At 42.6% G+C, this 63,467-nt stretch overlaps 1 protein-coding gene across 1 annotated transcript; it reads right to left on the bottom strand.

The window, feature by feature from the left end:
- Positions 1-6,619: 6,619 nt before the first annotated feature.
- Positions 6,620-57,514, bottom strand: WASF3 (WAS protein family, member 3). The gene is made up of 8 exons (XM_006894121.1): positions 57,382-57,514; positions 30,114-30,248; positions 27,647-27,800; positions 24,215-24,332; positions 16,028-16,203; positions 10,020-10,286; positions 8,253-8,596; positions 6,620-6,777 (listed from the first exon to the last, which is right to left on the bottom strand). Exons 1-8 carry the CDS (start codon positions 57,512-57,514, stop codon positions 6,620-6,622), a joined length of 1,485 nt encoding a protein of 494 aa, XP_006894183.1.
- Positions 57,515-63,467: the final 5,953 nt, after the last annotated feature.

Genomic DNA, 63,467 nt, shown 5'->3' with positions numbered 1-63,467 from the left:
GGTCCTTGGAGAGGGACATCATGCTTGGGAAGGTGGAGGGACAGTGCAGGAGGGGAAGACCCTCTATGAGATGGATTGATTCGGTGACTGGGGGAATCGGCATGGGTGTGTCAGAGGCGGTGCGGTTGGCGCAGGATAGAGCAGGGTTTAGGGCTGTTGTGCATAGGGTCGCAAACGACTCGAGGACACATAACAACAACAACAACAACAGCCACAGCTGGATGGTTTCTCACAGGCTCCTGCATTGGTTCCTGACGCTCACACCGCAGCCCGGGGTGGCAGGTCCACTTGGGCTGGAACAAATCCCTGGGAAGAAGGGACCCTGAGGCTATGAGATGGCTCTCTGCCCTTTGGTGAGGGGACAGAGTGGGACATCCAGCAGCCAGGGACATTGTCGGGAAGGGGACCAGTAGTGATGTGGTGTGCCACCGAAAAACGGGACAGAAGGGGCATGCGGCTGCTAGAGCTAACATCATAGGTGAGTGTCCGCAGGGGCTGGGCTGATGACAGAGGGCGCTCTCGCTCTGGTGCAGGAGACCAGGCAAGACCCTTAGCTGTTGGCCAAAGCATGGGTGCACATGGTGTTGGACTAAAAATTCTCACTGGCTTGGAGTCTGCCCTGACTCACCACTAGCCCTCATTCATAAACAGAAGTGACTGTCTGTCTTTCACCCAGGGAACTAGCTGCTGGTGGATTCAAACCACTGCAGATACTCAGCCTTTGGGTTAACAGGACAACTTGCTGAGGACCAGGCCACCAGAGCCCCTTAGTGTGAAAATCAAATATAAGTCCAGATCATCAAACAGTAAAAATAACTCAAAGGAGCTAGAAGCAGATACCCTAACGTAATTATCGGAATCTCAAAGTCTTGATCTCAAAAGTGTAGATGGTACATTTCAAGCCCCTGTTACACTCATTTTTTAAATGTGAATGCTAAACTGCATTTGCCTTCTTATGTGGCTTTGGGAGCTATGTGGTCTCAAACTGCTTGATGCCTTTTCAGATTGATTTTAGGCCAGGACATCTGCAGAACCAACTAGAATACTAAATATATTTAAAATGTCTCTTCAGAGTAAGGACCACTGGCCTGTTTCAAAGTTATCCTCAAATGGCATATAGTACTTTTTCTTTGTAGTAAATTATCTATCAATTTACTTTAATCATGTTAAGTTAACGGCACTAAAAACCACGTGTACTGCATGTTGCTATGTGCCTCCAAGTCGGAACTGACTCATAGCTGACCCACCAGGGGGTTTTCAGGGGTAGCAACTTGCACAGGAGCAGTGTGCCCATCCATCTCCCACAGAGCAGCTAGCAAATTTGGACTGCATACCTTTGGGATTGCAGTGCAGCTGCTTATCACTAGGCCCTAAGAGCTCCCTGTACTACACAGGAGTCGTAAAGCTCTAAGGGAATCTCATCATCTCATACCACCTTTAAGCTGAACCTCCAGTGAGTTTTCAGAGGCTGTAAATCACATGGGAGGAGATGGCCTTTCTCCCCTGTAGCCGGTGGTGGATTTGAACCACCAAAGATGCACCACCTTTGGGTGAGCAGTGTCACTCTCTTACAGAGGCCACTGGACCTGTCTATAAAGGAATTGGTGATGGTGGTGGTGTGTGCCGACTAGTTGGAACCAATTCATACAACAAATTCATGTCAATAAAATTGATACTTCAGATGAACGGGACACAATTCTTAGATTATCCCTTGTCATAAAATGGGGGGGGGGAGGGGATATTTACACGGGTTTAGAGCATTCTGGTGATATAGTCTACAGGGTGTTAAATCACTACTACAAAGGCGGGCCTCTGGCAGTTCAAACCCTCCAGTGACTATTTGGGAGAGAGAAGGGCCATCTGCTCCCATGCAATTACAGCCTTAGACCAATGGAGGGTCAGCTATGAGTTGGTTCCGACTGGACAGAAATAGGTTTGAGTTTCCGAGTTTAAACAGGTTTAGTCATATATTTTTACTAACCCAACAACTAAAACTATTACTCAAAATATTCTTAAAAAGGGAACCAGAACATGTTTTAGCAAAATTACAGACTGGCATCCAAATTAAAGGACACTGCCCATGAGTACCCACCACTGTGGACATGGTCCATCTTTTCTCCAAAGAGCTGCTTGTAGATTCAAACTGTTGACCTTCTGGCCAAAAGGCTAATACGTTATGCACTTTAAAAAATCATCTAATGGTTTCCAGCTACTACGAATGCCTGCTCTGAACAGGACAGTACTGAGCAAAGTGGGAAATAAATGTGGAATAAAACTTAAAATTACAATAATGCCTTTCTGGTCTGATAGCGTGGAGGAATCCCTGACACTCTGGGCCTTTACCACCCTATGAGGCTGGTTGGACCTGGGTACCTGAAAAGATGGGGTGATAGTAGGCATAGATCAATGGTGGTTAATTTTATAAGACACAATGTATGGGAATGACTGTATGAAACACATTGTGAATAAAGGAAAGTGTGAAACACAATGTATATGAATGAAACAGTGTATATGAATTTTGTATGCAATTTAAAATTAAAAAAAATTAAAGTTTTCATTGGAAAATTCTATCAAATATTTAAAGAATAACTGATACCTTAAAACTCTTTTTAATTTTAAATGGATTGAAGGTACTAATATTTTTACTATATGTGACATCATTTTCTACAAAAAAAGTATTTCATGTATTCTTCAACAGTGAAAATGAGTCAGTAAATCTAGTTGTTTCAACTAAGATGACAATTCTGTTGACTTTGTACTATGAAAAATTTACTTTTGTCAGTTTTGTTTTAAACCACTCATACTTCAATTTTTATATCTGATCCATAATAAATGCTAAATTATAAATAAAAAACCCCCCTCTTTTTAAAAATAACGGAACTCATGTCACTCTCTTAGCCACGGTTCAAAGATGTGACAAGAATGATTGAAAAAATAAAAACTAACATGTCATGAGCACACTTGAAAAATTCTTACAAATACACAAAATCACATGGAGCAACAACATATAAAAATAATAATGCTTCATGTTTATGTGAGGCTTGAAGTAAAAAAAAAAGAAAGAAAATCAATGAATGTGATTCACCCCACCAATTGGCAGCATCGTGATAAATGATGAAGAGATTGAGATTGTTAACAACTTTCGTTTGCTTGGCTCCATAATCAACACTCTTGGTACCAGCAGCCAGGAAATCAAATGATGTATTGCACTGGGAAAGTCTGCTGTCAGAGACCTCTCCATAGTATTGAAGAGCAATGATGCCAGTCTAGAAGCTAATGTGCACCGGATCCAGGCCATAGTCTTCACAATTACTTGCTATGTGTCAGAAAGCTGGAGAATGACTAGGGATGATAAAAAGAGAATTGATGTCGTTGAGATGTGGTTCTGGAGAAGAGTACTGAATGGACTGCTAAGAGACCAAACAGGTTTGTCCTGGAGAGGGTGAAACCAGACTGCTCCTTGGAGGCAAGAATTCTGAGGCTTCGTCTGACATACTTTGGTCATGCTGCAAGGAAGGACCAGTCCCTGGAGGGGTACATCACACTTGGAAGGATAGAGGGACAGCACAGGAGAGGAAGACCCTTGATGAGATAGATTAACTCAGTGACTGGGGTAGTGGGGGTAGGTGTGTCAGACAATAAGGTTGGCACAGGATAGAGAAGGTTTCAGGGCTTTTTACATAGGGTCACTATGAGTCGCAATGATGGCACAGTACTCCTTAAAAAAAACCAAGTCCAACACATAGAAACTTTTAGGGTTGAAAGTGGAATTTTATTTAGATGTTACTTGTACATAATCTATAGTAAGATATACAAACAGATAAAAATTGTTTTAACAGGAGCTGAGTTTGAGTTGTTAATACCACTTTAAGTTCCATTTACAACAGCAATGGTAATACTGCAAGATAACAGAGAACTCTGATTGAGAAAACAACATGGATTTGCTACTCCGGCTGATACAGTCCCACTAGTCTCCAGTGGGTTAAAGTCTATCTTGGTATCTCAGTTGCATATTACTACAAAACTTCCACAAACTAGCCACCTGGTGCTCATAAAAGAGCTGATGTTCTATAATGAGGGGGAAAAATCTGATACTCTATACAATGTTACAGAAATTTTAAAAAAATGTTAATTTTCTAGCACTCTTACTAAAGGAAAAAAAATTAAGTATTCCAAGTCTTAGGGGTTCGGGGAAAAACAATGCAAAATCATTTGCCTTACACAGCCACGCCACATCTGCATACCAAGTGCACAGTATGGAATTCCCTTTGCCTAGATGAAGTTTCAAAAATGGCTCACAAGAGATATTAAATATGTTGCTGTTGTGTGCTGCCAATCAATTCCAACTTGGAGCAACACTGCAGACCAGAGAAGACCTGACCACAGAGGGCTTCCAAAACCGTAACCTTCAAGGGGAGTAAGCGTCACGTCTTTCTCCCATGGAGCCACCAGTGAGTCTGAACTGCCACCCTAAGCACTGTAAGCACTGTGCCAAAAGGGCTCCTCACTACTGAAACGGGGTCAATTAAACTGGGGACAACTTAAAACAACCTGGCTATTCTTAATTGTATTTTTTTTTTAAAAATAGCAAAATTTCTAGATACACGATATATCTTTTTTTAATGTTTTCTCCATGCAAATACTTCCTAAAAATGAAAGCAAAAAGAGAAAAGACAAAATCTGCATTTTTAAGGTTTACAGGAATAGCCAGGATTTAGAAAAGATCTGTGTTTCAATATTAGAAGAAATCTAATTTACTGAAAATAAACAAATAAAAACCTCCAAAAATCACTTCTACCAGATTTCATCCTTCCTCCATTATTTTAAAGGAAGTGTACTCTCAAAAACCCTAGGATGCTAAAAATGCTCACTCAGATCAACAGGTCTGAGGAAAACTTTGCAATTCGGTCCCAAAGTCTGTGAGGCTGAACCCCACGGCCAGGCTCAATGAAATGAATGCCTAGTAGCCTAGCAAGAGTCCCCTCAAGACATGTGGATGATGACCAGGTGGCCAGGCAACTGTGAATAAACGTAAATCCTGTTTACATCCCTGCCATCAACTCAAAGAACCCATTTCTAATGGAAGATTCTCTGCTCTGTGTATTAAGTGACAGTCACTAATGGTTGTGACCTGTGTGATAAGCCATTAGGGAGCCATGACTTCCTGACCTCAGTGTGTGTGTGAAGTCATACCTATGATCAGAGCCTGGGGCATTTATTAATTCTAAACAAGCAATTATCTTTTATCCAGAAGTACAAAATAGACGCTCTCATTCTTGGGTTTCCCGAGGGTTTGTCTTAGGAAAATAAGCCCCACCGGTCTCTAGCGTGACCACATTGGGGGTGGCGAGGAAGGGACAAGGTGGTGGGGAGTGGCATTGCTACAGCTAAGGGTCTAAGGTGAAGCTGTGAGGTACTCTGGGAGAGTTAATGTGCCCGAGATGACATGTGAAAATAGAACCATGTGCTTCTAGGACAGAGCAAAAGCCCTAAGCATGTGCCTCACCCCAGATTGGGGTTAGTGAGTTGCCTACCCTAACCCTGTCACTAGATGCCCGTAGTCGATTCCAACTCCCAGCGACCCCGTGTGACAGAGCAGAACTGCCCCACAGGGCTTCCCAGACGGTCATCTTTCAGGGAGCGGGTCGCCAGGTCTTTCCCCAGTGGAGCAGCTGGCTGGCTTTGCAAATCACCCAGATGGGAGGAGCCATCTGAAATATACTCTGCAGAAGTGCACACGGACTCCCTGCACCGCTTCCAGAAAACCAATGCAGCAAGTCTGTGTGACCCAGGGTGCCATTCTAGTGCTAATGGTGGTCACCACTTGGGGAACCACCCCTAAAGCTCAGAAGGAAAAGGACCCTGCACTTGTCTGTCCTATCTCCTGAGCTGCAAAGGCGCCTGCAATATTGATCCCCTGTGTTCACTTCAGGGACTCAAGGGTGAAGGAGCGAGCATGACTCTGGCTGCCTGGGCCCCTTCTGATTTCACTAAAGCGTGCACAGGAAGAGAAAGCAGCTGCGGACCATCCATGCTCACTCAGCCACTACCGAGTCGGAAAGCAAAATTACTCCATTCTCCTCGCTCGCTAGCACTTTCATTCTAGAACCAACTTTGTTTGAAACATATCAGAAAAAACAAAACACACACCATAAAGAAAGCAAAATGCTATCACGTACTGATCGGAAGACATCACTGACTCATGGGAGTGAATCTTGGAAAGACCTATAGACTGGGCAGCTGCATGAACACAGAGCAAGCCTGCGGGACTGAAGGCCCATGGAGAAAGGGCCCAGACCGCATGAAACACTGTCATGGCCAAGAAGAAAGCACAACGCCATGCCCCTGACGACACGGGGACCACAGCCAGCATCCCGGGTGCAGCACGATTTGCTAAGTCAGTGGCACTTAAGTATTGCACAGTAAATACTGAAAGAAACCCAGAATTTTTGGAGGTGCAGAAGCAACATCACATTATTAATACAAAAAGTTGCTAAGCTACGGGATTATAATACCACTATTTGAGTGCTGGGACCAGGCAACATTAACAATGCACCAACAGCACTGGGTCTGCAGAGGGCAGCCGGGCGCTCAGCTGGTGGCTGCTCTGGACGCGGCCTCAATCAGACCAGTCATTGTCGTCGAACTCCGAGTCGTCATCCGAGTCGCTGTACTCCACAGCAATGCGCCTGGACAGGATGGTGGCCACGTCGTCCCCCACGGGCTCCCGCTTCGCCTCCTGCTCTCGCTGTTCCTGCACCTTTTTCAGCTGGATTCCTAAAGACACGAGATGCAGCTGAGAGCCAGTCCCGCAAGCCCACCCGAGTCAGCAAGGCTATCTCTCTTTTTTCCCTAGTATTGAAGTTGAGGATGGGAATTTTTAGAAACTCAAGGTAAGCGGAAGCTGGAAAGAAATTAGAAATTTCATGAAGAAAATAATACATGAACTCAAAGTCTTTCTTTTGAAAACAAAAGTATTCAAGTGACCAAGTAGATAACCAAGTATTTGGTAACAAAATACTGACAAGTTCCCTGTAAGGTTGGTGCACAGAAACGTCATGTAGGAAAGCCCCGGAGCTGTGGTTGGAGCACAGTAACCGCAGCATGGGGCGCTCTGGAGGCACAGTGCGCAGGGAACTAATCCTGAGGTCACACCTCTAGCTGTTCAATCCACCACTGGCTCCTCAGGAGAAAGATGGGCAATCTCTACCCATGTGATTTACCACCTCTGAAAACTTCACACACAGTCAGCTCTGAGGTGATTCAGCACAATGGCAATGAATAGGTTTTAAGCGCCACACTGGCCATTCAAATTTAAAATTCTAAATGGAAACCCATTGCCACTGAGTTGATCCCAACTCACAGAGACAGTAGGGTGAGGAACAGATGCTCCACGGAGTTCCCAAGGCTATGAACGCTAACAGGAGCAGACTGCTAGATATGTCTCCCAGGAGCAGACGGGGCTTGAAGCATCAATCTTACGGTTGGTGGCTGAGCTTACTTAACCACTACGGCACCAGCAAACCTACTGCTATTGGGACAATTCCAATTCATGGCGGCTCTTCAGGACAGAGGGGTGGCAAGGCTGTGAATCTTTAAGGGACAAAGTCTCATCTTTATCCAGAGGAGGGTCTGGTGGGTTTAGACTACGGCCCTTCTGTGGGCAGCCCAGACCTTCCACATGGGACTGCACAGACACAGGATGTGTCTTTTCTAAGAGGACATTCCACTGGACAGTGGCACATGCTCTTCAATGACTGGACCCCAGACACTGTCCAATGGAACGTCCTGTGACAAACATATGGTACCTGAATTTCATCTGTCCACAAGGATCTGCTGCTAAACATCCAGAAACTACTGATACGAGCTCTGTAAGCAAACCAATACAAAATAAAAAATAAAAAAAATTAAGTAACTACTGGTTTAGCATGATCGAAAGCAGAAAGGTCCAAAACGATGAAGGGTGCACAGAAAACAGCCACTATGGCCTTCCCACGACTTGCACAAAACGGATAATGTGTGTATTATTTGCGCTAAAATGTGGTTGTTGATCACTTCTGCGATCCAGTTTCTAGACCTGTGAAGTTTTCTGAACTCCCAATTCTTTTACTATATGCAACGTATACTGACAAGAAAGAAACAGAGCATTGTGCTTCCCCTGTTCTAAAAGACCACCTTCATAGGGCAGTCCTGGAGACCTGGTCTGTCCACATCCCTGGACTTAAGACAGCGCAGGGGGCCAGGGCACTTACCCATTCGAATAGCAGCCAGGAGATCGCTCCGCGCGTCGCTGATGGGGGGCTGCGAGGGGTCTTGCCGCTTGGCCTCGGCCACTGGGGCGGCGTGCATGGGGGAGGAAGAGAGCGAGGAGCCGGCTCCTGGGGGCCCGGGCGGGGGTGGTGGGGGCCCCGGTGGGGGTGGGGCAGTGACGACGAGCCCACCAGGCGGTGGGTGTGGTGGGGCCATGGGAAAGGCCTGCGTGGGCACCTGCAGAGGGCTAACGAAGGCAGTCTGTGCAGATGGGATCATGGGGGGTGGGGGCGGCGGTGGGGGTCCCGATGGGTTGTAATACTCAATGATCTGTGTTGGCAGCATCCTAATAAGACAGAAAGACAGACAAACTCTGAGTATCATCAAAAAACGACGGGAGGGGCACATCTTCGGAGGTTCTGACATGCCTAATGGGAATCCCAAACACACTGCCCTCCCATTTGTTCTGACTCGTGTTCCCTCTGGGAGGAGGCTGCCCATCCTTCTCCCACTGAGTGGATTTGACCTGCCAACCTTCTAGTCAGCACTACATCACAGAGTTCCTTTCTACAGAGAAGAGTGCTTCTCGGTTTTATGTCAGCAAGGGTCTCCCAAGGCACCTGGCGTGGACCCAGGAACCCAGAACCTCAGGACAGTCACTCACTGGTGCTGACATGTGCCCCACCCCAAAGTGGCTCTACGTGGAGGACATGATACAAGTAAATATTCCAATGTGCTTGGGCACTGAAGGGCCCTCTACTAAGAGCAGGGTGAGCCTGGACTCAGAGCTAAAGGTAGCCTGTCAGACTAAGGACGCAGGCTCAAAATTGATAAATCAGCACTTGAAAGTGAGGGGCTCCATCAGGTGTCTGGATACTGCCTGTGTGACCTTGTGAAACAATGACAGCTAGGACCCCAAAGGTCAAGGAATGCTGTTAAAATCGAGGACAAAAAGTGATGGACAGGGTGTCCAGTTCTAGTCTTCTCACGAGTGGTAAAAAGTCTCCGTAGGGGCCCAGGGCTTGTGAGAAACTTGAAGGCTTGGGACAGCTCACAAGGTAGGCACTTCCTCCTTATTGATGCCTCAACGATGCACTAAATATGTGCAAATAACTATAGAAATAGAATGTGTAAAAAGGAATACAGAGTGCTTCAGTGGCACAGCTGTTAGTGAGCTGTGTTGCTTACCCAAAGGCAGCATCAACTCCAGTGGTTCAAATCTATTAGCTGCTCTTTGGGAGGAAGATGGGCAGCCCTTCTCAATTGCTATTTACAGCCTCAGAAACCCAATGGAGTGTCGCTATGAGTTAGAATCCACTCAAAGGCATGGGTTTGAATTAGAAAAAAGAGTATAGCTGCAAACCTGAGTGTTATCTTTAAAAAGAGAGGCGGCAGAAGTGTGCAGCATCTACTTGGCTCAGCGTGGACTTTGTTATAAATACTTGTATCTCTAGCTGCGAATTCTAGGCTGCATTCTGACTTCCAAAGCGTCAAATGATTGTGAACATTCTCACACACACCCCCCTCTTTAGGGGGAAAACACAACAACTGCCTCCAGTACACTGATGTGGCCCACAGTGCTTCTAATAGCTAACTTGTGGGATGTGGCTTGCCAGGCCTTTCTTTAAAGATGCGTTTGGGTGGCCTTGAACCTCCAACCTTTCAGCTAGCGGCTGAGCTGCAGAACCATTTGGAGTATGTGGGAACTCAAAGCCACACCAAAGCCACACACAGTGGGTGCAGTTGGGGTTCCCATTGCATGGACTCACCCATAGTCCGCAGGGGCCCCGGGGATCGAGGCCTGAGAGCCATCTGCAGCCTGTGGGGGTGGCGGTGGGGGTGGCTGCTGCGGTCTATTGAGGGTCATGTGCCTGGCTGAGCCGGAGGGAGGTCTGAACTCATGCTCAGTTGCCTGACCGCCTGCTCCATGAGGTGGCCCATCGCCGGCCACATAAGAGGGTGTCCCAGGCTGCGGGTGCAGCGAGTGGTTTGGGGTGGCCGGGTACGAGTAATCCGTGACATCCGAGGCATGGGACCTAAAACAAAAGCAAAATGACAGAGAGGGAGAAACACAAAGCAAGCTTAAAATAAAACAAATCCAACGCCCCTAGTACTGTACATTCATTTGAGTATCAAAGGCACAGAACACATATTTATATCACTGTATTATCAACTACGTAAAGCCCCATGAGAGCCCCAGAGCAATGCGGTCATTCTGAATTTAGCATCAGCCCAGTGTTACATGGATTCGGATTCAGAGCTTTAGAATGAAGAAGTCAGGCTGGCAAGGGAGTGCACGGGGCACTGCTTGCACCACATTCCCACAGACGTTCTCTCCATGATCCCAAATAATAAGGCAAATTCTGATTAATTTAAACACAGAAGCCGCGACAGAGAGACCTGAGACTTCAGCAGTGAGGAAACTGACAGAAATGGCACATGAGTGAGGTAAGTGTTAACAGTGGGGATAGAAAAGGAAACCAGGAATGCAACACAGCAAGGTGCACGCTTCTCAACAGGAGGAAGGCATTAACCTAGAGAGAGAGAAGCCCCGGGCAGTTGGAGGCGAAGTTCTTCCCGCTTTCCTTGTACACTCGGCTGGGTACTGGAATCTGGAAGGAGTGAAGACTGTGCATTAGCTAAGCGCGTTATTCAAGGTTCTGGAGCCCAGGTGCAGGGGAGACCCCTGAGGCATTAGTAACATCACAGCAAGCAGTGGGCCTGGTGCCAGGTTACAGGGCACAGGTGTGAGGAAAGGGGACCCATGTCCTCTTGTGATGACTGAAGCAGGAGCACAGCCTGAGATCGGGGGTTCCCCAGGAAGCGAAAGGACAAACCCTCTGGCCAGTCTATCCTCTCCGGCTGCTGGCTCTAGCGTCCGGGCGTCGCTCATGAATTCAATGCCCATCTTCCTCCTCTCCCACTCTTCCCTTCTTGTCCTCACTTTTCTCACATGGATCTGCTGGCTCCTGTTGGGATTCAGCTTGTGCTTCTCTCTCTGGTGGAAACAGGCAGAAACACGCTGGGGAACCGAGAAGGCATGGGCTGGATTTCTGGGGATGAAACTCGGGCACCAGGAGGCTTCGTCACCAGAAGAGCCTGCATTACTATTTCCTTCCCTAATTCCCTAAGTATCAGCACTAGACAATGAGTGCATGTGATCACAGCTTTCAAGCTACATACTATTAGCAAAAGAGTTACAAATCGTTTTCATCTGGAAAGAACTTCACCTTCACTGAGGGGTGGTTGTTGGGTGCTATGGGGCTGTCTGATTTGCAGTGACCACAAGTGGCAGAGCAGAACTCCCCCAGGGTCTCCCTGGCTGTGACTTTTATAGGAGCAGACCGCCCAGTCTTTCCCCCACATAGCTGCTGCTGGGTTCAAAGTGCTACATCCTGGTCACAGCCAACTGCTTAGCTGTTGGACCACCAGGGCTCGTGTGCTTGCAGTTAAGGCACGTGAAAAAATTGTCAATACTCAAAACCTGATGCCACTGTGTGTCACTAGTCTCTTCAGTGTACCATGCTCAGTGGCTTGTGACTGCGATGCTGGAAGCTGTGCCACCAGTAATTCACACGCCAGCAGAGTCACTCCCGGACTGTGACAGAACAGGAAGCAGGACTGGCCATCTCTGCTGCAATCCCTGGCTAGTGGACATGGTGTGACAGCAGTGCCCACTGGCTTAGACAGGCCCAGAAGAACACCCCCTCGGACTGGCATCAGAGCAGAGCCAAGACTGTGAGGGTGGTGCCGGGGCAGGCAAGCTCCGTGGTCTGCTGAACACAGGGGTCACTACCCGCGGGAGCTGAGCTGACAGCACTTAGCCTCACCTCACGACTGACCACCTACACAACTTTTTAGTTTCCTGTTTACAGAGCAAAATATGGGAAGTCTCCGATGAAATGAGAAGCTGGAAATTATAAACAGCATGGCTCAATAGAGAATGTCACCCCTACAAAACGACTTAGTGATACAGGGCAAAGGAACAAAGGAAAAGGGAATAATTATATGGAAAAGAAACATGAAAAAAGGAATGAGCTTTTTTAAAAAAGAAAAATTAGTAAAAGCAGTAAAACAGTGTAGTTTCTAGAGGTAGAATTGTCACAAGGGGTGGCTCTCAAAGGACAAGGGTGCAGGGTTGTGAGAGATAGAGGCCAGCCAAGGAGTGGACGACTATGAAGGGAATGAGGGCAGGGGCAGGCAGAGGCAGGAAGTGCCACAGAGGAGCAGCAATCAGCATGGAGTTACTCAGCATGGAGGTCAGTGGGTGGGTCCCGAAGGAGTACGCTACAATCACCCTGTGCTGGACAAGAGATTGGTGTGGGTGGGATGAGACTGGAAGGAGCAGTGGAAAGCTGCGCGTGAACCAGAGAATCAAATAAATTCTGGAAGCAGCAAATAAACCCTGGGGGAGTCAAATAAATCCCAGGTGCAGGGAGTTCTGGGTAGAAAGGCAGCGCGAGCTGAGAGCAGCACCATGTGGCTTGGATGAAGGTAAGTAGATCTACAAAGACAGGTCATACCTGATTGACAGTGCAAGAATCTCGGGCTTTTTCTTCTGCACATTAATGGGCAGCCACTGCCCCTTGCTTACTATATTTTGAAAAACATTTTATTGTGTTTAAGGTTTATATTTACAAAGCAAATTGGGTTTGGAAGTTTTGAAGTAAAAAAATCCATATATATTTAGTTTTGAGATATTACAATCTTCGCTTAACAGCACTCCCTGTTTCCCAATATTGTGTGTGAGAGAGTATATGTGAGTGAAAGAGAGAGTGAGAGAGAGGGAGAGAATGAGTGAAAGAGTGTGAAAACAGGGTGTCTGTGTGTGTGTGTGTGGGGGGGGGGGGAGCGCCGGGACGAGCATGGCCTCAATTCTCATTTTAAATTCACCACCCGTTCCTGACAAGAGAGCAGAACGTTAGGGTTAATTTACATGGATGGTGGTAAAACAGAAGCAAAGCTATAAAACTGGGCATTTCAATTTCCCTAAGAGTTACCTTTAAGTATATGGAGATGAGAGGAGGCAACCATTCAAAACTGTATTTCTGAGTGATACTTCAGATGTGAGATACAAGAAACAAAGTCACAAGATAGAACAAAGTGTGATTCTGATTTCATAAAAAAACAAAACATACACATCTATGTACAAAGAAGGCTCAAAAAATTTACTTTAACTTCAAAAGCTGGAACCTGTATAAGGTAAGCCTGTCAGAAAAAGAATTCTAGTATTTTCCACTAAAGGGAGCAATAGAGACTTGGTTAATTAAGATTGTGCCCTGTCCAACATGAATAGCATGCAAGTCCTAGAAAAGCAAGGTCCTGTGAGTTCCAACTCTGAGCCAGTTCTGCGCTAAAATGCAAACTCAACTTCCCTTTCAGGCAGGATTAGGGTTGATATTCTTCCCTGTAATTTCCAAATATAATTTAAAAAAACAAAAACAAAACCCCAAAACAACCAGCCACTAAGTTCATTGGCATCAGGCTGGCGCTCACAGCTGTACAGAGCAGCTAGTGGATAAGAACCACCAGAGAGGTGGCCTTCAGCCTTCAGGTTAGCACAATTCCCTACGGACTAGTCACGGAGGATCCCGGTGTGTCAGAATTTGCACTCTCTCTATGTCAGAGTTTGTGCTAAATGCTGACGTTACAAAGGTTTAAAAAGGTACAGATATAGGGAGACTTGGTGCATAATGCGGTTTGGTTCCAGAGCACATTAAGAAAGAGACTACTACTAACTTAATGGTAAGAAGCTGTCCTGTAATTTCAAAGTCACCTGGTTCAAATCCCCCAGTTGCTCTGAGGGAGGCAGACAGGCAATTTCCTCCCAGGCAATATACTACCTCTGACAACCAGAACCTACAGGTGGGTTCCAACTTGACAGTACACAACAACAACTGCATTAAAGAGAGTCACATAATTTTGTTTTGTTTCCCAGTGCACAGAATATGTAACACTATAGTTTAAAGTAGGGAGCACTGGTGGCCCAGTGTCAAGAAACTGCACTGCAATCCCAAAGGCACATGGTTCCGCTCCTTGGAAGAAAGATGGGCAATCTCCTCCCATGCAATTGTCTCTGAAAATCCACAGGGGAGTCAGCTATGGGTCAGTTCTGACTTGATGATACACAATAACATAGTTTAATGTAAACATAATTACTTGCTATGCATCTGAAAGAAAGCTGGGCAATGAATAAGCATGACAGAAGCTTTGATGCCTTTGAGTTGTGTTGGAGAAGAGCACTGAATATCCTACGGATGGCCAAAAGAACAAACAAATTGGTCTTGAAGACAGTGAAGCCAGAGTGTCCCTTGGAGGCAAGGATGGTGAAAAACCTTCTCACATACTTTGGGCATATGTTATTAGGAGAGGCCAGTCCTTGGAAAAAGACATCATGCTTGGAAAGGACCTTCAATAAAATGGAATGACACAGAGGACTCAACAGACGCCAGTATATAGGATATGAGGATGGCACAGGCTAGGGAAGGGTTCGGATCTGTTCTCCACAGGATCCCTGTGAGTCGTCTTCGACTTGACAGCACCTAACAACAACACAGTCTATGAAGGGAGCTCTGGTACTAAGGACCCAGGAAATTACACTGCCAAAACAAAGACAGTGCTTCAATGGTGGATCGAATCCACTAGCAACACTTCAATGGTGGTTCAAATCCACCAGTAGCACTTCAGGGGAAACATGGGTTATTTCCTCCCATGTGATTTATAGCCTCCAGAAAAACTGGAGTGTCAGTTGGGAGTCCGTTATGCCAGCAATGAGTTTTTGAGATAATCTCTTATATTTTCAAAAGCATTATGACAAGTGAAATATTTTAAGAATTACCAAAACGTAGCACAGAAATACAAAGTGAGCGCATGCTTTTGGAAAAATGTTACTGACAGACTTGCAGGACTCAGGGTGGCCACAAGCCCATAAAAGCCCCATTATCTTTGAAGCACAATATAACAAAATGCAATAAAATGAGGCATGCCAGCATAACTCCAATGCAAGCTCTTGCTGTTTTTCAAACATCACATATTGTAAAAAGTCTCTATTTGAGGTTTTATGTGCTGATGAAAACTGAAAATATATATAAATGGAAGGCTACAGCTTTCTAAAAGAAATAAGAAACAAAATAAAAACTTGAAAATCGATGACTCAGTTCCTGTTGTCCAACAAAAACCTTCTGTGACAATACAGATTGAGAGGTTACATCATTCACACCTGCAAGAAATCATCTTACTCAATTGCTAAAAAAACCCCCACATTTTTAGTAAACCTCTACATAATTATTCTCTTTAAGTTACTATACACAGCATTCATTCTCTAAATAAGTATCTTTTGTTCATGCTTTTTAAAAAGAGTTACAATCAAAAAGAACAAATCAGTTATTTTTTCATCACATTATCACCCAACCACATTATCATGCTTTAATACTGAGTGGCAAGGAAAATTCAACCTTTCAAGCATAAGATATAAGGAAAGGACTATATTATTAGTAAAACACAGAAGTAATTCACTGGCTCAAATTTACACTTGACTACATTAGCCAAGCAATGCATCCAAGTCAGATTAGAAATCACACAAAGTCAGTCAATGCAAAATGAAACCATTTTAAAGTATTCCTTCTAATTTCAAATGTACAAAGTTAACTTGTGAGGAACCTTCTGGAACACTGGGAGCCACAGAGACGCCAGAGCGAGCCTGTGTTTCCGGTGTGTAACAGAACTGAGGAGCACGCGGCCTGGGCGTGGGGGGGAAGGAGCAGAGATGCACACACACCTAGTATCGGGGGACAGGGATCCCTCGGAAGACGCGCCGTGGCACACACTCTGAGACAACCTGTTGTCGGGTCTAAGCTCCTTGTCATATGCCATCATATTCCACTCCTGGCGCCTGTTCCTGGCTTTTCTAACCTTTTTCACCTCGCGGGTTGTGCCATCTATACGCTTTTGCTCCTGATGTCCAGGAAAAAAGAGAGAGCATGCGAGACAGAAGGGAAGGGAAAGAGCAGGTTAGATGCCATGACAATGTCTGGGGGTGAGCTGATGTGTATACAGAGACACTCCCATCACCGGGCCCCAAGTGTGACCCAACTCTCAGTTCTCTTACCCAACGTACCCAATATTGAGTGAGCCTGAACCACTCCACCTGCCCAAATAAAATGTACCATTCTCTTAGTACTAAATAGCTGGTGCCTGTCATTTTTAGTGACCATGTCTCACTCACTAGACTTTAAGTTTGTGTTAAATCTACTTCATCAACCTCTTTCAAGTATAGAGGTCAGACAGGGAATTCATTCCTGCCACTTCCCACTCCTGAATGGCTTTTTAACAAGTAATCATCTTCAAAGGAATGAGGCAAACATTTCACTCTTGGTTTCTAAAAGACCGTACAGAATGTTTAAGCTAAGCCTGCAAATGGCTTAATACAAACAAAAACAAGATCAAAACTTACCTGCCCATACAAGGTCACTCTTGTGTCAACCCTAGGTGGTCAGGAGCATGCCAGTAAAAATGTATTCCCTAAATACTTAAGGGAGCTCTGGTGGCCTAGTGGGTATGGAGGAACACTGCCAACCCAAGCCCAAAGTGGTTCAAATCCACAAGTTGCTTCAGGGGAGAAAGACAATCTCTTACCATGCAATTTCCTGTCTCTGATAACTCACTGGAGGGTCAGCCATGAGTCTGTTCCAGCTTAATAGCAAAGAACTGACAAATGCATGTTCTAGCAGTGAGGCTAATGTCTACATGTGGCAGTGAAACCTGCAAAAGCTGTAAGTCAAAAGGGACTGCTGTGGTTTTCTGGGTGTTGAAAGTTTGCCACCTTTGATGAGGTGATGTCCCCTCGTTTTTCCATGGTCATTACTAGAAACCACAGGTGTACCCCTTCACAGACAGATGTCCACCTCACCCAGCTTCGAGGTCTTGCAGGTTTTCCCATACATGTTTCTCCTTTAATAGCCGATAATCTTTAAGAGATGTGTGCCTTTACTTCTTCTGCCCTTATTAATATACCCTGACACACAGTTTTACACACAGGACATCTTTGAACTGTACTGCTAACAAATATCCCATGGACTGCCAAAAGACTAAGAAACCTGCTGAGGAGGAGGTGCCACTAGAGTGCTCGTCAGAAGCAAGGATGATGAGCCTTCCGTCTCGCAAAATTTGGACATAATATCAGGTGGGGCCAGTGCCTGGAGAAGGACATCATGCTGGGTAAAGTAGATGAAGACTCTTAACAAGATGGACTGACACAGTGACTTCAGCAATGGGCTTAAGTACATCATAGATGGTGAGGATGGCCGAGGAGCAGGCAGGGTTCTGTTGCACCTAGGGTCACTACAAGTCAGGGCTGACTTGACAGCACCTAACAACACTCGACAGTCTGTGACGATCAAGCGTGCAATGGGAACATGCCCTGGCTGTCAGTGCTCACAGCCTCTACGCCCTGCATTTAGGCCCAATGACACCAACTGCAAGGAAAGACTGCCTGCTATACTCTTTACACTCTCAGTCCCAAGAGGAACAAACAAAATCACAGAGAAAAACATGATGATTTGGTAAAAGTGAATGTGTAAACATGAATCACAGCAAGTGCACATGGAGCTGCACTGGTAGCCCAAAGGCAGTGCCTCTGCGAGTTCCAATCCACTAGATGCTCTGTGGGAGAAAGGTGGGCAATGATATACAGCCTCAGAAACCCACTAGAAGGGTGAGCTATGAGTCAGTTACAGCATGAAAACTGGAAATACTTGCTGTGGAAGGTTCAGGTCTGGCTCAGAGTCCCAAGTCCATGGCACTTCTTGGTGTGGCTTGGACATCTGTGGAGTTCTTTCTGGCCAGCTCCTGCTATGTGGCTTTGCCCTAAGCAAGTGCAGTTAGAGCGCAGACCACAGCTGCCACAGGAGCACGTGGAGCAGTAATTTGCTGGGCATGCCCTTAATGGTCCCCCGAGCCAATCCTGTAAGCTCAGAATTTGAAAGGGTGTTCTTGTGCAGTCACAGTCTACTCACTGAGGCAGCCCAGACCACGAAGGTGCTCAGAATCTCATTAATGAAAGCAGTGGGATGAATCCATGGAATATCTTCACAACCACTGTTGACAGGTTTCCCTGTTCCAGAATGTCCTTTGTGCTGTTAAGAGTCTTAATAAAAGATGCTCTATAGAGCCCTCGCACATTGGGATGCTAAGCAAAAGGTCAAAGGTTCAAATCCAACAGCAACACCATGTAAGAAAGATTTGCAGTCCCTCCTGTGAGGATTTACATACAGCCTCCAAAACCTGATAGAAGGTCGCTGTGAATCAGAATGGGAGCAACAGCAGTGGGTTTGTGATGGTACCCGCCCAGAACGTTGTTCTGGAAGCTGGGGGAGGCTGTCCAGATCTGGGGCGAGTCAGCATCATTCTGAAAAGGAGCCTGGGTTAGATGTGTGCCAAGGAAATCAAGAATGTGTATGACTCTGAGGAGGAGTTGTGAAAGCAGGTCAGGACCCAAGAAGAATGAGGGCCCAAGAGAAGCTAGAGAGGCAGGTTAGGCTTGAAGGCTAAAAATGTTCTTTTATAGAAACCACAGAAAAATGTTTTAAGAAGATGGAAAAGCAGAGGCTGACATTATGAAAAATCACCTGAAAACGATTACTCTGTGTTGTGCAATGTCATGTCGGAACCGACCCACAGCCGGCCCTCCAGAGCACTTTCAGAGGCGGTTTAATTGCACGGGAGGAGATTGCTCATCCTTCCCCTGCAGAGCCCTGATGGATTCAAACAACATGTCACACAAATTCTCTGTTAGGGACAATCCTTTAATAGGGGAGAAACAGGAAGTTCCGCTGGAGAGCAACTATGGTAACAAGAAGGCAGAGGTTTGAGGGACAGGAAGAGAGAAGTGGACTGTTTTCTGAGGTGTTCAGGAGGATCTGAGAAGGGACTGGCAGAAGATCAAACCAAACCACTAAACCCACCACCACTGAGCTAATTCCAACTCATAGGGACAAGGTGGGACAGAGCAGGACTGCCTTGAACAGGGTCGCCAAGGAGTTAATATTACATCATGGAAGCAAACTAAGATTTTCTCCCTCAGAGCAGCTGGGTGGATCTTAACCGTGGATTTTTCAGTTAGCAGTTCAACACCTAATACACTGCACCACCAGGAGCAAAAGATGTAACTTTGAGACCCACAGATGTACCCATGCTTAACAAAGGCAGAAAAGGATGTGTAATGTAAACTGCCTGTTTTTGCTCATCAAAATAAGTATCAAGGAAGGTATATCAAGTGTATTAACTGGTTCAGTGTTTTAAGAGAGGGAGGCAATAAAATTCCCTCTCCTCCTAATCAGCAGCAGAGCATACTATGGACACCACCACCAGAGCTCCTTAAAGTCCCCCTCCTCTGATGGGTAATTCTCGTGTAGGATTAACCTGGAGAAGTGTCTGCACGTGAGCACGGAAGCCCGCTGCAGGACGCCCGCTGCAGTACCATCATAGCCAGTACTGGGAAGCAATGGCAGTGTTCAATATTGCTGTTATTACATATCATCAGGTCATAAGTGACTCACAGCTGACCCTCTAGCAGGTTTTCAGAGGCAGTAAACTGAGAAAAGACTGCCCATCCTTCTCCCCTGGAGCAGCTGGTAAATTAGAACAAGGAGCCTTTGGGTTGGCAGCGTAACTCCTTACTAAGATACCAGAGCTTCTTAGTCATTATTAGGTAAATGGATGGAACATGCACAAGGCTGCTTGGGAATACTACCCAACTAAAAGAAAAAAGAAATCTTTACTGAGACATGCAGAGAGATATACTCAAAGAGGCATGTAGGATTCTATCAAAATCCTTTGTAAAAGCTGTGTGTACTCATGAACACACACACTTCTTTCCTGCTCAATCTCAGAGTCAACAGGTCAGAACCCCCTGGGAGGAGGTCACCCATCTTTTACCTTCAGAGCCACTGGTGGATTTAAACTGCCAGACAGCATGGCTTTGGGGTTAGCAGCACAACAGACTAAGCGGCAAACGTTTGAATCCATCAGGATCTCCTCAGGAAAAAGACTGGCAGTCTCCCTTCATTAAGATTCACAGCCCTGGTGATTACGATTCACAAGCCTAATGGCAGGACTCAACTCCATGGCACTGGATTTGAAAGCTGTTTTTGTTACCATGTCAGCTACGAATTGGTTCCAATTCCACAGCACATAACAATGACATTAACAGTTTTTAGGAGAAAAGATCTGGTTGATCCACTCTCGTAAAGATGACTATAAACCCTAAAACTATACTGGTCAATTCTGCTCTTGTCACTCGGGGCCACTCTGTGTAGTAACAGACTCGATGGCACTGGTCAACACTAAGTCGTACCCTGGAGGTGGGAAAAAGCCTTCTATGTCACTTGGACTTTTCACAACCAGCATGGATTATCTGTATAGTTTTGAAAACCAAAAGGAACAAAAGGGGTGGTGGAAGTGATTTCAGTGTGACAACAGTATGCAGCCTGATAAAGATCATCTCTATTACGTTAACAGTTCTCACTCTTCCTTTCAAGGGATATATGTGACATATTTAAGAATTAAGTATTAGAAAAGCTACAACTTTTGTTATAATGCTCAGCCCTCAAATCTATCCAACCACACCAGCCTATGTTAAAATCTTAGACTATCCAACTGTTTCCAACTGCTGAATGACTGCATATAATCCTTTCTAGCATGAAGCATCCCCTCATCTGCCCTCCATCCCTCCAGCACCCCTTCCCATGTGCACTTGCATGCATACATGACATGTATACACACATGCACACGTACATGCATGCACAGTACATACACACATGGAAACATCCACACACCTGTACACGCACACATCTATGTGTGAGCATGCACACACAGTTTAACTTGTACTGGTGGCCTAGTGGTAAGAAGCTGTACTGCAATTCCAAAAGCCTACAGTTTGAATCTACCAGATGTTCTGCGGGACAAAGTTGGGCATTTTCCTCCTGTGTGATTTATTGCCTCTGAAAAACCTGCTGGAGGGCCAGCTATTAATTGGTTCTGACTCAATGGCACACAACAACATTCATCCTAAAGGTCTCTCAGTTTAAAAAGCAATGTAAATGATAACTTCTTATAGGTCGTCTTTGCTGCCCACTTCACTTGCATGAAGTTGCCTACCCTTGTAGTCTCGCTCGCTGCACTCTGCTTTTCTCTGACCACTATGATTACTGATGTGGTCACTCATATTCAATCTGCATCTGGGTCATGATTGTGTCTTTGTGCACAGTGGGTATATACATGCTCAAAGAAAGGCTATTTCCTCCACTCACCTGCTGTTGTACATAGGGTCGCTATGAGTTGCAAACGACTCGATGGCACATAACAAAAACAACGTGCCTATTCCAGGACACTGAGGATCCACTGTTTTGTACCACTGTGTACCCAGCATCCGTAAGACACTCAAGTAAGAATTCTTAAACAAATGCCTAAGAGAGTGAATAGGGAATTCTGGGGATAGTAAAACAGCTGAGGAAATGGTCAGTCTTAAATACATGACAACTACAGGTAAATGCTTGGTTCCACTGTCAACACTCTTGGCACCAGTTGTCAGGAAATCAAAAGACAAACTGCACTGGGAAAATCTGCTATCAGGGACCTCTTTAGAGTACTGAAGAGCAATGATGTATGTCTGGGGACTAAGGTGCACTGGATACAGGCCATGGTCTTTGCATTTACTTGCTACATGTCAGAGAGCTAGACAATGACTAAGGACAAAAGAAGAAGACTCAACACCATTGAGTTGTGTTGCTAGAGAAGAGTGTTGAACATACCAAGGACAGCCAGAAGAACAAACAGGTCTGTTCTGGAGAAGGTGAAACCAGACTGGTCCCCAGAGGCAAGGATTTTGAAGCTCTGTCTCACAAACTTTGGGCACATGGCCAAAAGGGTCCAGTCCTTGGAGAAGGACATCATGCTTGGAAAGGTGGAGGAACAGCACAGGAGGGGGAAGATGCAGAATGAGAAGGATTGACTTAGTGACAAAAAAAAATGGGACTGGATCTGACAGGATGAAGAGCTTGGCTCAGGACAGAACAGTATTCAGAGCTATTGTACATAAAGTAGCTATGAGTCACAGATGACTCGACAACATATAACAACAACAGTTGCATTCAGGCTGTTTTTCCCTCAAGGACAATGGCAAAAATTAAGTATGTCTGCAAAAAAAGTAACACCTAGAGGGCCATTTCAGTTTGAAAACAAGAACATTTTAAAAGGAAGTACTTGGAAAAGCTATGCTTTTATTTTGTTTCTGTTAAGGTATGGGTGGGGCTGAGACAAACGGGGCTTTGAAGAGTTTTTTCTTTTCCATTCAAGGTATTAATTAATAACTTTCTTTTCTTCACACTGATATTCTCCCCAGTGTTCTTAAATCTGTTCAGAACAAGGAGAATACAAATAAGTCAAAGCCTTGGGAACCCACAATCCAGGAGTAAAACTGTTGATGTGTTCAACCTGAAAGTTGTCTTGTTGCTTTTTGATAAATGGAAAAATGGTGATTCTAAGGGTCCCAATGAAGAACAAACAAATCTCTCTTGGAAGAAGCACAGCAAGAATGTTCCAGAAATGTAAGATGGTAAGACTGGCCATGTTGTTATGAGGGGCCAGTCCCTGGGAAATAACATCATGTTTGGTAAAGCAGAAGATCAGAGAAAAAGGGAAGATCCTCAAAAAGAGGGACTGACACAGCGGCTGCAGCAATGGGCTTGAGCCCCGCTGTGACTGTGAAGACGGCCCCGGATCAGACCATGTTTCCTCAGCTGCGACTGTGAAGACGGCCCCGGATCAGACCATGTTTCCTCTGCTGGGCTCAGGGTCGCTAGGTGTCAGACTTGACTCCATGGCACCTAACAACACAACCACAATAGCACTCCAGTGTGTGGCACAGAAAGGAAGCCATCACTTTTACACCAAGCTCAGAGAGAAAAACCTTGGTGCATACGAGCCTTTAAAGGACTAGCTCTTCTCAGGGGCTGTTTAAACTGCATGCTACAAAGGGGATATTTTAAGCAGAAGTCAATCTACAGAGATTCGGCTTGTCCTTCCCAAAGTTCCTGGAACGTGATGCTGTGTGATGTTTAAACTTCCAGTTCTTCATCCCACCACTCTCCTACCAAAGTGATTCCCCACTTCAGTATATAGTATCGCCTAGCCAGCGGCTCTCACTGGCTTCTCAGCCCAATTCTATGGTCTCAACTACAGCTAGGAGGTTCTTAACTCACCCAGGTCTTAAATACAGTTGACGTCTTAAATCTCCCAGGTCTTAACTGCAGTTATGATGTCTTAAATCACAAAGTCTTAACTACTGCGACGAGGTCTGAACTCTCCCAGTGCTCAACTATAGCCAGAAGATCTTAATTCACCCTGGTTTTTTCAACTGCCAGGTATATAGGTGGTTATACAGATGACGTCTTAAATCACAATGTCTCAACTACAGAGAGGAGGTCTTAACTCACTCACTCTCAAGTCCAACTATGAGGCAACCCACCAACTAAACTTGAGAAGGAGGCAGGCAGGGCATCTGGTATGCAGGTAGTGAGGGCCTGAAGGGGGAAATTCAAAAACATAGAAAGAAAAATAACACAAATGCTTACAAACAAAAATTATCTCTTCAATTATTATTTTTGTTAAAGCAAAGCATGTGTTAAGAAAGAAAATTTATTGAAAAATAGCATTACTGTGTTAAATAGGATTGTCAGGATTTCGCATATGAAACGTAACCTCTGGAAAATCTTCATCACTGAGTCTAACTTCTCCACCACTTAACTAGTCCACCAGCTGAGTTTTAGGTCTACCTCTCCACCATTTAACTAGTTCATTGACTGTGTTTTAGGCTTCTCTCTCTGCCATTTAACTGGTCACTGACAGGTTTGGAGCCCATATCCCATGTGCACACTGCCATGCACAGCTTCCTATCAAAACAATTTACCTTCTGTCGCCGTTTCTCCTTCCTTTTGTCTTCAGTGTCCTGAAGCATTTTTTCTTTCCAGAGGTCAAAGAAATAGGAAGGATCGGTGTAGAACTTCAGACCATCCTTCTTGTCATCTCTAAGAATCAACAGATTGCAAGTCAGAACAAGGTCTTCTCAAGTGCCAGGTTATTTAGAAGGTTTAACATTAACTTAATTTTAGCACAATGGCAAACTCATTCCTTGGTGCAGATTGAGCATCTCCATGGGCCTTTTAAGAATCTTCCACACTTGACTAACCCCGGAACAACTCAGATCTGTGCTGCATAAGTCAACCTCCACGTGGACCTTTCTCCCTTGCCACTACCACAGTGAGCTCAGGTATTCTAAGTATCTGCTTAAAATGCCATGTCACGCTGATGCTGACCTCGTGATCCATTTGTCTTACCAAAATACCAACAGGTGAAAAAATTCAAGTACAAGTCAGTCTGTGCATTCAAACCCATGCTGTTCAAGGTTCAACTGTAAACTGTATTCAGATTCTTGACTGCATTGATTGTAGCATCCTTAACAACCTTGATGTTCAAGGGTAGATCATTTGTACATTATTAAATCTCTCAAATCTCCTTATTTGAAAAAAAAGTAGAACTATAGGACAGTAAATTGTTCTAAAATATTAAGTGATCTGCATTCTAGCTAACTCAGAACTAAATACCAAATATAGCTATGAAATCTATCACATGGCTGGCTCATCAGAAACAATTCTGAGTTGGTGATTATTTCAGGAAATGTTTTGTCAATGCCAACAGAAGCCTGTGCATAGAAGTGGATGGATTCTGAGTACACGCACACACTCCTCCTCACGAGCACTGACGTTATTAGGATAAAAATTTAAAAATGCCTTGACTTTTTTCTCAATCAGGTTTGTCCAGTGTCTATAAACTCAATTAGAAAAAGAGTGTAACATTCATGGGTGTAAGAATGTAACTGGGGGGGAACCACAACAAAATAAAAATCCAAGTTCAACAATGATTCTTAAAGTGGAAGTAAACTACCTTTTAAGGTCAAAAGAGCAGCATCTGCCAAAGGATAAAGCCCAGAAGACACAAAGGGGTAGGACAGAAGGATGAATGGAAATGAGACTCACAGGAGGAAGGGGGGAGAGTGGTTACAGTGTGGGTACTAGAATTAATGTTACAAAACAAAATGTGTGTGAACAGTTGACTGGGAAAGCAGCTTGCTTTGTAAACTTGCACTTGAATCACAATTTAAAGAATCAAATATGAGTCCTTGAATATGAGTGAAAGTCCAGAAAAAAATGTTGACCAAGAAGGATGTTGCTACAAAATGTTAAGATGCATAAAATGTACATTTATTTTACTGAGTTAATAGCTCCAATGAAGGCAGAAAATGGCCTACAGAAACAAATGGTTAACTGTGACAATATATACAGAAGAAAGATAACAACTAAAAATTTAAGTTTCAGTCATGTTTATACTTCTCATACTGAGAGTGTGCAGTCTTAGATTTATGTTCTAATACATTACTACATTATATTCTAGAATTACTGGATTAATAAAAAGTAGATGTGAGATGGCAGGCCTACTTGTAAAGACATTATTAAGAATCAAAGTTACTTTCATTTTACCTAAGCTTGAATACACACACTTGTCAATTCATTTCTATGTGGTTGTAACTTCTGAATCATCAACACGAATACAAACATTCAATCAGGATCTCCATTAATCCAAGTAAGTGGTCCACTGGGCTTTCTGTTTTGTTTGAGGTTTCTTTTCCTTTTACAAAAGAGCTTCTAGTGTTGTCTGTTCTGTTAGTAACTCCACAGAGAAATATTTCAATAAGTCAGCCTTCGTGGCTCACAGTGCAAAGTAGAACAGAAATTACTTTGGAAAAATATTGACGGAACAGAAGCAGAATCCCAGGTGGAAGCTCTGGAGATGCCATACCACAATTCATGTACATCACTGATCTGTGAATTCATATACGAGACCTCCAGCCCCCTAGAAGTGCACCTGCTTCCTATGAAGCTACATCCTGGCCCTCTCCTAAGGCAAGTACCAAGGGAGAGCAGATTCCATTTTACTAGAATCTCTCCATCCCCAAAGAAAGGAAGGGATGCAGCTCCCCCTACTGCTTTCCTAGCCTAAGGAAGCTCTAGAGGAATGGTCCTTAGTGAGCTGCGATGCTAACTAAAAGGCCGCATCTCTCTGCTGCTTCAAATCCAACAGTGGCTCCAGAGGAAAAAGAAGGGGAGTCTTCTCCCACTGCAGTTTACAGTCTTGGGATCTCAACAGAGGTTTGCTATGAGTCAGAGCCAAATGGCAGACAATGAGAATGAAAGAATGAGAATGAAAGAATGAGAATTCCTGGCACAGACGCAGTAAAGGCTAGATCCCCGTCATCTCCTGCTGGCCCTGAGAAGGGGCGGGAAATCAAGCTGAGGCAAACACAGATGCCCTCTGAAGGTCCAGAGCCTGCAAATGAAGCCCTCACTGGATCCTAAACAGCACCCCGAATACCACCAGGCCCTGAAGGAAGAGCATCAGTAAAGCTAATAAGCCTTGCAGGGTTTGGGGGGATGATGACGACGGCGTCCCTCCGTAGGAGTACCCATCATGGCAAAAGAAGCAAGATGTATAAGGAAGGACAGTGAAAAGTGCATGGAGAAGGAAGACTGGGAACAGGGGTAGACATTATGGAAACGAAGTATTAATGTGGCAGGAGAGATTTTTTTTTTAAAGGATTTATTTTCAGGTTGGTTCCTATTAATTTATTGCACTATTTCATCTCCATTCCTCTGAAGTGTAGTCCTGACAGTGTAGTTACAGTAGCAGACTCTATTTCACCCCTAAAGCTGCAAAGCACAATTTTTCCCCCCTGAATTAAGTAACAAATGCCTTTGTAGGGCAAGATGCTGAGATGGGCTTTTTGCTGCATTCCAAATGAATCGTGTGGAACTTACTGTATAGAAGTAACAGCAGCGTCACCACATGCTCCATTACGCAATGCAGCATGGTTTCCACTTACACTGTCTTCATTCAAAAGCTCACTGTAATTAATTACACTAATCAATTGCAATTAATGTTATAAGGCAAAATGTCTGAATGAGTGACTGAAAGAAAATCAGTATGATTTGTAAACTTTCATTCAAATTACAAACAAAACAAAGCAAAATCAAACCACTAACCACAATCGCAAACTGGAGCTCATGTACTTCTCTGGCGAGTTTTCCCTACTCAGACGGACTAGAACTCTCATAATTCTGCACACTGACTCACTTCATTGAGGTCCTCCCTCCTACCCACAAGTTGGGAAAAATATCTTTTCTTGAAAACAAATGAGCACCTGAGGATGTTTCTCTGCTCCACGTCCTGACAGCTCCGCCCGCCTCCCTCAACCCCTCTCTGGACGGGCAAGACCCAGGGCCCCTACCTGTACGGTGTGAGGATGTTAAGAGGGGGCGGCTTGTCACTCTGATTGTAAATGTCAGCCACGGGGTTGGGAATGCTGTTCTTGGACACCACCTGTTGGTCCTGGATCGTGGAGCTTTTGAAGGCTTTCTTCATGTTGATATCCTGCAGTGACACTTTATAGAGAGAAGCCCCAAGCCCCACAGTGAGTTGCACAGAAATATTTGCAACTGTTTACAAGTGGAGTGTACTTTCAATCACCATCATAAACACCTCCTGGTTGAACTGGACTGCTGCTTCTGTTGTTCATTTAAAGTCATGCAGTTCACTTCTTCTCAGCGATAAGTAACAGCTATCTCTCTGAAAGAAGTCCCATCTTTCTTTCATGGGGATCTAATGATTTCACTGAACCTAAGATTAGAGAAGCATTCTTTATTTAAATTCTGCTTCCCAGAAACCATACAGGAATATATCGTGTAGCAGGCATACAAATTCAGCAATGGGGCAGTGAAAGTGTATAAGAATAAAAACAGTATCCTAGCAGAGGGAACCATCCAAACAGCTAATATTCATTTCATTCTAATGTATGTGGAAAATACTTGTGCTAAGAGCACACAAGGGTAAATAACGCACTGAGTTTTCTTGGGGGGAAAAATTACAGAATGACAGTGAAATTTCACAAAAACTCCTGTAGCAAAGTTCCTCTAGAATTCAGTAGTAGTGTCTATGTTACAAAAAAGTCTAAAGAGAGCGGCTAGTTATTCTTTTCAGTAGTATAATACCTTACATTTCATGTATTAATTAAAATTCATGTAATGATTTTTAAACACACTTACAGAGGCAGCATATTGGCACTATTATAGCCCACTAGACCCCTAGTGACTAAAGAGACCTATCCACAGCCATCAGGCAAAAAAGCAGCAGGCCCAGTGTATTTTTTTAACTTCTGACCACTATAACATCCATGACAAGAAAGAAGTAACTGAGTGAAATCTCAACTGAGGAAGACACTTAAGGATTTGAGATACTGAAGATGCCCCATTTCAGAAAACTTCGTCTACAGATTAACCTCATCCAGAGTAAAGTGTATCACAGCGCTCCAACCACAGGACGATGAACAGTTAAAAAAAATCACCGTGACAATTTGACAAGTTTAAGATCTTGAGCTTCTTTTTTATCCCCCCTCCTTTTTCTTATCTTGAGCTTCTTATCTGAATAGAGCGGGTGGTTATCCAAATTTTTAAAAAATACGATTCAAATCTTGAAAGTCAGATTAAAAAGAAAATGTTTCTAGCTTCTACTTCTTGTTATAAAATTGGCAAGAGTTCAAAATGGTTGACATCTTCAATGCTCTCCATTTTTCTTAAATTTTGAATTCTAATTTTACTCTGACCTTTGCAAACATACTTTTTTAAAATGAAAACTGGTGAATTAAATTAATAATTCCTGTTTTAAAAAGAGGATCTTTTTCTAAAGCCAATACTATTAGAGGCGACACCGCAGCTCCCAACAGCAGCAATACTACCTAAATGTAGCAGAAAATCAGCTGTCTTTTTAAAGCAACAAGGGAAAATTTAACCAACAGTATATGAAGGAAAAATAGTTCATAATCTAAGTATTTTTCTTCAGGCACCATATTTTCTCATATAATACACACAGGGAAATAAGCATTCACACATACAGCATGCACAGGAAACCACCGTGCAACTATATGCCCTTGGTTATAAAGTACCATACAAAATGCACATTATTTCTTTGCAAGTGTGGTAGATGTGCATACATTTTTTAAACAGATGTGTTTTTCAATTTAATCTCAGTCCTTCATTTAAAAGACACAAAAAAATGAAAAGTTTAAAAAAGAATTATTGACAGTGTTCAATTTTGTTTAATGTACAGCTACGATTTCAAGATTTAACTATAAAATGACTATCAGTTTAACAATGCAACACTTGGGGAGTATTAGTATATTTAAAATCCCTAAAGGACTTCAGAAAAATGCCACTTCTGCCAAATTTAATAAAATGTGAGAATTGGCAGCTTCATGAATATTATTTGTAGGACATGAGCCATATCAAGAGTACTGAGGACAGATCTTCACCCCAAAGCCCAACAGAAGGACAGCATTCCTGCGTGTTAGGCCATACTGTAAAGAGATTAAAAATTTTTAGGTAAACACTATTTACAATAACTACCAGTGACCTAAATGAATACTTTGGTATGGAAAGCATTTGAAGAATCTTTTAAAACAAATCTTTCATTTGTAACTTTTAAAATTAAGATGTGTGTAATAGAGCAGACAGTGCTGGAACATTTGACTCACTAATGAATCCAATGTTGGGGGTCTTTTCCCTCGCTATTCTTAGAAAAGACAAGAAATGCCAGTATACTACCTCAAGGAAGGAAAAAAAGAAACAGTAATTACACAGCAATTAATAAGTACAGTCCTGCCAGCATCACTTCCGGCCCACTGCTCTCATGCAATTACCTACCCTCTTCCACCGTTGAATCCAGCTGCGTAACTTTGACAGCAAGGCGATCAATCCTGTCTTGAAGGGAATTGGCTCTGATGTAGAAGTTGTTGGCCTCATTAAACAACTCACCAAATATGTCTTCAGCATGTTTGCCTGTAGAAGAGAACAAGCTGAGAAAACCATCGGCTGAGGAGCTGCTGAAGGAGCCTTCACACTCAGGCCCCATTACTGTCAGCATGTGGGACACCGTGCAAATGACTACACGAAGGAAACATCACAGGCAAAGGCCCTGTGAACATCCTAAAATGTGTGAGGGGTCTGCACAGACATCTGAAGTTACAGACTTTTAAAATGCCCAAGGAACACCAAAAAAAGGGAAAGAAAGCCCCAAACCCATTTCCTCAAGTCCGTTTCAACTCTAGATGAGTCTCTATTGCGCTTTCAGGCTATAAATCTTTATGGGAGGCAACTGTCTCATCTTTCTCCTGTGGAGCAGCTGGTAGGTTCAAACTACCAACCTTCAGGTACATCCTGTGTGCTGTCAGGTCAGAAAGAACCCATAGCTGACCCTTCAGCAGGTTTTCAAAGGCTGTGAATCACATAGGGAGAGATTACTCAGCTCCTTTCCATGGAGCAGCTGGTAGCTTTGGGATTGCAGCACAACTCAACACATATGCCACCAGGGTTACTTTAACTGAATTGCTTTATTTTTTTTTATTTGCTACCAGAGAGGTTTTCTTTAATGCTATTAAGTTTTTACTTTACGCTAGTGTTTTACCTATGGTTATCACCCAAGGCTTTTTTCCTCATTACATGCAACTTCTCTTGTAGGGGGAAAAAAATAATTTACTCTTAATAATGCATGATTTATGTAAAAACACAATCTCAGGAGAACGTTCCTTATATTTCCAAGATAATTAAAAAATAATGATAGCTTCTGAATTTACAGATGTATCAATATATTCATAATCAAAGACATTATACAATTCATACTGTAATTGCTATATCCTGTCAAGTCAGAACTGACCCACCGCTGACCCCCTTGAAAGGTTTCTAGGGGCAGTAAATACCATGGGAGGAGATTGCCCATCTTTTTCCCATGGAGTAACTGGTGGATTTGAACCACATACTTCTGCACTAGCAGCACATTTCTTTATCACTAGGAAGCTATGGTGGTCTAGGAGTAGGAATCTGTATATGCTGCAATCCCAAAAGCACATGGTTCCAATCTGCCAGGTGCTCTGCAGGGGAAGGATGGACCATCTCCTATGTGATTAACTGCCTCCGAAACCCCAGTGGACAGTCAGCTATGGGTCAGTGCTTACTCGATGGTAAGTAATAACTCTTAGACTTCTACAAGGGAAGTAATTTTTAAAGTCATACTTAAATTTTTTAAATTTTTTTTTTTTTAAAAAGCTGTGAAAAACAGAGAAACAAAAGTTAGCTGGTTTCCTTTTGCCTGTGTCAGATATTCAGAAATAGGTTAACAGTTTAGTTTGGATATGGAACATTGGGAATACTGCTGCTGTTGTGAGGTACTGCAAATCACAGCACCACTGTGTACAGAGAGGAATCCTGCCCTGTCTTGCGGCACCTCACAGCCTCTGTTCTGCTTGAGTTCACTGCTGTAGCCACTGCATCAGTCTTGTCCTAACACCATGATTATGTTTTGATTCTCAGTCGGGTGCCTAAGTACAGCAGACCCTACTCATTGGAAAACGTGTCCTGCCCAATTCCCGCCCTACAATTATTAAGTACATTAGCATCCAGAAGATTTTAAGCTGCTCAAGGACTAGGAAGACATTTAGTCTCTCAGCTTTGCACATCCGACTCCCTTGTGCAAGGAGCATTTGTCAACTGAATATTTGCTAACAGGAAAATGCTGGTTTTGTATTCCTCATGCCTTTTACTCACCAGATGCTCCTTGAGCACAGGCACAGATCACACTCTCAGAGAACTTACATAGAGAAAAAGGATGAACTTACATGGAGAGAGAGGATGCAAGGGTCGGAGCAGGGGTCCTGTGACTGAATCAAGTTCAACTGTTAGAGCACAAGAGGGGGCATCTGAGTGTATACACTAATCTCCACCCTGAAGGACTGATTGTAGGTTAATCAGTTGACTCTGTTCATGCATTTTTATTTATTTATTCATTTAAAACTCTTCCCTAAACTCATCTGTACACTAAACAACAGTTTCAAGTTCAGGCTCACGGCTTTTGAATTGGTTCCAATTCACAGTGACCCTCCAGTGATTTCCAAGCTATAAATGCTAATGGGAGGAAACTGCCTATCTTCCTACCAAGGAGCTGCTGGCGAATTTGAACCTCCAGCAGCACAGTGTTCTATGGACTATGTCACCAGAGCTTCCTAACAACAGACAGCAGAATTAATGAAGAAGGTTCATCTTGTACCTTACACTCTCTTAAAGAATTTCCTGTCTCAGGTAAGGGTGACAACAGTAACACTAAACACAGAACAGAAGCTCATGGGGCAGAGAATCGAAGTTAATGGGCTTGAGACAGTTGAGAGAAGACAGAGAATGGTGACAGGGTATGACCATTGTCACTGACTATGCAGAAATTGTTGAAGGGGAGTGTGATCTGTTCTGTATATTTTCACCCAAAATAAAATAAACACTAAAATAAACACTTCATGGAGCACCTCCTATGACCAGGCATGCACCTCCTGTGCCCAGGCATGCACCTCCTGTATCGAGGCTTGCACCTTCTATGCCCAGGGATGTGCCTCCTGTGCCCAGGCTTGTACCTCCTATGTCCAGGCACGCACCTCCTATGACCACACAAGCACTTCCTATGTCCAGGCTTATACCTCTTATGTCCAGGCATGCACCTTCTATATCAAGGCTTGCACCTCCTATGTCCAGAGATGTGCCTCCTGTGTCCAGGCTTGCACCTCCTATGTCCAGGTATGCACATCCAATGCCCAGGCATGTACTTCCTGTGCCCAGGCATGTACTTCCTGTGCCCAGGCATGTACCACCTATGTCCAGGCATGCACAGGTCAATACTACAAGGATCAGAACTGAGGGAAACCCTGTCCCATGACTGTATATCCTACTGGATGAAGACCAGAAACAGGTAAGTAAAACAAGAATGTATAATCTGTTAGATTCTGGTGGGTGCTAAGGAGAAAAGGCTGTCGGGAGGAACAGCAAGTGTACATGTGTTCATGTGTGCAGAGGCATGGCGCTGATTTAGTTAAGAGTTGTTATATTTTGAAATGATGTTTGTGTCAACTGTATTTTGCATATAACTCTCTATAAATATATATATAAATATATATATAAATATATATATATAACTGGAATAGGCAAACAGGAAATAGCAGCTTTGGGACTGTGTGATGTGTAAGACCTTATAATACTAACACACACACCCACACACACACACTATTTGTGTGAAAATGTGAGTGTGTGAGTGAAGTGAGGGAGCAAACTGTGTGGGTCTCAGCAGCAGAGATGAGCCAGGAGAAGGAATGGAAGTGCAGAGCCTATAGGAGAGGATGTATGGATGGCATGTCTGAGAAACAAACAGAATGGAAGTCAGGGTTATGGATGGGGCTATGTGGGGGAGAGGAGCCAGAGATGAGGTGGGAAGGTGGGTGGAGCTGGACCATGTGAAAGCTATTGTGCAGACTTGGGAGTTTTATTCTGAATGAAGTGACAAGGTCAGGAAGGGTTCTGCACAGAGTAACAGGATGAGCATTCCCTGCTATGTCTGCTCTGGCCGGGCTGCTCTGCTGAGGATATACTGAGGGGCACAGGCAAGGCGGCTCGTCTGGTGAAAGAAGAAGCCCAAGAGCTGCCTGCCTGGGTCCCATGGGCGGCAGGGAGGTAAGGAGAAGAGGTGGGTTTGAGATAATGAAAATCTATGTGCAGATGATGGGTGGGATTTTGCTGGCAGGTCCAGCTGCAGTATAAGGAAGGAAGGTATCCAGGATGGCCTAGAGTTTTGGGATTAAGCGGCAGGAAGGATGGATTTGGCACTTCTTGAGAGGGAAGGCAGTGGGAGGCAGAGGCTTAAGAGAGGAAATGAGAGTTCTGTTTGTGGCAGGTTAAGACAGGAGTTATTTATTAGTTGAGAATTTAGAAGATGTCCTTCTGGAGATAAAAACTTAGGAGTCATCAGCATTGGAAAAAATTCAGTTGCCTACAATACTTAGTAGCTTGGTAAATATTTCCTGAATAAACAGACTCCAAAAACAACAACAGCAACAACAACAAAAAAATCAGTTGCCACTGAATTGACTCCAAGTCACTGACAACCCCAGCTGGCAGTCAGAGCAGAATCATGATCCATGGGGATTTCACCGACAATTTTTTTAGACTGCATATTAATAACACTAGATTTTTACGTAAGCTCCCTTATATACACAAAACACTGCATCTGCCAAGTTAGCCCTTTTTTTCAGGTGTATAATTTAATGGTATCAGTTACTATGATCATGTTCCACTGTCACTGCATCATCTGATCAGCATAACCTCACTGCCCACAATAGCAGGTCATTTGAAATCTAGTCACCAGGCCTTTTTTCTGAGGCACCTGTGTGGACTCGATCTACCAACCATTCTGTTAGTGGCCAATTGCTTTAATCATTGGCATCAACCACAGATGCCTGTTTTAAGGCAAATGCCTGTAGTTTGTGTGAAAACAATTTTATTTGGTACCACTGTGTTGATTATTGAAGTGGAAACAGTCAACAATTTTACATAAAAGTCAAAAGAGAAACAACTTGCTGCCAAACTAAAATCAATAGCCTGAGTTTTTCCTTTTCTCCTCAGTTTGGTGGTAGGAAAGGTTTGGGGTTTTTTAATTTGTTGTTGTATACCGCTGAGCTGGAACCGACACACTGCTGACCCTCCAGAAAGTTTAACTCCAGAGACAGTTAATTGTGCGGAAGGAGACTGCCCATCACTCTCGCACGGAGCAGCTAGTAGCCTTGAACCATGTCTTTGGGATCGCAGCACAGCTTCTTACTGCTAGGCCACCAGAACTCCCCTTTTTATTACATAGTTCTTTGTTATTTGTAAGTAGCCCTAATAGTACAGTACATAACGTGTTGTGAAATAATACAAAATTCTATTAATTACATTTAAGACAAGTGGTAGTGGGGTGGATGGTTCGGATCCACCCACCACTCTGTAGGTGGAGGAAGGGCAGCATGGTTCTGAGCAGATCTGCGCCTCAGAAACCCGGGGAGCATCATCACCACTACAGTGGGTTTTGTGTTTTGTTATCTTTGTTTTCTTTTTGTTAAGAGTTTCTCTTGTTTCACATGCTAACACTTCCACAGTTAGAATTTATGAAAGTACTAATTTTACATCCACACAAAATACTTACCAAGTGTCTGGGAGCAAAAATTTATGCAGTGAAATCTTTTCATTCACTTTGTTAAGTCGATAGGAACTCACCAAGTGTTTATTGACCTAAAATAAGCCAGGAAGGTTGCTAACTTCCAGTCAAGATACTTCAGTGAAGTATGTAATGAAAAACAAGGAGCTAAAAGTGAGAAGGGAACATTTTGGTTCCATTCATGTCTGCACTTGGAGCCACTTGATGCAGACAGCTCACCTTTTGGATGTTCTAGTGAGTTCTCCAGTGCTGTTCACAGTTTCTACCCCATGACCTCCTGGATTCACTCACTGATGGCGTGTGCACAGAGGCACAGTTTTGGGGCTGGGCTGTAGCACTGAATAGGACAGTCCTGGTTCTTACTGAACCTTGCAGTTCAGTGGATCGTGACAAACAGCAAAGTGAAGCCGATGACCTGCCTGTACCATCTCAAATCCAAACCCACCCACTGCGGTTGTGTTGGCTCCAACTCATGGCGACCCTCCATCCAGCTGCTGAGGTAAATCTTAACATGAGTAGACCACTCATCTTTCTCCAAAGGGAGGCTGGTACATTGAAAAGCCTACCTTTTAGTTAGTAGCACATACTTCATCTCTCAAAGACTAGGGAAACAGTGTTATTTGTACTACAATTGTGGTTTTACAAGAAGAACAGGGCCTCTTGCTCATTTGAGTGATGATTGACTGTTGTTGTTAGGTGTCATCGAGTTGGGTACAACCCTTAGTAACCCTCTGAACAACAAATCTGAACCCTGTGCCACCTCCACAATCTCAGACAAACTTAAGTCTGCTGCTGCAGTCATGGTGTCAGTGCATCTGGTTGAGGGTCTTCCTTTCTCTCACTGTCTCTCCACCCTTCCTACCATGAATAGCCTCTCCTAGCAACCTGCCCAGAGTATGTGAGATGAATCTTTATCATCTTTGTCTTCAAGGAGCATTCTGGCTGCACCTTCTCCAAGACATATCTATTTGTTCTTTTGGTAGTCCAGTACTCTTTTCCAACACCACAGCTCAAAGACATCCATTTTTCTTCTGTCATCTAGCTCTCAGATGCACAGCAAATGACAGGAAAGACCATGGCCTGAATCAGGCGCACTTTAAACCTCAAACTGACGTAAATGTTCCTCAGTAATTTGGAAAGGTTCTTGACTTTAGACTTTCCCAATGCAATACATCTCCTAGTCTCCTCACTGCTGTTACCAAGGGTGTTGATTGTGGATACAAGTAAAATGAAGTTGCTGACTGTTTCAATTGTTTCTCCATCTATCATGATGTTACCTCTTGTGCCAGTGATGAGAATTTTTGTTTTCTTAATGTTGAGATGCAATCCATATCGAAGACTGTAGTTTTGATCTTCCACAGAAAGTGCTTCAAGTCTTCCTCTTTTTCAGCAAGCAAGGTTGTGTCATCTGTATAATGTAGGTTACGAAGATGACTCTATAAAGAATAATGTAGTTTCAGGATAAAGCAATAGGAAATTCAATATATAGAAGGGATACCTTCCTCTGTCATAGACGTCTGAGTCCATGCATGCTCTGTACACACAGAACAGGCAGTTGGGAAATACTCATTGGCTGAATAAAGGAATGACATGGAGATGTAGAAATTTAATGTATGTAGAGACTGGTTCTTACGTTTCTTGTTAAGGAAACTTGGCAGCATATAGACTAAGTGTTGGGCAGTTAGCCAACATGTCAGTAGTTTGAACCCACCAGCCACTCCATGGGAGAACGACGGCCCAGCATGCTTCCCAAGAGAGTGACAGCATCGGAGACCCCAGGAGGCTCTCCTACTTTGTCCTATGAGTCTGTCCTACGGATGCTGAGTTAAAATTCAACTTAACAATAGTGGATGAGTGGTGGTGAGGTGGTAAGCTATTGTTAAATAATCTGATGCTCTATTCATTCCATTTTAAGAAAGTTACGAGTTGTATCTAGCACTTACACGAACATAGAGAAGATCCATGTAGAAAGACCACTCAAACGAAACTGTTGGGTTATATGAGAGTGACAAAAGCAACCTATACACCTAGATTTCAAATATTTGGTGTTGCCATGTACCATCAAGTTGGAACCAATTCATAGCTGACACTCAAGTTTTCCGAGGCAATAAATCACATGGGAGGAGACTGCCTAACTTTCTCTCATTATGCAGCTGGCAGACTGAGCACAACTCCTTACCATTAAATCACCTTCAAATAGTAATTATGATCATTTAATTAACTGGAAAGTGGTAGTTACAACGATTGTTGTTATGTACCAACAAGTTGAAACTGACCTGGAGTTGATCCTCCAATTCTCTGAGAAGCTCCTGGTAGATCTGAACTGTATGCTTCAGGTTGGCAGTGCAACCCAAAATATGACATGTATAGTAAGGATTACTAAAGTTGTTAACAATTTCAGCTGGCTCAGCTTCACAATCAACACTCTTGGTACCATCAAAAGATGAACTGCACTGGGAAAATCTGTGGTTAGGGACCTCTCCAGAGTACTGAGATGCAACAATGTCTGTCTAGAGACGACAATGAGCCTGATCCAGGCCATGTTGTTTGTTTTGCTATCTGTCGAGTCGAGCACGACTCATAGCGACCCTATGAACAGAAAGTCTGAAGCCTGTCTGTAACTATTGTCATTTATCAAAGTTCACAGAGGTTCCAGAGACATGTTGTTTAGGAAGTGGATATCACTCCTTACTATGCATCAAAGAGCTGGACAATGACTAAGGATGACAGATGAATCAATGCCTTTGAGTTGTGGCGCTGGAGAAGAGTACTGAATATACCATGAATTGCCAGGAGAACAAACAGGTCTGTCTTGGAGAGACTGAACCCAAGTTTCTCTTTGGAAGCTAGGATTTTGAAGCTCCATCTCACATACTTTGGGCACATGGACAAAAGGGACCAGTTTCTTGCTATGCATCAAAGAACTGTATAATGACTAAGGATGGCAGAAGAAGAAGTGATGTCTTTAAGTTGTGGTGCACAAAAAGAGTAATGAACAACCAGATCTGTCCAGGAGAGGGCATGTTTCTCCTTGGAGGCTGGGATTTTGAAGTTCCATCACACATAATTTGGGCACACAGCCAGGAGGGTCTGGTCCTTGGAGAAGGGCATCATGCTTGGAAGCATGGAGGGACGTGCCAGAGAGGAAAAACCCCAGATGAGATGGAGGGATACAGTAACTGGGGTAATGGGGGAAGGTATGTCAGAGTCAGTGTAACTCGCTCAGGACTGGGCAGGCTTCAGAGCTGTTATACACAAGGTCACTATGAGTCACAGGCAACTCGATGGCATGTAAAAACAACATATATCACCAAGGAGTTCAGGTGGCAGAAAGACTCTGTTAACTCTAAGGCTTTTATGGATTGAAAAATCACCCCATATCTCCAAAGAAGAAAGAATGCACCCAAATATGACAGTCTAGGAAACCATCTGGGACAGTTCTACTCTGTCACGTAGGGTCACCGTGAGTTGCAATCCACTCAAAAGCAACTAACAAGAAGAACATAAACATCACTAAGAATAAGGAAGGGTCCTTAGTGGCACAGGACTAATTCCTAGTGAGACTGCTAAGCCACAGGTCAACAGTTTGACTGCACCAGCTATTCCTGGTGAGAAAAATGGGTAGTCCCTTCTTATAAAGCCTTCAGCCTTGGAAAACTAATGGAGAGTTACCATGAATCAGAATCAACTCGACAGCAATGGTGGGAAGAATGATGGGATTCCACAGCACTCTTGTGCAAAAGGTATACCAGTTCTGGGCACACGACAACTATGGCTGAGCACAGAACTCTCCACTCTGCTAAATGCACAGTAATTGAAATTCCAGGATGAGCAGCTAGGGCCTCATCCCCAACTCTTAGGCCTACTCAAAACAAAACAAAAAAAAACCAACGCACCCTTGATACTATGTTCTCTCTTAGAAGTTCTCAATTCTTAAAAAGCAAGAGTGAGGAAAATATATTGCCTAATTAATCTTCTGCCAGCTGCTGAAAGCTGACAAGGGACTAAAATAAGACAATGGAAAGAACTTTATTTTCTAAAAAAAACATAAATAAAATGCTACAATTACAGTAGTCAGTTTTGGCAACAGAAGTATCTCTAAAAGGCTGAACCTCACAGGCTCTTTCAATAGGAAGGCCATTAATAGACAAACTAATTCTGAATTGAATTAGAGACCATATTGAGGTTAAATGTGATTTATTTATTCTTCACTGTCAAAGATTCCACTTCTGTATTAGTGCCATTATGAACTGTGCCCAAATACATCAGGCTAAGAAGTATGCCACCAAACTGCCAAGGCATCAAAATAATGTATGGCTTTTCAACGGAATTTAAAAGTGCAGATGAAAAAAAAAAAAGGAAGGAAAAAACCTCTGAAAATGTAGACAAAAACTCAGGAATACACCCTAAAGAAACCAGAGCTGCCACTCAAGACAGATGCATGCACATCCATGTTTATTGCTGTGTTATTCACAATAGCAAAGAGATGAAAGCAACCCAAGTGCCCATCAACAAATGAGTGGACAAAAAGAGCATGGCATGTTCATGCAATGGAATACTATGCAGCACTGAAAAGACAAGAAACTAATAAAATATTGCACAACATGGGTGGCCCTGGAGGACATTATGCTGAGTGAAGCATCTCCATCACAAAATGACAAAATTTAACGCATAATCCCAAGTTATAAAACAGAACTGACATGGGGGTTGGAGAGAACTAAGAAAAGGGGATAAACACGAATATGGCATTGGAACAGTTGAAGGAAAGAACTGTTTAAAAGGAATATAGAATTAGGCATTATTTGTATGATAACAGTCCAGTATAAGATTTGTATAGTAAAGTGTATGGGGGGGATTATGCAACAATAAATGAATATTTTTTTATGTGAACTTAGGGGGTAGGGAGGAAAATGTGCAACAACAAATTAATGAAAAAAATCCAATTTTTCTGTATACTTCCGTTAAAATCACAATTTAAAAAAAAAACACATAAAACTTGGATTCATAACAAGACCACATTAAGGGGCCAGCGAGACTACAGAACACACTAAGAACAACACCCAGAAGTAATGATGATAGGTACAAATGAGTGGGTTCCAATTCATAAAGACTCAGTTCTTCTTTGGTCTTTGTATTCATTTCTGCCTTCCCAATTGGATTCCAGTCACTCTGTATGACTTAACTTGGTCACATTTGCAAAGGTGTCATTACCCACAAATAAGATCCTATACATAGGTATTTGGGGTTACAACATTAACATAACTTTTAGGCGGTTGCACAATTCAATGCACAACAGATCCTTCCCCCCTCCTTTTAAGGGTAGGTTGGTTTTCTAATATGAAAGTGACTCATGATTCAAGGACCTACAGCAAAGAACAAAAAAGGAAAAAGCAGTCTAAGGTTTGATCAAAGACACATGGTGCTAGGATTCCAATTTTAATAATTTTTCTGATTTTCAGTCAAATTGTGTAAAAGTCACAGGATTCTATGCTTTGATTCTGTGAAATGTCACTGTAATTGTAAAAGTGATGCATGTTTCTGGAAGAAAATGTGAAAAATCCAGAAAACCAAAAAAGTTAAAAAGATAGATAGATAGATAACTAGGTAACTAGCTAGCTTATATTGTAAGAACTTTTGTGAGTGCGCAACATACGGTACAGTAAAGACCTCAAAATGGGGCACTCTACCCTGAAACAAAAGACAGTGGTTCAAACCCACCAGGTACCCCAATGAGAGACAGATGTCACAGTTGGCTTACATAAAGATTAGAACTCTGGAAATTCTGTGAGGCAGTTCAGCCCTGTCCTTATGGAGTTGCTGTGATATGCACTACACAGCAGTTCATTCTCTTGGTCTGGCACCTTACAACACTGATTTTATAATGGATTGGGTAGTTTGTGGATCCTAAGCCCTGTGGATGTAATCCTACTTGAAAGCAGGGCTTTCTCTGCCCTATTAATAAAACTCTATCAGTGTAAGATTGATCCCAAGCCTAATTACTTGTGAATAATAAACAGCAGCACACACACAGAGTCAGGGAAATAGGACAGAAGAAAAAGATGCCATGGGGAGCTCACCAAGGAGAATCAAGGGATGCCGGGAGGAAGGACCAAATTTTCTGAACTGTGAGGAAACAAATTTCTGTTCTTCAAAGCCACCGATTTGTGGTCTTTTTGTTACAGCAGTATGAAGAAACTTCTAAGCATTTTATGAAAACCAAGCTGGACGTTGATTATTAAGCATAGTCACTTCATTCAGCAATTATCTACCAAGTACATCAGGCACTGCTCTAGTCGCCCACAGAGACACAAGAGTACATACAACCAAAGTTTCTGTTCTCATGAAGCTTTAGTTCTGGGACTTCAACTATACAAGTGTTTAAGCAATTGCATAACAATGAAAGAGTTTTTCTTTTCAAGAAAAGAGTGAATTGGGGATACGGGGTGGGCAGGGAGAAAAGTGCAACAATGAATGATTGGAAACCTTAAGTCTCTGTAAACTTTCATTAAAATTAATAAATAAAAAAAATTTTAGGAAAAAAACCAAAACAAAACAACAAGTGTTTGAGCATTTGACCCAAGTTTTGGATGATTGCTTCCGTTTTTAGGGATCTTGGGTGGCCTAGTGGGTAAGGAGTTTCACTGCTAACGCAAAAGAAGGTGGGTCAAATGCACCAGCATCTCCAAGAAAAAAGGGCAAACCTTTCCTATATAATTTACAGCCTCTGAAAACCTACTGGAGGGTCAGCTATGACTTATATTGGACTCACTCAACAACAACTTGAGTTCAAGTTTTAACTTCAGCCGTTTATAGTTCATTTCTTTTTATTCTTGATGCTTCAGTCTAGATAATATCTACTGACTCCTTCCCATGCTCAATGATCACTTTTTCTGTTGTGTTTAGTCTTGTTTATCATGTGAATTCCTCCTTTTTCAATCCTACTCTATCTATATTTTTTTAAAAAATACTTTTCATTCCTCTGATGATAGTCCTCATCTGTTTGCACTGCTTTACATATGCATACTTCAATCTGTAATAAACACCCATGTGATCATCAGTCAAGATACATAAAAAAAAAAAAACAAACACAAAACCAACAACAACAAAAAAAACCAAACCCTTATTACACTGGACAAATCTGCTGTCAAGAACCTCTCCAAAGTTCTAAAGAGCAATCAGTTAATTAAGACATCAGTTTAAAGATTAAGATGTGCCTTAACCAAGCCACTGTCTTCTCAGGCACTAAATATTCATCTGAAAATTGGACAGTGAACAAGGAAGGCCAAAGAAATATGCCTTTGAATTTGTGATGGTGGCAAAGAGTACTGAATATACAAACATTTCTTGGAGGAAGTACAAGTAGAACAAACAAATCTATCCTGGGTGCTCCTTAGAGGTAGACATGGTGAAATTATGTCTAATATACTTTGGGTACATTGTCAGGAGGAATCAGTCTTTGGAGAGAGACATGATGCTGGGAAAGGTCGCAAATAAAAGGCAACCCTCATCAAGATGAACGGACAGAATGGCAACAACAGTGGGACTGAGCACGGCAGAAACGACGAAGACGGGACAGGACAGAGCAGGGATCAGGACTGTTGGTTAGAAAGGTACCTAGAGTCTTAGTGGAGTCAGCAGCACCAAACAACAAAAATGTAAAGTGTTTCTCAGTCAATTTAAAAATCTGCGGTATCTATAATTCTGCTTTTACTGATTTGCTTTGTTTCTTGATTATGGGACACATTTTCCCCATTTCCACTTGTTCCACTCTAAAAAATCCTTTTATACTGAATAATAGATATAGAATAATAATTAAAACAGTAATGGTGAATGTTTGCTTTCCTAAAAGGGAATGCTCTGAGAATGAATATTACACTGGGACATGCTCAAAGGGCAAGCGCCAGATCGGGGCACACTCAGAGGACGAGTACCATGTCGGGGCACGCTCGGAGAATTAGTTCCATGTCAGGCTCTGAGGGTGAGTACTTTGTTCAGGCCCACTCAGAGGGTGAGCGCCACATGGGGGCACGTTAGGAAAGTGAATTCTATGTCAGGTAGGTGGTGACCAGGTACTCAATATGAGCATGAGCACAGTAAAAACTTAGGGAAAAGTGCTTAATTCCTTAACATCTTCCCTCCAAGTTTTTAGATGAGAAGTCAAAATCCAAACAACCAGAAAAATACCTGTAACTTACTTTACTGTAAGACTAAAAAGTAATAAAAGAAGAATACACATAATTATCACTAAACTACTCAAGTTTACTGACAGAGAGGAATGGAGATTTCAATTTCACTCACTCTAACTCTGTTGTTGGAATTACGCTGCATTTAAATCATGCAACACTGGAATTCAAACAGGCAAGGCTTTAAAAAACAATTCATAATTAGGTCTACACTTGAAGACATACTTCTCATAATCCAAGGTAAATTATGCTTGTCAAAGAACTTGAATTTTCAGTGACTCTGCCATCTGGGAGATCTTCTCAAACTTGTTTTCAATGAACTTGTACAATTTCCTAATTATACATTAATTTTTAACTTTCTTGATGGATTTCCTTTCACTGTGAGAATGTCTGTGTTTGTATTTTTCTTTAGATGTGTCAAAGCTTTTAAATGCTGTTGTGGGTTTGTTTTGGTTCCCCCCACCCCAAAATTAACCACAGTTCACATATACCAGTATCTCTTACCTTAAATGATATTTAACCACAATCTGAGTGTGCATGGAAATGGACTTATGACTTGTTTTTGATGCATATTATGTTTTATCCATCACTTCTCAAAGCCATCCTGTTTGGCTAAAATGTTTTCTATTTGAAACATTCAAAAAAATGTACTGAGTGTATGCCTTAAAAATACTTAAATTTCTATTGGGAGTAGAACTTTCCAGCTCCCAATTTCTGATCCATTACATAAAGTGAGTGCATTAGTGTGCATACCAGAGTCCATTCAGCGTCAATCCAGCATTCAGTCTGACGTGATCCACAGTCTGTAGCAGAGCATTAGTAAAAAGCCTTTGAGAAGAAACCCATTCCAAATTCACTGCCGTGGAGTGAAATCTGACTTATCCCAAGCTGTTATCAGGATTTTAAGGCTATACATTTTAAGAGGAGAAGAGTGCCCATCTTTCTCCCACAGTGCCAGAGGTGGATCTGAACAGTTAACCTTTCACTTAGCACTTTAATACCTTATATACTACACCATCAACAATAATTAGTCTATATTTGAACATAAAGAAAAAAATGAAAGCTTTCTACATGATTAAAACAAAGACATACAATGATTAAACTAAGGTACACTGACAGGAAAGAATATTACTCAGCTATTTTAAAATGTTTGTTAGAAGAATTAAAATTAAAAGAAGGATATTTACTACATGTTAGTTGAGCACAGCCTGCAAATACTATTACAAAGACATATGCAAATGTTACCCAATACTTATCTAATTAATGGACTTTCAAAGTCTCCCCCCCACTTGTAGTTTCCTACACTCTCTAATTGATTATGTTGGTTGCTGGGTGCTCCAGAGTTGACCATGACTCATAGCAAGCCTGTGAACAACAGATTGTAACCATGTCCTGTCCTGAGGATTTCCACCATCCTCATGATGCCCAAGGCCACTGCTGCAGTCACGGGTGTCAATCCATCTCGTCACAGGTCTTCTTCTCTTTCACTGATCCTCTACTTTCTCAGGCCTGTTTATGTTGAAACATGTCTTCAAGTCAGAATGGACCCACAGCTGACCCTCCAGCAGGTTTTCAGAGGCAGCAAATCAGGAGGAGACTGGCTATCTTCTTCCCTTGAAACAGTAAGTGAATTCGAACCATATGCCTTTGGATTGGAAGGAAGCGCAGCTCCTTACAATTTGGCCACCAAAGCTCCACTGTAATTGCTTATATTATCCTGTTAGTATCAAATGGAGAACTGGTATATAGTCATCTCAGTATAAAGATTTACAAACTTGGAAACTCAAAGGAGCTTTGCTATGAACCAGAATCAGCTTGACAGCAGTGGGTTTAGGTTTAGGTTTAGTTATTACCATCAAATGGAACCCAACACCTCAGAGAAAAAAGTGATTTGCTAAAACTCCGGCATCCTTCCAACATCTTTGGAGCTTTTTTAAAAGGAAATGGAAAGACAGCAATTAGCACAAGAACCAAAAGAAAATCAGCAAAAACTAGACTACAAGGTATTCAAGTGAACCTGCGTTATCCTCAGCACAAAATTCTGCCATCTCCTTTTTGCAGCAATTTTTATTAAAGTTATATTATGGTATCAGGAGGAACCTGATTGCAAGATACTGCCATTTTAATTAAGCAGCTAGCTGATAAGAACAAGAGCACTCAAATTATTAATCAAGGGTAATGATGAGAAAGCACCCCTGACTGAATGGTAATTGTAATATTAAACTGTTATTTTAAAAAAAAAAAAAACCAAACAAACCCAACCAACCCATATTCCCCACCTGGGACACCAAACAACACATTATTAACTGGAACTACTTTAGCAAGTGGCTTTACCTCCCTAAATCCTTCACATTAGAAGTTAGCAGAATTTAATGTTAAAGGTGGGGGTGGTTCTTGGAATAGAGCATTGCACGTTGTGTTTCTAGCCAACAGGAAAGAAGATGAGCAATCTCTTCTGGTAAAGATTTACAGCCTTTGAAAAATGATGGAGGGTCTCCACAAAGAGGAATTCACTTGATAGAAGTAAATTAAGGGAGGAGAGAGAAACAAATTAAAAAGCTATGAAGTGACTGAAATATTACACTGGATTAAGCTTTTAAACATCTTAGACCCTTTTTCTTTAAGGCCATTCATGTTAGAAATTTCCCTGGTTTCATTTCTATGACAGTTTCTTTTATTTCTTATTTTTGTATTTATTTTACAGGGTAATGCAGGAACATGGTCCCCACTACCATAAATTATGCAGTCGAATTTCCCACATTTGGGGAAATTGCAGGGGCCAGCACATCCACAGTACAATGGATGAGTCTCACCCTGGGAAAACCACCTTTGTGATCATGGTACCTCTCTGCCAGGAAGTATCTCCATGGTAGTTCAACACTAGTGATTAATAAATCTCTGTACAAAGCTTTTAGTTCTCTAAAATGTCTCATTAAAATCTAACTCAACAAAAATTATGGCACTTGAAGTCAAGTATCTAATTTGAGGTGGTATGTAGCTCTGAGGGCTGAGTAGTAAAGAGCTGCACTCCCAACCTAGAGGCAGAAGGTTTGAATCTACCAGCTGTTCTGAGGGAGAAAGACTGTAAATCCTTCCATGGGATTCACAGCCTCTGAAAAGTCGCTGGAGGGTCAGCTAGGAGTCGGTTCCAACTTGATGGCACGTGACAACATCAACAGGAGAGTGACTGCTGGGAAAAAAACATGACACTATAAAGGCCACCACTGTCAAGTAGGTTCTGACTCAGAGTCGCCCTCTGTTGGCTTTCTGAAGTTGGCCGACTGTTCTCTCAAAGAGCTGCTGATGGATTTGAACCTCATGCCTGTGGGTTGACAGGTCAATTCTTCACTTATTAGGCTACCAGAACTCCTTCCTTCAACCTAGAGATTTCCCAAAAGCAATACAGAATGAGGCCTCCTGGGTAGCACAACAGTTACGTGGTCAGCTGTTAACCAAAGGTTGATGGTTCAAGTACACACAGAAATACATCAAAAATAAAGGCATGGTGCTCTACTTTCTAAAGGTGACAACTCCTGCAGAACCATGGAACACAGGTCTACTCTCACACTCGTGGTCGTCATGGGTCTTGGTCAGCTCTGCGGCAACCAGTTACTTGCTTTAAAAAAATAAAGAATTGCAGGGATGGTCAGAGGTGAAATAAGTAGCTAGGAGTAGATTATCTTGCTGGATTATGCAAAATCATTCTCAAGACCTGGATTTGGCCAATCAGGGCCTTTCTGGCTGGTCCCCTTCCTGGAAGCTGCTTCTAGTCTGCTGACTGATTTTCCTTCCTTTACCATACTTAGGAGTTGGTGCCAATTATGTATTAGACACATAGAAAAGATGGTAGTTCAAATCCACTGGTCATTCTAAGGAAGAAGGATGAGACAATTTCCTCCCATTAAGATTTACAACCCTAGACACTGGATGAAAGGACTCCATGAGTCAGAACGGATTCAATGACTGGGTTTGCCTTCTGTGAGAACTGGGCATCCTGGATTATCTCAGCAAATCCCCCAGGCCAGGTCTCTAGTACTCAGGTTGTAGTTAGACTAGAGTCAATGCTGATACCAATCCAGCCTATTTTCTTTGAGATTTCTCTAAGATGCTATTTGTAGACAATGTCTAGCCTCTCTCTGGCTCATTTACAGGAAGTTAAGATAACTCTGTACCATGAATCTGCTTCTGTATCTGAAAATAAGTTTCAGCTGCAGAGACTGGGGTATAAAGGAGTCACAGGAGTGAAGGAGGATGGGCAGGAACTATGGACTAATTGCATCCTCCCCTAATCTATGTAGCAATTCAGGCTATGATTCTCAATATTTTGTAATTACTCTTCATTTTATGATCTAAATAATTATACTGTGTTCTGAAGCAGGATTAAAGAGAGGTATGCTAATGAGGCAAGATACACTCTAAAAGTTTGGCTGAATTCTGAATCAATTTCTTGTGAACTGTAAAAGAGATTTAACAGGGAGCCAAGACTAAGAAAGAAGAGTTGGGATCAGAGGGCATCCTTTGGACCCAGGGTCCCTGTGCTGGAAAGCAACCCAGGGAAAGACTGATGCCAAGACACGTGGAAAGCCTCATCTCCAGGACCGAGAATCCCACAGATTCTTAGATAAGTACCTTCCTGAGACCACAGAGAGCACTTCCTCTCTTAGCTAGTGCCATGAATTTGGAAATCTAGCCTCCTAGAATGTGAGAGAATATACTTTTCTTTGTGATATCTCTGTTACAGCAGCACAAGAGAACTAAGACAGCAAGTAATAGAATGGATTGAGAGGGATCATTCTAGTCTGTGTTGCTGCCTGGTGCCGTCATGTTGACTATGACTCATTCTGACTCTATGAACAGAACTGTACCTTGTCCTATCTTGTACCTTCCTCCTCACCCCTCATATATTCAAGCCCATTCTTACAGTCACAGTGTCAATCATCTTTTTGACGGCCTTCTCCTCTTTCACTGAACCTAGACCTTTCCAAGTATGATGTCCTTTTACAAAGACTGGCTTCTCCTAACAACATACTCCAAGTATGTATAAAGAAGTTTCACCATCCTTGCCTCTAAGGAGCCCCCTTAGAAGTATTTGTTCACTTGGCATTCTATGGGATATTCAGTATAAGTCTCCAACACGACAACTGAAAGGCATCAATGATTCTTCTGTCATTCTTACTCATCCTTAGTCACTGTTTGAGTCAGTCATTGTCAATTTTACACAGTAAGTAACTTAAAGGCAATGACTTGAATCAGGTGCACATTAGCTTTGAAACTGACATCTTTGCTCCTTAATACCTTAGGGATATCCTTGACAGCAGATCTTTCCAGCGCAACACATCTTTCAATTTCCTGACTGCCGGTACAAAGGGTATTAACTGTGGATCCAAGTGAGATGAAATCATTGACAACTTCAATCTTTTCTCCATCTATCATGATGTTGCCTACAGGCCCTGTGGTGAGATTTCTGTATTCTTGATGTTGAGATGTAATGTATATTGAAGTTTGTAGTCATTGATTTTCTGCAGCAAGTGTTTCAAGTCATCTTCAGTCATAGCAAGCAAGGCTGTGTCATCTGTACAAAACAGTGTTATTGTTGTTAGGTGCTGTCAAGTTAAGTACGACTCATAGTGAGCCTTTGAAAAGCTACCTTAACCATGCCGCCCTATGCTGTGCTACCCTCACCATCTCTGAAACACTCAAGCCCATTGTTCAAGTCACTGTGTTAATCCATCTCATTAGGGGTCTGTCTGCCTCTCCTTCTCTTGACCCCAAGCATGATATCCCTCTCCAATGAATAGCCTTCCCTAGCTACATGTCTGAAGCATGAAAGAAGCTTCACTGTTTTTGCCTCTAAAAAGCACTCTAGCTGTACTTCCCTCAAGACATAATTGTTCTTTCGGCAATCCATGAGATATTCAGTACTCACCACAACTCAAAGGTTACTGATAAGATGTCTTCAAATCCTGATGCCACATTCTTCTTCATAAAAAGTCCAACTTCTTGAATTATTTTCTCAGCATACAGAATGAACAGGTACAAAGAAAGGATACATCCCTCATGTATATCTCTTGATTTTAAACTATGCAGTGATCCCTTGCTCTGTTCAGACAATAAGTTGTTGTTGTTATTGTTATGTGCTGTTGATAGCGACCCCATGTACAACTACCCTAACCCCTGCTCTATCCTGTGCCCATCTTATTGTCTCTGAAATACCTACAGCCATTACCCCAATCACTGAGCCAATCCATCTCATCGAGGGTCTTCCTCTCTTGTACTGTTCCTCTACCCTCCCAAGTAGTATGACATCCCCCTCCAAGGACTGGTCCCTCCTTGCAACATGTCCAAAACATGTCAGACAAAGCTTCAGAATTTTGCCTCCAAGGAGCAGGCTGGTTTCACCCTCTCTACGATGAACCTGTTTGTTTTCCTAGCAGCCGATGGTATACTCAATACTCTTCTCTAGCACCACAGCTCAAAGGCATCATTTCTCCTTCTTTTATCCCTAGTCATTGTGTGTGTTCAGCTTTCTGATGCATAGCAAGTGACTGCAAGGACTAGGGCCTGGATCAGGTGCACCTTAGTTTCCAAACTGACATTGCTGCTCTTCAGTATGTTGGAGAGGTCTCCAACAGCCGACTTTTCCAATGCAATTAGTCTTTTTATTTCCTGCTGCTGGTACCAAGAGTGTTGTCTAGATACAAATTTTGCTTGAACACAATTAAGTGTTCTTGAATTTCCATTCCTCTCAATATTAGCCATAACTTATTGAGATCTACAAAGTCAAATGCAGATGACACAACTTTGCTTGCTGAAAGTGAGGAGGACATGAAGCACTTGTTGTAGAAGATCAAATAATACAGCTTTTTGATATGGATTGCATCTTAACATCAAGAAAACAAAGATTCTTACCAATGGACCTATAGGCAGCATCATGATAAATCGAGAAAACTCTGAAACTATCAACAACTTCAACTTACTAAGATCCACCATCAATACCTTTGGTACCAGCAATCAGTAAATCAGGAGATATATTGCATTGGGAAAGTCTACATTAGGGATGTCTCCAAATTACTGAGGAGTAATCATGTCACTTTGAGGATCAAGGTGCATCTGATTCAGGCCATGGTCTTTCCAATCACTTGCTAAGCAGATGAGAGCTGGACTATGAAGAAAGATGACAAAAGATTTAATGTCTTTAAGCTGTGGTGTTGGAGAAGAGTACTGAACAGCCTATGAATGGCCTAAAGATCAAAAAAAATAGGTCTTGGAGAAGATGCAGCCAGAGTGCTCTTTGGAATCAAAGATGATGAGGCTTTGCCTCACATACTTTGGGTATGTTGCTAGCAGGGGCTATTCCTTGAAGAAAGATATGATGCTTGGAAAAGTGGTGAGCTGATGAAGGAGAGAAAGACTCAACCAAGTGGACTGACACAGTGACTGTCGCATGAGCTCTAGTGTGTCAGGAAGGGTGAGGACGGCGCAGGACAGGACAGGATTCAGGTATGTTGTTCATAAGGTCGCTATGGATCGTACTTGATTCGACAGCACCTGACGATAACAACAACAACAACAACAACATGTTGGCAAAGAATATTATATATACAACGGACTGTCAAACAAACAAGCAGTTCAGTCTCAGAAGTGCAGCCAGAGTGCTTCTTAGAAGAAAGAATGGTGAAATTTCACCTCACATACTTGGGCATGTTATCCAGAGGGGCCAGCCCGTGAAGAAAGACATTATGCTTGGAAAATTTTAAGGTCAGCAACAGAGAAGAAGATCCTTAAGGCGATAATCACAGGCAAAGGACCACTGTGCTCCATGTGTTTCACTGGTTGCTTTTTAGAAGAAGACTGTCAAGTTTCTGTCAATATTTTTTTTGTCACAAATTACAGTAACGTGTGTGTCTGGCTTCCTTTATATATTATGCTAAAGTCAATTTATACATACCTTAATGTCCAAGTAGGTTCATGAAAAGGTTTTATTTACCATACATGGTAGCAAATAGGGAAGTGAGTGGTGGTGGTGGTGTTAGATGCCATCAAGTCAACTACAACTCACAGCAACCCTATGTACAACAGATCGGAAATCTCACCCTAGAGTCACTGTGCCGACTCATCTTGTTGGGGGTCCTCCCTTCTCTCTCTCTGTCCCTCTACCTGACCCCTCCTGACAGCATGGCCAAAGTGAGTGAGACAAAGTTTTGCCATCTTTGCTTGCCTCTGAGGAGGACTCTGGCTGCACTTTTCCTCCAAGACAGACGTGTTTGTTCTTTTGTTAGTCCATGGGATGTTCAGTACTCTTCTCCAACATCTCAACTCAAAGGTATCTATTCTTTTTCTGTAATTTTTATTCACTACCCAACTTTCGGTTCACTTTTGGTTGCTGTGAGGCTGAACACCGTGACACTGGTGTGTCAAATGTGTTAATGGTTGGCTACCCAATGTGGACAGAGAGTGGGGTGGAGCTCCCCGATTAAAACAAGCTTGGAAGGAGGAGTGGCATCCACTTCCATAATAGCTTGCCTCCGGAAACCCTATGAACCTGGAGAGAGGATGAAAGGCACCCAAGCATCGAGGACTCTCCTTCGTAGGGTCGCTATGAGTCGCCTACAACTCAAAAGCACTTAACAACAACCCAACTTTCAGATACATAAGTAGTAACTAAAAAGAACTTGGCTGCAATGGATGCACCTTAGTCTTTAAACCAACATCGTTGCTCTTTAAACCTTTGGAGCAGTCCTAGATAGCAGGTTTCTCCAATCTAGCTTTTTTTTTTTAAGTTCTTGACTTCTGTTAGCCACAAGTGTTGATTTTGACTCCAAGTAAAATGAAATTGTTGACAATTCAATCTTTCCCCATCTATCATGATGCTGCCTACTGATCCAGTGGTGAGAATTTTTGCTTTCCAGATGCTGAGATACAACAGCATATTACTGTCTGTAGTCTTTGATCTTTTGCATCAAGTGTTTAAGTCCTCTGCACTTTCAGCAAACAAGGCTGTATCATCTGCATAATTTTAGGCTGCTGATGACTCTTCCTTGAATCCTGATGCCATATTATTCTTCATAAAGTCCAGCTTCTCAAATTATTTGTTCAGTGTACAGATATACAGATTATGTATGGCGAAAGGATACAGTCCTAATACACGCCTTTCCCGACTTTAAATCATGCAATGTTCACTTGTTCTTATTTGAATAATAGTTTCTTGGTCAAGATACAAGTTACATATTAGCAAACTAAGTGTTCTGGGATTCCCATTCTTTTCAGTATTAGTCATAATTTGTGATGGTCCACACAGTCAAATGCCTCTGCATAGCCAATAAAACATAAGAAAACATCCTTGTGGTATTCTGTTTTCAGTAAAGATCCATCTGACATCAGCACAGATATCCCTGTTGCTACAGCCTCTTCTAAATTCAGCTTGAATTTCTGGCGGTTCCATGCCAACATTACCCTCCTACAAGTTTTCTGAATCATTTTCAGCAAGATTTTACTTGCAAGTGATATTAATGACAGTGTTTGGTAATTTCCACCTTCACTAATAAACAAATTGCTGACAATCAATTAACTGTTATTCCAACATCAGTAAATAGTCCTAGTTTTCTAAAATGATAGCTCTTAAGATATCTATCACTGTGCTTCTCCACTGCTAAAGCTTTTGAGATGTGTGGGGATACCATGCACACTCAAGGAACTGAAGAAGAGGAGATGACACGGAGGACATCCAGGGGCTGTCTTGGGCTGGAGTTGGAAAATGAAGGCATACCTTGACAACGCTGCCAATTCAGTTCAATGACTACCACACTGAATTGAGCTTCCGGGCTAGTTTGGCTTTCCAGAGCATAGAAAAGCTGCATTAATACCTCTACTATAGTCTTTCTGTGGGGTGTGCAATCAAACTCAAACTCAATGCTAGTAAGTGCTTTGACCCACTGTTGTTGTTGTGCACTGTGGAGTCGAAACCAACCCATAGCCAACCCTCTGGTGGGTTTTCAGAGGCAGTTAATGGCGGGAGGAGATTGCCCAGCCTCTTCCTGCAAAGCAGCTGGTGGATTCAAATAGCATGCTTCCCTGCAGCGCAGCTTCCTGCCACTAAGCTACCAGAGCTCCCGGGTTTCCAGGGCTATAAATTCCAAGAGGACGAGACTGCCTATCTTTCTTTCTCAGAGTGGCTGGTGGATTCAAACTGATGGAGATACATAGCCTTCGGGCTGGTAGCCTCCCAGAGCACCTCAGATGTGTTACAGCATTTCAAAGAGTTCAAAATTCTAAGTAATTACCAAATGTTACAGATACAAAGTGTGTAAACAGATCTGCTTGAAGCAGAGTTTACACAAACCTTTCTTTTGTGATAAAGGCCATGAAGCACAGTGAAGTCACACGAAGCTCATAAAATGTGGCCTGCCTGTGTTTCGTGCCATCTGGCCAGCTGCTTGTGCCATCTGGCTGTCCCCTACCCCCTCCTGCCCTGCACACCTCCTTATTTTGCCTTTTGCCAGCACAGGCTTCCTGTATTTCTTCCTGAGTGCCACCCCTCCAGGGCCTGAGCCTGAAGGTGGCTATCTGGTTTCATGTGTCCTGGATGACATTTCAGCAAGAGATGCCACAATATGCTATCCAATCCACTATCTCAGGGAAAAATCTCACTGGGCTAGGCCCTCTGCTCAGCCCAGGTGCACTGAATCTATCACAGTGTTTTTCCCGGCCAGTGAGCAGTACCGCACTACTTTAAAGCTTCCCAGAGTGACGGCTGATTTAACTGTCAACCTGGTGTGGTCAGGGTTCTCAGTAGTGAGGTCCACACTATGCCATCATCCTTCTCTTTGTGATCAGATGTGAGCAGTCAATCCACTGAAAGAGCAGTCTCCTTGGAGTTGAATCTGCACCCAATATATATGGAAGTTCTCGCCAAGATGGTTCCTTCCAATCCTTGTTCTCCTGAATTCATTTGGTCATCTCACCTGCAGTTCTTGGGATATAAGCCAGCAACCGGCCACCTGAAGACCCTGGACTTTTCTGTCCCTTTAGCCAGGTGTGTCAGACAACACCCCTAGTCTGCTACCTGATCATGGGGGTTTAGGAGTTATCAGTCTCCTTAAGCAACTGTGTTGGTTCTATTTCCTTGAAAATATATACATACACACTTCACTGCTATTCCTCCTCTCCAGGATGGACAGTCATTGGGGCTGCCTTGCTGTGGACTGACAGCTCTTTAGTGAAGCTCTTTAGTCATGAGGCTAGAATGGATTAGGCAGCATACTAGCTCAGGCCTGATAGTGTGCATTCCTTTCCCATTTCAATTGTAACAAACTACCACACACTCAGTGGCTCCACTGGTGGCCTCCCCTCCCAACACCTTCACCATCTCCAGCAGACATTGCTGCTTCTGCCTCTTTCCTCCACAGTGAAAGGCTGCTCTGACTTCACTGGGCCCTCCTAATAATCCACAACCTCCTCCTTCTGTTAAGGTCAGCAAACTATTGCTGCTGGGTGCCAGTGAGCTAATTCTGACTCAGGGTGACACACGTGACACAGTAAAACTGACCCATGGGCTTTCTAGGCCATGATCTTTATGGGAGCTAAGCACCAGCTCTTCCATAGAGCTGCTAGGTGGACTTGAACTACCAACTTTTAGTTAGTTAGTAGCTAAGGCCTTCACTGTTAACACCTCTGGGGCTCCTTAGTTAGCTGATTACCAATCTTGAACCCATCTTAGCTTATAAGAGAGCACAGCCAGAGGATCTGACCATCAGGACGTGGGCGTGTTTCAGTGGGGGAGTTATTCTGTCAGCCACAAGTGGAGACCATGGTATGAAACTGCGTGGGCAGTTTTATTTAGAAGAGGCTGTAGACAGCAGGCACCATAAACACATCTGATACGTTACGATAAAAATCATAGCACAACATACAGCTTGATTACTGGAGTTTTAACAGTTTATGTTGGTTTTCATCACTTATACTTCATGCCAATAGACCCTTCAGGCAGGGAAATAAGAGACTAAGGTATGAACAGAAATCAACTTGACAGCCCACAACAACAGCAGCAAAGCATTCTAGCAGAAGTATAAGGAAACAAGCAGAAATGCTGCATCCTTTGATAGCCTACAAGTGATCTTCTGGTAATTACAGTCAGTCAACAACCACCAACAAAAATCAATAGTAACTAGTTTAGATCCAAGAAGTAATCCTTTAAAAACACACTTTTCAAGACAGTTTCAACTAGCTAATACTTTTGCCAATGACTATAATTATAATTTATTAAAAATCAATCAATATAATACAAAGAAGGTACTTCTTGATAGTCTTTGCTTTATAAGATAAAGTATTTGAGCTTTATTTGAGGGGATGGGAACAACAAAAAGCATTATTCCAGGCTGAGGCTACCAGTATATGAAATTTCATGGAGGATTTTCTAGTTATTATGAACGTCTGAAAATTTCAACTGTGAAAATCTGTCACCCAAACGCAACTTAAGCTGCCCAAACTCAGGAGTGGGATGGAGTGAGAAGAGAAGAACCTAGTGGAAATTAAAAAATTCGGGGGTAAATAATCCAACTTCAAAAAGCTTTAAAGAAGAAAGCATTTCTATGCACATTTAGGTCTTTTAAAAAAATGACATATTCCTTGGATGTTTTGTTTAAATGTTGTAGATTACAATAATAGAAAGCTTTCTTCCTTCTGTCCACAAACCCACTGCTATCGAGACAGTCCTGATTCACAGCCGCCCAGCAGGACAGAAGACACCCCACAGGGTTTCCAACACTGTCATCTTCACAGAAGTAGGCTGCCTCATCTTTCTCCTGAGCAGTAAAGAGTGGGTTCGAACCACTAACCTTTTGGTTAGTAGCTGAATGCTTTATATACAAAGCTACAAGAGCTCCTGTGCTCTCCATGAGTCTATTTACACAGACATGATGCTATGTATGTTTTTGTTATGTGCCTCAAGTTGACTACAACTCATAGTAACCCTATGTTGGCTCTGAACTTTGCCTTGTTCTGAGCCAACCTCTCCCCCTCTGACATAGCTGGCCCCATTGTCACAGTCACTGTGTCAATCCATTTTATCTAGGCCCTTTCCTCGCCTGCACTATCCCTTCATCCTTCTGAGCATGATGTCCCTCTCCAAGGCCTAGACCCTCCCGACAACATGCCAAAATATGGAGTTTCATAATTCTTGCCTCCAAGGAACAATGTGGGTCATTTCTGGTCCCACTCACAGTGACTCTAAGAACAACAGGGGGATCTGCACTTTAGTAAGCTTTTCTTTTTCTTCAAATTAGCAACTCTTTCAAAATATAATGTCTCACCCTGTCGGATTATTTCAGAACTGATCAATTTTAAGAGTAAATTTTAACCTACACAACTAGGTCTCAAAAAGCCCAGGGAGAATGTGACAATGAATTTCACACTGGCTAACAAGGAGAGGGACTCTTTTCTTTAAAGCTGTCTTATTTGGACAAGTGCATAATGGATGAATTTAAGTCTGTTTTCTAATAATAAAAGGAATGAAAAGTCATCAAACCAAAAAACCAAGTCCATTAAAGACAGATCTGTTCAGACTCATGGTGCTCCCCCTCCTCGATCCCCTGAGACTGTAAATCTTTGTGGGAGGGGACCACTCTCTGAAAAGAAGAGCTGAACAAGTCCATTAAAAATAGGTCTGTTCAGATTCATGGTGACCCTCCCCTGAAAAAAAGAGCTGAATAAATCCCAGAATGAGAAGACTCACTCAGGCTGCTGAGCTGCCGTATGATGGCGGCCAGTGTGCTGTTGGTGACACACTCCAGCTCACTGGTGATCCCCTCAGGCAGCGCTCCCCGGCACAGGTGCCGGGGCTCAATACTCCTCTTCACCAAAGGCATGACTCCCCCTGCAGACAGAAAAGTCAGAGTGAATGCTCATCGGCACATCTCAGCTTGTGTGCAGACTTAGTTTCCTTATTTGATAAAAACAGTGCAAGTGCCACAGTTTTAGTCAATGAGATTCACCCTTGGAATCTTCACTTACCAGGAATCTTCGTGATCTTATCATTCAAAATACCTAAACCTACTGCTGTTGACTCAATTGCAACTCAAAGTGACATTCCACTGGGTTTCTGAGGCTTGTTGATCTTTCCAGAATAAGTTTGAGCTTATTTGTCCGAGGATGTGTGATTACAACATATTCCAATTCACCCATCAAGTTTTCAAGGCTCTAATTTTTTAAATTCATTAATATTTTTAATATTCATAAACACGTTTTATGCATGTAATACTATGTTTTATATTTACACTCTATTTCATTCATGTATATTTTGGGGTTTTACCCCTTACCATCATCTTACTAGTAGTCATCTACAACTCAACAGTACTTAATAAAAACAACAATCATCTTACTATTAACTCCATTTGTGAAAGCATACCTCATGTTAATATCCCCCTTATAGATAGCCAATTTCTGATTTGCCCATCCCTATCAAATCATCACTCTGAGGGAACATGGATGGCCCTTTACTGAAAAATTCCCTGATCAATTTGGAAACTTTGAATGCCTTCATCCATAAGCAAAGTCCAGTCCAGATCAAGTCGTCAGGGTTTAGCTATCACCCCTAGCTCACAGCATGGATGATTCTATAAAATACTATCTGTGAGCAGGCAGACTAAATAAAAGTCTGTAAAGAAGCTCTGGTGCTCCAGAGAGTAACATGCCAGGCTAGAAAGCAAAATGTCACCAATTTGTAAACTTGTTTTTCTCTTTGGATAATGGCAGTTTTCTATAATATTGCCCTGTGGCTGCCTTGTTTTATTCAGTATAATGTCCTCTAGACTTATCTACGTATCCCCTGCTTCACAAATTCTTTATTCTTTTTTAAATTACACAAACTCACAGTGACCAGAGATGGGAAGGGCAGTCTCCTCCCGTGCAATGAACAGCATATGCAAATTCTCTGGTGGGTCATCTATGAGTCAGTTCCAACTCAATAGCACAGAACAACAACAGACGTGGGAAGAGAATCAAGATAGTGGCAGCAGAGGAAACAGCATAAGGAGCTGGAGGATTGGCAAGCTGCATAGAAACAGGCAACCAGAAAGACCGACGTGGTGCACAGAGACCGATATGGTGCTACATGGACAGTAGGGATTTGTATCAGAACTTTTATTAAAATAATTAGTTTGGGAGCCACAGGAGCAGTGAGCTGCAGGCCCCGGTGTAAGCCACCAGGTGCTATGGGACCCACCTGCCAGAAGCAAGCAGGTCAGTGGGAAAATGTCTGTTTTCTTAAGGCCCACCAACCCAGCAAGAGAGAGCAGGTCAGTGGAATCTGAATGAGTTTTCTTAAGCCCCATCAACCCTTCAGGAGTAAGCAGGTCAGTAGGAATTTGAGTTTTCTTGGGCTCCGCCAAACTGCCAGGAACGAGCATGTCAGTGGGAACTGGATTGAATTTTCTTAAACCCTGACGACCTGCCAGAAGCAAGCAGGTTGGTAGAAGTTTCACTGAGTTTTCTTGTGCCCTGCCAAGCCACCAGGAGCAAGCAGATCAGAGGGAATTTGAATGAGTTTTCTGAAGCCCCTATGAACCAAGGGCCCCACCCCAGAGGGGCCCGCTGGGCAAGGGCCGCTGAGTGAGAGCCTCTAGAGGAAAGACAGACAGCTGGAATTTGAGTAGGGATCCCGAGCGAGCACACCCGGACAGCTGGAATCTGAGTGAGGTCCTCACATGTGGCTGCCCCACCCACCCGTGCCTGCCCTGCCCCCCCATTCAGCTGCATACCCCTGATATCCAGTCAATCAACTGGCCTTTAATCTAGAGCACCTTAATCTGACTTAGCTACAAGAGGCTGCTCTCACAGGCCCTAAATGGAAACTTGCATTGAATCAGAAGTTCAGAGAGAAACACAAGTAGGATAGCTGCCACAATGATTTTTAGACCAGTGTCTTCAGATCAAGAATCTATCTTCACCTCAGGCATGAAAAACTCTACAACAGCAATGTCACAAAAGAAGCAGGCTAGCCCACATCCCTAAATAAGTGCAAAGCAGATGTCACCCCAAAAAGGTTATATAGTATCAATGGATATCCTGAACCCACAAAGTCTGATAGAACTTTCTGACACAGAATTTAAAAGAACAATGATTGAATATTCTCAATATGTAAAAGAGAAACTTGAAGAATTACAGGACACTGCAACCAAAAACCAGGAAGAGCTTAAAAAAACAATCCAGAACAATGCAGATAAAACAAACAAGGCATTAGTGGCATGGGGAAAACAAGAAACCACAATCTAAAATGTGAGGTCCAATGTTTCAGATGCTGTCAATATGATGGAGAGGCTTATGAGCAAAGTTGAAGAGACACAACACAGAACCAGCAAAACAGAAGATAAAATTGTCATCACAGGAACAAGCAAGTAAATGTACCAAAAAGTTGTGGAAGAATTAATAGAGAAAAATTTCGCAGGCATAATGAAGAATAAGAATATATAGAAGCTGAGCAAGCACCATACAGAATAGACCCCAAAACAATAATACCAAGGCATATTATAGTCAAACTTGCCAAAAGCAAAGATAAGGAGAGAACTCTGAAAGCAGTGAGGGAGAAACAAAGAGTAACCTATAATCGAGAGCAGAAAAGATTAAGTGCTGATTTCTCAGGAGAAACCATGTGAGCAAGAAGATAGTAGAATGAAATATATCAAAAACTCAAGGAACACAACAGTCAATCAAGGATATTGTACCCAGTGAAACTGTCCATCAAATATGAAGGAGAGATCAAGATATTCCCAGAAAAACAGAACCTAAGGAAGTTTGTATAAACAAGATCAGCAATGCAGGAAACACTGAGAGATGTCATTCTCACAGAGGTGCCACAGAAAGCAGGATAGACTAAAGTAACTTGCAACACCACCAAAAAGAACTCAACAAAATGATAGCAATAAAACTTGCCCCTCAATAATCACACTGAATGTGAACTGTTTGAATGCACCACTGAAGAGAAAAACAGTGGCAAATTGGATGAAAAAACAAAATCCTTCAATATGCTGTCTATAAGAGACACTGAAAAATTAAGATAAAGAAAAACTAAAAATAAAAGGGTGAGGGGAAAATACCAAGCAAATGGCAACCAGCAAAAAGCAAGAGTAGTGATATTAATCAATGATAAAATAAACTTCAGTGGAATAGCATCACAACAAACAAGGAAGGTCACTACATAATGCTTAAAAAAAAAAAGTAAAAAAAAAAAGACTGGAAGGAAATACATCAAACTATTAACTGGGTTCATCTCTGAGAGGTAAAAGTATGGCTGATTTTGATTTTTTCCCCTTTATATTTTTCATCGTCTCATTTTTCACAAGAAATGAGGTCCCCGTTTTGTAACTGGATTTAAAAACTACATATGCATAGTCAAAAGTTATATAACTTGGGGCTCTCTCCATCTTTCTGTCATTTGTTCAGTTTGATGATGTTCAATAAAACTATAAATCATTAAAAAAAGAACAATAAATATCGGTGCATGAAATGAAAGACCTACAAAATATATAAAACAAACATAAAACTGAAAAAGGAAGTAGACAACACTATTATAATACCAACTGATGTTGACAGATGCCGCCCTGGATGTGCTCACCAAGTTGTGCCAAGAAACCTGGAGAACAACCACCCAGCCAACTGACTGGAAGAGATCTGTATTAGTTCCCATTCCAAAGAAGGGGAACTCAACAGAGTGTAGAAATTATAGAGCAATAGCATTGATTTCATATGCAAGCAAGGTTCTGCCGAAGATTATCCAAAAACGACTAGAAAAGCACATCAGCAGAAAACTACCAGAAGTCCAGGTTGGGTTTAGAAGGGGTCGTGGTAACTAGGAATATTATAGCTAATGTTAGATGGATCTTACTGGAAGCAGGAAATACCAGGGGAATGTCTATCTGTGTTTCACTGATTATGCAAAGGGGTTTGACTGTGTGGTTCATAACAAACTGTGGCTGACTCTGAGAAGAATGGGAATCCTCCCAGAACACTTGATAGTGCTAATGTGAAACCTATACTTGCACCAAAAGGCAGTTGTCACAACACAGCAAGGAAACACTGCTTGGTTCAAAATTGGGAAGAGTGTATACAAGGGATGTATCTTATCTCCATACCTTTTCAACCTATATGCAGAACAAATTATCCAGGAGGAAAAGTGTGACATCAGGATTATCTATGAGGAGAAGTGTGGCATCAGGATTAGTGGAAGATCCATCAACAATCTGTGTTATGCAGATGATACAACCCTGCTTGCTGAAACTGAGGAGGCTCTGAAATGCTTACTGCAGAGGGTCAAGGATTGCAGCCTTTAATATGGATTGAGGCTCAATATCAAGAAGACAAAGATTCTCACCATTGGACCAATTGGCAGCATCTGGATGGATGGTGAAGAGATTGAGATTGTTCACGGCTTTAGTTTGTTTGGCTCCACCATCAACAGTCTTAGCACCAACAGCCAGGAAATTAAAAGACATATTGTGATGGGAAAGTCTGCTGACAGGGACCTCGTCAAAGTGCTAAAGAGCAATGGTGTCACTGTGGAGACTAAGGTGCACTTGATAGAGGCCATGGTCTCTGCAATAGTTATTATGCGTCAGAGAATTGGACAATGACTAGGGAGGACAGAAGGAGAGTTGATGCCTTTGAGCTGTGGTGCTGGAGAAGAGTATTGAATGTACATGGACTGCTAAGAAAACAAACAGGTTCATCCCAGAGAGGGTTAAACCGGGCTGCTCCTGGAGGCAAGGATTCTGAGGCTTTGTTTGACATACTGTGGACATGTTGCAAGAAGGGACCAGCCCTTGGAGAGGGACATCATGCTTGAGAGTGCTGAGGGACAGCACAGGAGGGGAAGACCCTCTATGAGGTGGACTGATTCAGTGACTGGGGTAATCAGGGTAGGTGTGTCGGAGACAGTGAAACTGGTATAGAACAGAGCAGGGTTTAGGGCTGTTGTACATAGGATCACAATGAGTGACAAGTGACTCGAGAGAACATAACAACAGCTATCTAATTGTTGGAGACTTCAATGCACCCCTCTCAAGAAAAGACAGAATTCCCAGAAAAAAAAACTCAACAAAGATGCTCAAGAATTAAACCACACAAAAACCAACTTGATCTCATAGATATTTATGGGTTAATGTACCAAAAAAAAGACATCTTCTCCAATGTGCATAGAACATTCTCCAGAACAGACCCATTTTAGGTCACAAGGCAAGCATTAATAAATTAAGAAACATAGAAATAATACAAAGCATCTTCTCAGACCACTATGCTACAAAATTAGAAATTAATAACAAGAAGATAGAGGAGAAGAAAACCCATTCATTTGGAAGCTGAACAACATCTTGGTTCAACGTGACTGGGTACTAGAAGAAATAAAAAATGAAATTAAATAGTTCCTTGAAATAAATGAAAAGGAAAATACCACTTACCAAAACATTTGGTAAACAGCCAAAATAGTAATCAGAGGTCAATTTATAGCAACAAGCAAACAATCAAAAGTTGGGGGAAAATGACCATTGACTCTCTGACGCAGTATCTCAAAAAAATTGAAAAAGAACATCAAGAAAACCCAGCACCCTCTAAAAACCCTAAAATTATAAAAATTAGAGCAGAAATAAATAAAATAGAAAACAGAAAAACTATTGAACCCGCAACAAAACCAGGAGTGGATCTCTGAAAAGGTCAATAAAATCAACGAACTACTAGCAAAACAAAGGAAAATGCACAAATAATTTGAATAAAAAGATAAAATGGGCAACATCATAACAGAACCAATTAAAATAAAAAGGCAAAAATTGAAAT

This window comes from Elephantulus edwardii, unplaced genomic scaffold, assembly GCF_000299155.1.
Source record: "Elephantulus edwardii isolate Elephantulus edwardi_28Jun2011 unplaced genomic scaffold, EleEdw1.0 scaffold00135, whole genome shotgun sequence".
In the NCBI taxonomy this organism is placed as follows: domain Eukaryota; kingdom Metazoa; phylum Chordata; class Mammalia; order Macroscelidea; family Macroscelididae; genus Elephantulus; species Elephantulus edwardii.
The sequence above is the reverse complement of the archived record's forward strand: the minus strand, read 5'-3'. Positions and strand labels throughout refer to the sequence as shown.

Coding starts and splice junctions, on each gene's coding strand:
- WASF3 (XM_006894121.1), bottom strand. CDS start 57,514: ATGCCTTTGGTGAAGAGGAGTATTGAGCCCCGGCACCTGTGCCGGGGA. Junction 30,249..57,381: donor ACGGCAGCTCAGCAGCCTGA/GTGAGTCTTCTC, acceptor TCTCTTCTACAG/GCAAACATGCTGAAGACATA. Junction 24,333..27,646: donor AACATCCTCACACCGTACAG/GTAGGGGCCCTG, acceptor GTTGATTCTTAG/AGATGACAAGAAGGATGGTC.